Below are 61,329 nucleotides of genomic sequence, written 5' to 3'. Positions count from 1 at the left end.
ATGAGAGAGGGATGATGTGTGCTTTGCTCAGTTGCCATGGAAACTGCTCGCATCCACCGATAAAACGTCATGCTGTGCAAGGGCTGCATGCATCAGCAAAGAATCCCTAATGCATACCTGCCAACCCTAACATACAGGAAATGAAACATCTGGGAGAAAATAATGCCAAAGAAAAAAAAAAAGGGATTTTCATCCATCAATCAAACATCATTAGTAGCAGGTGCTCACAAACATAGGAACACGCAGCTGAATGAAATTTCTTTTTTTCCCCCCTAAGAAATAGAAACGTTCCTATTAAATGAATAGGAACATTTGGCAGGCATGCTATTCGGAAATGGCTTTAGAGATAGTAACACCAAGAATGCACAGCCTACATGTAAACCCACACACAAATGTACACACACACATACACACACACATACACGCACACCACACACACACACACACACACACACACACACACACACACACACACACACACACACACACACACACACACATACACACACATACACACACACACACACACATACACACACAAGAAGACAGCGATAAACCTACATGTTAAAATAAAAGACCGGAAAAAACGAAAACAGAGGGTCTCTCTGACAGCGTAACATGATGCTAAAAAGATGCGGTGGAAACAGCATGGGCCTGTGTGAGGAAATGAATCACAGAATTACACATTACATCCTATGTTTAGGTTTATTTTTGTTGTTGTTTTTTTTTTTATAGATTTTTCTTTTAAAACACACATGGTTATAGACGGCGTCCTCAAACATCAGTGCTCCGGTTTCCGTCGCAATATCTTGTCCAGTCGTTTCTGTAAGTGACCATTCGATGTCTCCAGTTCGTCCACTCTCTCCTTTAGTATACGCATCTGGGGAAAGGAAAAATGTAAAAGGGGGATAGCGGGGAGAACAGAAGAAATGCCAATGAATTTAAAGCATTACACATTATCAAGCTTTACAACAAACCTACGCATTGAATGGAATTAGTTGTTGTTGTTTTTTTCAACTTATTACTGTTGAAATTTTCAGATAGATTCTAACAAATTATGAATGAATGGTGAAATACCAAATAAAACACTTGTATTATGCCATGCATTTGTATCAGAGCATACTACGTCAGAGTCATCAAAGTCAAACACTGATGATTTAAAGCTGGACATTTATAATAATTTTCGTTACTCCTTTTATTAAAGAGGGGCTACTACGACGAAAGGTAAAAGAACGTAATATTTCTATGGGGGGAAAAAAGAGAGACAACCTTCACCTATATCATTATCTGCATTAGAATACTACAATAAGTAACATTGGGGTTTATGTTGCTTTTGATGCGAAAGTACAATATTCTAAGCTTCCCGCCACAAGATTCATGCTGGAATAACAACCTAAAAATCCCAGTATGACATCACACAGATCTGCATAAATATCCAAGCTGTTCTAACAAAGCAAGTGACCAACAAAAGTGATATGTGAATCTTAATCCACTTATTAGAATGGATGTTCATTTCACAAGGCCATTTAAGAACAATGAGATTATCACAGAAAACAACTAAATTACAAATTAAGAAAACAAAATCTCCTTATAAGGGCAAAAACAAACATATAAACAAAAGCAAAACCCTCATCACCTGTATGATCCATGCAGTGAGCCACCATATTTTACAAAAAAAACCCCAAAAAACCCAACTTAAATAGAAAAAAAAATCCATCCTTCCCAATAAATTGAGATTGAATACTACGATGCGTTTATGGTCCCATCACCAAAGCAATTTGTCAAAAACAATACCGCATGAACGTCTGATTTGATTTATGACATAAATGATTCATATCATCACCACCTTTTTTTTTCCATAAATCTCAGAAAATGAGGATTAATATTTAACAAATGTTACCTATGGGGAAGGAGAGTGAAATAATCTAGAAAATTGTGCAAGTGTCGGAATCCTCCTTCTCCTTGTTTTCAGTGATTCAAGCATGGAGAAGGGGGAGGGAAATGAAAGAGAATGAAAATGTAAAGAATGTCAGCTACATGTAATGAAGGGAACTGTATACTACAAGCAAACACACAATCTTCACGTACAGCATCATTTTTTTTTCTTCTATTTTCTGTATTTTTCTTTTGAATTATACTTCTTCTTTTTCTTTTAATTTGGACTCCATGTGGCCAAGTAACACCCAAATCTTTCAACTTGATACATCTACTCCATAAACAGCATTGTTAGAATCCCACATTCAGAAGACCTGTTTTTATTATTCTATTTTTTTTTTGGGGGGGGGGGGGAGGGGCTGGGTTCAAGTCTCTTATCTTTTCTTCTAACCCAAACCCTTCACTTCATTACAATATTGGATAAGAAGGAATATGCATATTTGGTAATCACTCTTGGAGTATTTCTGTTGACAGCACTCAGTGGGAGGGTTGATCATGACATCATGATATGTTGCGATGACATCATCAACCCTTCTAATTTGTGTTGACGTGACTGATGTGTCACCGTCTCACAAAAGCATACACTTGTAGCAAAATGTAAAATTCCATTATTTTCATACTCGGCTGATTTTAAAGATATTTCTACAATCTCCTTTTCTTCTCTTTTTCTTTCACTGTGTTCAACACTGCCACCTCATACATGGAGTGGAATTATATTTTTAATATGCAAATACTTCTTCCAGCATTTACAATAACTTGTAAATCATCAGTGATGGAAACACAGGGAGCATAAGACCATTGATGAGAGAACCAGGGACGCAGGAAAATGCTGAGTGAACCACTCCATATGCTATCTACAATGTTGTGGGGAAGCATTTCAAAGCATTATCCTGAACAGAAGCCAACATGATTTTGAATGCATGGGACTGAGCCACAAATAAACATTTATAAAAATGACCAGCCCAATGGATGTCTAAGCCTTACTGGAATGATTTTTAAAGAGCATGATGAGCAGGACAAACAATCATGCAAGACAGTCCTTTTTTTTTTTTTTTCAGTGTGTGTTTCTCAAAATGCTCATCACCTACATGTATATAACCATAAGACTTGCATGCCAAGATTTCTCCTCTTTTGTGCTCAACAATGTTTCTTTTCTCTTTGTCAATCAAAACAGTTCATCTCAAGCTCAATTTCCACTCTTCAAATCCTTTGCAAAATAATGCGGTTCAGTACCTCTCCCTTCAATACGGCAATGGATTTGTGCTACACTGTATCTTACAAGTTTTGCTTTCTTGTATCTTAAGCCTTCCTTTATTTCATTTCAGACAATTTACAAGGTGATGACCATATTCTACTCAAGGCACCTTGCTTGGTCATAAAACAGAACAATAAACGCCTATTTTCAGCAAAGATCTCTGTCACATACATGTCATCAAATCTTTAGAATTAAATTTTTGAAATCAAATCTTTCAGAGTCACATTGCCCATGTATGAGACAGTGAGACATTATTTGACACAAATTATTGAAGGCATACGAAGAATGCATTTGGGTAGAACGACAACTGGACGCACATACATATATAACATATAAAATCTATGCACACATTACTGCTAGATTCACGCCATCTTACCCTAAATAAGCAAATGGTTTTGCCCGGATGGTCAATGGCACTATAAGATCATGGATGAAACCACTTCATATTATGGGGGTGGGGGCAGGGGGTCTTCACTCTTTAATAATAATGAAAAGATATTACTCCATGGTCCATCAAAAATGAAACAATGATAATTCTGTGTGCATGTGTGTGTGTGTGTATGTGTGTGTGTGTGTGTATGTGTATATGTGTGTGTGTGTGTGTGTGTGTGTGTGTGTGTGTACCTCTCTTGTCATTTTCCTCTTCTCCTGCTTTAGTTCCTCTTCGTTCTGCTCCGCCACCTCGGCCGACGTCTTGTATCTCCTCACCTGGCCTTCGAGACGTACGACCTGTAGAAAGGGAAGAGGCAAGAAACGACAATACAATCACTTGGGAGACTTTTCCATTACATTGAGAACCATAACATTAGATCCCCCACTTTATTCAAGAAGCAATTTTGAAACTACACTGGATAAGGCTGCCTCACAATAATACACAAAGAGCAAAAGTAGGTGGTCATGTTACAAATACTACTGATTATTATCACAGATACCATGCAATGCCATCGCCTACGAAGCACTTTCATTCCTCATATGGATGGCACACGACACATCTGGGCCATGTCGCATGAAAGTTGAGATCAAACACGAGACAGAAAATCAAACTGAAGTCTCTGGAATCTAAAATTTGATTGGCTGATACCTGACTTATATCTGATCTCCTGACTTATATTTGATTGCATTTTTGTTCCCCCCTACAATAGACCCCAGGATCCAGTATGCAGAGGGCTGATCTCACTGGTAACTCTGAAATGGAGTCAAGCCTACTCTTCAAATTTCAAAATATCTCATAAACGACTTTTCTTTCCACAACAAAAACACAACTGACTTACTGACAAAAAGAAAACCGACAAGATGTAAGAAACGGCTAACAACACATGTTTTATTGCCTAAGATTCAAGAATTCTACTACAGCAAGGCACTCTCTAGCATTGAAGCCTTGGAAAAGACTAGCATGATATAATGAACTCTTTTCGAAGCCTGTAGTCCTGCTTTTTCTAAGTTGCTTCCCTTTGGAGAGATTTTAAGTGATTTGCATAGAAATCCAAAGAAATAGAGTTCATGATTGATAAAGCATTCGATGAAATCAATTACTCTTTGTCTTTTGGCAATAAGCCGAAACGCACTAGTACACTTAAAGGTATGGTGGGGTTCTTGTTGTTTTTTGACGAGATTTTTTTTTAGCATTCATTATCTTGTTTTGGTTTTTTTTTTTTCTGATGATTTTCAGGCAGGAGGTGGGGGCAGTGAGGGAGGTGGGGTTTTAAATGTTTATGAGAGCATTATTTCTGTTGGTTTGTTCTGATTCTTATGAGGGGCAAGGAAGAGGGTTTTTGGGGAAAAAAAAGAGTTTATCATCCAACACATTTGCCAGCTTCCTGTCGTTTCTATCAGTTTCACTTGCCAAGCAGTGGTTACCATGGCAACAATAATATTAGCGCAGAGGCCTTCTGCCAGACACGTGCAAAGAACGAATGTGCAAAGAACGAACGTGCAAAGAACGACTGTGCAATACCAACCTGTCCTCCTAGATTAGTTATGTCCTGTTCCGCTTTCTGCAATTTGAATTTGTACTCTCCTAGCTGCTTCGATGCTTCCCCTTCACAGAGAAAACGGAAAAGAAAAATAATCCACACAATTTCAAGTATATATATAATGTACAATATATACAAGTGTACTGTATAGTGGGTACATCTGAGGAACTAAACTACTATGTAAACCATGGATTACTACAACATCTATTTGGTTTTGTATGCGAGACCATATACATGCACGCTTTATAACATGAGGCTCCATTGGAGAAGACGTACCGTATATGACATCGATACGATCATGAAAAACATGGCAGACTTTATCAATTAAGATGCATTTCCATTCACAAATGTGAGAGGCCGAATTGTCAACCGATGAACTCTGCAATATGAAGCACTGCTTTAATCTCTTTCTACTGCTGGTAACATCTTGCACACACATGGGCTGATGCTTTGAGGCCTGATATGTGTTGGCACACGCCAAGAAAATTTGCTGGCTCACACTCATATTATAGGACAAGTGCATACATTGAAATGCCTGTGATACGATTAGTCTACAAGGCTATCCATCTTTACTAACAGTCAGAGCAGATGTAAGCTTAACTTATCAACTTCAGAGATTAAAAAATCTTCTACTGAACAACTCCTTTCTGTCGATCAACTTTCTGTACGCTAGGACAATCAACTGATGGCTGAGGTTAAAGGTAAAATATCCTTTGTTGTCAATTTTTGTTGTCAAGACATCCTCTAACGAGGCATTTACTGTATAAGCTGTTATTTTTGCAAGGGTTTAATTTTCGTGAATTTCACAGTTGGACCACGCATTTAATAACACGCAAAAATGTCACCATGCACTATCAATGAAAAAAGTGCGCTTATGAAGGCCTCTGTGTCAATTCGCGAAAACAACACCTCGCGAAAATGTCCGTGACCTCCTTATTCGAGAAAATAACAGCATATAAGGTATAGGAAGTGCACGCACAAACTTTGGAATCATGCGCCAAGAGAAATCAAATGAGAAAGAGCTAGACGAAGAGATACAAATGTATAAATAAAATTCTCTCCTACCTCTGGAGTAACAAACATGATTCATGTTTATGTGTGAAGGAGGAATAAAAGATGAGAAATGACTAGACAATTAAATTTTTAGAAAAATACTTTAAATCAGTGATATTCTCTCCTCTACTCTGGAATATAAACACACTTGTTGTAGGATTACATGCTAAGGAGGAATGAAGGATGTAAGTGGACATGACAAAGGGAAGAATAAGTAAAGGGGGAGTGCTCTCCTTACTTTGAAGTTCAAACTCATCAAGGTCTGGCCCGTTGATGGTGATGGGGTTGGCTCTCCTCCTCTCAAGGTTCTCCGCCCTCTCTTTGGACTCCTCAACCTCAATCTTCAGCTTCCGGATCTGGTGGTGGGAGAATAATTGGGAGTCATCAGTGAAGTTTTAAAGAGCCCTAACTGAGGTTGGAGTACACTGAGGTTCTTTTTTAAACATTGAAAGAGGTACATCATAAGTTCCAGTGTTTTAAAACTGAATTGGTCTACTTGTTGGTAAAGTAATCCAGACCATTCACCACCAGTGATATGAAGATTTCATCTGCAAAGAAAGGGAGGGAGATATAGCTGCATGCACGCACCAAGATATAAGTCCCTACATTATACTTACATTATTCCACATTGCATCACATCGCACCGCACCACACCACACGAATGATATGATATGACATCAATATTGATCCATTCTCCTACACTCACTTTCTCTAGTAGCTCGTTTCTCTCCTCGACGAAGCGTTTTAGCCTGACGTCCAGTGGCCCGTCTCCGACCACCTCCAGTAGTTCGGCCGCCTCTGGCGACACCACCACAATGGTGCCCACCTTGGGCAGGGGCGGCTTGGACCCCTCCCCTCCGTCGGCCTGCTCTGAACTGCCCACCAGTAGCAGACCGTGGTCCTGCGAAAAACCAAAAATAAAACACGTATGGTGAAAAATAAGGAAGGTCAATTCTATGAACGAACAATGCATCTATCTCAAGCTGCATCTGACTATGAATGATGCTATGGCCTCACTCTATGAGAGAACAACATACATAGTTAGTATAATCCTTCTCATTTAGAGATATCGCAATCCATCTGGCGGTCATGTTTTGTTTACCCCTTCTTGTGCCAATGAGTCAAATGCGCACAGATTTCACACAAAAACCTATGGACAGGAAATGAATGTAGCATGCATAGGGTTAAAGTGCGTAATATGCAAATTGTCAGATTTTTCTCTCTTTGTCAGTAATGTCCACTTTCCATCGATGACTTACCCTTTGTTCGACCAATTACCCAAATCTCACGACTTCATCTTCCCATACTCGTTTCACAGAAACTAAATTTCTTAAGCAGAGCAGTTTGAGTGGTTCTCTGGTGATGTTCATAATTAGACAAAGACGGATGGAAAACCTCAAACTATTGGCCCTAGCACCACTCCAAGGTTAGGGTGCAGGAATGACGTTTGTCCAAAAACATGGCTTGGAGCAATTCTATGCCGAAGACAGTCTGAACAAAATCTTCACAGAATGAAGAACAAAATGCAAAATATGACACCCAACAACACAAAGAAAAAACAACCAGTACTTCTATGAAAATATACAAAGCAAATATCCCCCCACAACCCATAAAACCAAAACCATTACCAAACTATACCCCTACCCAAAAGTATACCTATCTCCACAATGCCCCTCCGTACTAGAAGCTGTTATTACGAAAATACAACAAACAACAGCCGCTCGACCATCTGAACGTCAAAAGGAGAGCCAGGCAAATTCAGTTAACAGCGCCCTCTGTACACAAATGCCATCTGCCACTCACCGATATGAGTTGATCTCTCTGCTCCACCATGTCCTTAAGATTTTCTGAGTCTCTCTTCAGCTGTAGGTTCTCTCGCTTCTTTGTCTCCAGGTCCTGGGGGATGAGATACGTTTGGGGGGGGGGGGGGGGGGGGTAGAGAGAGAGAGGAAACAAGATGACTTCACAACGAACAGGTACAGTTGAACCTCTCGTATCCGGACAAGTCGGGACCGGGGCTCATCCGGATAAGGGATTTGGCCGGATACGGGAGACTCAAGCTTTATACATGTACATATACATACACATGTACTGATGTAGCCCATTGTAGTACCACATGTAGTAATGTGTATACTGCAACCTTTTCATTGTTACACTCAGTAAGAGACCCCAAAATAGAGGTTCGTGTTTGCAAGAATGAAATCATTTTCTTTTATAAATTCTTGGAATGATTTACCTAAATAATTATTAAGAAATGTATCAAGTAGATCTTGAAAATAAACTGTACTCGGCAAAGTTGACTGTAGGTCGCCATTGTTAGATTGAGTTGGGAATCCCCCTTTCCTCCCGCAATTATTAAAAAAAAATCACGGCGAGATTGCGTTCGTATAATAGAGAGATCCGGATAAAGGGAGGCCGGATAAGAGAGGTTCAACTGTACATCCATTAAAGTATTTGATTCACGATACAGTCTTTACATGATGATGTGATCAAGAGGTGAACATTTATTAAAATGCTATTGTTTGATTACAAAGAATCATGTACTTTGGTATAGCCAATGCTGCACACTGGCACTGATCCGACGGTCCCTGACCAGTTAAAATCACTGTCAGACCAGTAACTTTTTTTCAGGAATGGACCACTAAAACATGGAAAAACTGGGTACTACTAGTCTGACAGACAGGTAGGACCAGTAGAAAAAATGGGTTAGTGTGCAGCCCTAGTATAGCTTTGCTTTCAAAAAACCCTCTCTAGCATTTTATTCTCCCTTTCTAGGTCACACCCTAATATGGGGACTCTAGGACCTGGACCCACAAAAGGGTCCCAGTCCAAACAATCAATTCGGACCCTAGTCCTCACTCTGTGCTTGTCCCTGGCCTCCCTACTCAGATTCATCCATGCTGGGATTTGATTTTCCCTTTCTAGGTCAAACCCTACAATGGGACTCTAGGACCTGGACCCACAACAGGGACCTCCACCAACAACAGAGTCTGGATCCAAATAATCTAGTTCTCACTCTGTGCTTGTCCCTAGTCTCCCTACTTCAGCTCCATCATGCTAAAATTTGATTCTTATTTTTTAGGTCAAACTTTATAACTGAAACTCTAGGACCTAGACCCACAGCAGGGTCCCAGCCCAAACAAACAATCTAGGGCCCTGGTCCTCACTCTATGCTTGTCCCTGGCCTTCTGGCTAAGATCAATCAAGCTGGGTATTGATTTTCCCATTCTACTATACATCAAATCCTATATCAGGGGACTCTAGGACCTGGGCCCTGTTTCATAAAGCTGTTCGTAAAGTTATGAACAACTTACGAGCGACAGGTGATCAGTTCTGATGTGCTAAACTTATCAGAACTTCCATAATTCAGCATAAGAACTGATCACCAGTCGCTCGTAAGTTATTCGTAACTTTACGAACAGCTTATGAAACACCCCCCTGGACCCACAACAGGGTCCTGGTCTAATCAAGCAATCAAGGGCCCTGGTCCTCACTCTGTGCTTGTCCCTGGCCTCCCTGCTCAGCTCCATCATGCGCTCCTCTTGGTCTGCCAGCACGTCCTTCAGGTAGTCCACCTCATAGACCAGGGTAGACTTCTCATTGTCCAGCTGGGCGTTGGTCATCATGGCCTTCTTGTACTTCTCCTCAAGGTCCGCCACCGCATCCTGGTTGAGCCAAGCGGAGTAAGACGAGGAGGAGGAGGAGGAGGGGGTGGGGAGGGGTAAGGAAAGGATGGGTGGTAGCAATGAAGGGGAAAAGGGGGTGAAAAATAAAAAAACACATATCAAAACAATCCCTCTAATTTTGATGGTTTCTACACTAGATGCTGACTTTTTCTTAGCTTCTAGAATCTAGTTTTATATCGTTTTGTTGCATTTTTTGTTTTATTCCTCTTTTTTTTTTTTGGGGGGGGGGGGGAGGTGATAGGTAAACAAGTCTTTTGGAGAAGATGATTGATAAGAAAATAAACAGCTTTTTGGTAGGCAATCCGTCATCACAAGAAACTGATAGGTCTTTCTGTCTGCCTCCCTACAGTGTATTCCAGCACTGAAAACCCTTTTCCTACAGGAATAACCCTTTTGAAAAGATACAATGACAATTCACACCACTGTTGTTATTATTGCTGTCTGAGGGGAGTTCAATCCACTAATTCAACAATGATTCACAAATTTAGTTTGCTTTTGTTCCCTTTTTTTATTTATTTATTTTTTTTTTTTTGCAAGGGGCATGGAATCTAACTTACCATCATATACCAAATTTTGAGAGCACAGATGTGCACTCAAAATTTTCACTGAAAACACAGTTTGGGGGGGGGGATATGCAGGAAATTTCATCTTAATCAAGCCCATTTATACCAAAAAATGGCTGGACATTGCACTTTTCTGGAGTGACAAGAAGGAAAAGTCTTTTAAATGTACAAAATACCATGCTTGTGCATTATACACACAATGTCTAAATCAAGCTGCTGATGTAACACTCCTTCATGCTTTTCAAACAGGTCATCTCCAGTCAAGAACAAATGCATTCTCCACTCAAACCATATCAGCATTCAACTCAAATTATGACTAATCCACCACCTACAGGCAAAGCTGCATTTGTGTATTTCCAGTATCTTTGTCAGTTTGCATACAAAGATCAAATTTCTTGCTTCTGCATCAGTCATATAAGATAAGTCTTCTGGCAGTGGACTACTAGTATGTACAATGATAACCATGGAAACAGCATGGAGTAAAATGGCAGAATAAATACTATAAGATGGTCTATATAAGACTCCACCCATGACTGTCCTTTTGTTTTTGTTTCTTTTGTATTTGTTTGCTGTGGGGCTGTGCTTTGCTTTGTTTTTTGTTTTGTTTTGTTTATCTTTTGCAAGAAATATAATTGTGCCTCCCAACCAGCATAATTCATTGTATGCTTTGCAGTTGCTGTGGAAACAATCACTGCAATATGAGAATCCACAGGATGTAGTTCTGTACTCTCATGAGATGGCTTTTCATAAACTGCAGATGTGCAGGGGATGATGCAGAACGCAGAGGAAAAACAGATAAAAAAACAAAACAGATTGTACATCATTCCCCACACTTCCTTGCAGGGCTGTCCAGTATTACAATCCTGACTTTAGAATGCAGTCTTTTTTTACCCTCTTTAGATTTACTTTTTTTTTTGTGAGTTCCAACATGAATTTTGTTGCACCAAAAGAGAAAACATACTGCAAAAATCTGGACTTACAAGCGGAAACAAAGACATATCATGCTCATGAGCATACAATTTGTAATTCTGCAGGCACACACATACACTCATACACATACATACACACACACATTACTGTTTACTTTTGGCTGATGGAACTGTTGAGATCTTTACATGTCAAGGCAGGGCAGTGGACTTTCAAACAAAATTTTAAACATGAAATCAAACTGACTGGTTCCTGGTTTGGGATCTTCTCTACATTCCGTCCACTACCTACATGTATTTCATGCGGAATACAAATGACATACAAACAAACATGTACATAAAACATTTCTGCAGATTGTTAATATGGGTGGTAATAAATGACTACTGTACAAATGGATTTCTCAAGAAACAAATTGATGGTGTCACATGGTATTAATTCTACGGATGTGGTGGATCTGGTGAGTCACAATAGTTTACTCCTTATGTTCTAGCATGCAGTATTAATATTACATGGGCGTCAAACACAAATTATCTATGTGACGATCATGCTTTCTTTGGTGGTTCTGCAGGAAAGTAGAACTATCAGTATCTGTCCCACTATTAATGCCTTTATATACAGTACCATGATCACACTTCTCATGTGAAAATGGCCTTAAAGCACACGGTGTCTCTGTCCGTACAATCAAATCTACAATGTACTTCACATGTTTGCGTAATAACGCACCTTTTCAACACAATCAGCCTGCACCTCACTTCCCCTTTTATTAAAGATTAAGACAATAGACTATAAAACTCCACCAAGTGAAGTGCTGGAATCCTAGACATTATCTGTACCATGAAAAGATTAGAGCATTTCTCTTTTTGACGGCACAGGTGTACTTTTAAAAGATGCTACAAATGTATTCTAAAGAGCGACTGTAAAAACAGAAATATTCGCAGCATGAAATTTTCATAAATTGGAGCTGATGGCATTTTCGCAATTTGGAGCTGATGGCTTTTTCGTGGCATGAAATACTCCCAAATTGCCACTGGCATCCAATGCATAGTGTAGACAAGAAATTTTGTGTGCATTTTAATTTTGTGAATCTTGGCTCCTCTAAAAGTAGCGAAAATTTCTGGGCTTACAGTATTCAAGCTCTTTCTCTCAAACACCCTTTTTCAATGACCAAGACCAGATTTAAAGAAAAAACAATAATGATAATGATACATAAATGAATAAAAAAAAAAATGATTGATGTTTTCACTGTTGTTAATGAATTTCACATATTAGAAATTAGAACTCTTGAAACTGAAAGGGAGTTGTAGTATCCCCAAACTGCAATCGGAGAATTGATTACAGCCCATTAGTGTGATCAAACTGTTATTAAAATGAGAGTGGTTAAAATGTTCCAGAAAGTCCTCTGTTGATATTTTAGTAAAATGCATATACCCCAATCAGAATTTTACCTCACACGTTTCGTGTCCAGGAAAAAGGAAAACCAATTAGAATAAAACTAATTCTCACAGAGGCACTATATCAATTATGATTACATTGTAGAATAAAAACATAAATAGAGAGAAAGGAATAAATAAATAAATAAATAAATAAATAAATAAATAAATAAATAAATAAATAAATAAATAAATAAATAAATAAGCACATTTAAACTACAGAATAAACCCTATTTTGAAAACAAATCTAATTTCAAAACTGGAATTGGTGATTCGTGAGCTAATTGGCAGCACAAGGACATAGCACCATTTGGAGACAGCTGCAGTTACGTCCTTCTCGCCTCCACACCATCGGGCAAAGTGTTAAATATACATGGTGGTAATACATTCAATGCTATGGAAAGAAACATGAGGTTCTAGATGGATTAAAATGGGTTAGTATTCAAACAGCACCCACAAGGTGGTTTGTCAATCAGGGGACCGTTTCATGAAAGTTGTCAGCCCCGACAAGATGTCAGTCTCCGACAGTTACCATAGTAACAGTCAGTGAACAGAGTTTCACAGCCAATCAAAACCAAGGATTTTACTGAAACTGTCGGAGACTGACAACTTGTCAGGGTTGACAACTTTCATGAAACAGTCCCAGGAAGACTACGCTACTACCATTCCATTAGAAATGAACATCACCATGACTGTCTACAGGTTGGAGGATGATGGCGCTATACAATGTGCTCATCCATCGCAGGAAAATGCGAGGACTATCGAAAACTAAGGTCAATAATCTGGCTGACATCGACAGTAGAGAAAGAAAAATGTGGGACGAAACTCTAAAAAGATATATATATAATATATATATAGATACAAAAATGATTGGTGACTACATCTTGTGACGCAGGCTTTTTGTGACTACCCATTCATAACTTTTCTTCACTGAGCAAAAATCATCACCATGATCCATGGTTGCTTGGAGTTCTGTAGCAGGTATTACAGCTTTCTTGCATTTACATCATAAAAGCCATAAAGTGTTGTTGTTTTATCATGTAACATACAAGATCTATACCATTTAGAATCATTACTGTGTATTTTCAATGTTAAAATTATTTTCTAATGTCTGATCTCCATACATTTCAGATCAACACGGGGGGGGGGGTTATTTGGTTATAGAAAGCATTACATGTAGAATACAATTTTCATATTATTGTGGTAAACATGTTTACATCCAGGTTTTGAATATTGCTATTGAGCACAGCCATAAAGGGTAAAAGTCACAAGTACACATTTTCACCAGGAAAAGGGGATTATATCTGAAATATGATCTGTTAGTGTTGAACATACACTTGCTTCACTGTGTTATGTTGCATGTTAGGTCCCATGCATGAAATATTACGTTGGTACACACTCACGGTTCATTACACGTCTAGAAAGAACAGGGTAATGTAGGGATGGGAGAGTAGGAGTTTCGAATGAATGACTCATTATTCGGCAACTTCATTCCAAATATTTAAGATTAATCCGAATCTGTAACCAGCAGGATAAGCTATGCATATCTTTCTAAGATGATACTGGAGATAAATTCCACTTTAGATATTTCATTCCCGTGATAGTCATTGAGAAAGTACATCTGAGAAGATGGGGCAAGCAAGTTTTCAGAGCTGGGTTACACACCATGGACCCAGTTCCAGCGGTCAGCAAACCCGTCTTTCTCTGCTCTGGTCAACATCCTAAATGATGTCCACAAGTAAGCTTTGGTAAAGACACGTCATTGCCGAGATACACAGTGTGCTTAGCCCCATACTTGCAAGGAAATAAAAATAGATAAAACTAAAAAAGTACTCTGAGAGCGCAGACCTCCGCCAAGCAGCTAATTTCCACCAATGATCCTGTTCTTCCAGACATCAGTGATTTCCACCCATACGTATTGCATGCTAAAAATCATCTAAATTCCCAAATATCGAAGGCTTTTGTTGCGTCATCAACCCTCAGCTGTGCGGCACGCCTTGCAGTAGAGCACGCACTTTAGTGCGCGTATGAAAACCTCAAAAATACGCAGCTTGAACTCCCAAGGTAGGGTCAAGTTCATTGACCCTATCTGCCAAAATATCGAAAATCCTTCATAAAATCCATAAAAGTTTCCAGATTACTGCCAAAATTTAATCATCTCCTCCTTGTGTCATTCTCAACAAGTTTCATCCAAATCCGTTTGCAACTTTTTGAGTTATTTTGCACACAGACAAACAAACGGTAATGAAAACATAACCTCCTCCCTTGGCGGAGATAAAAATAAATATCTTGCCCACACCTCCTACACCCAAACGCATACGCACACAGTCTTCATTATCAAGTTTAGGATCACAACTACTGCAGAAGGAAGTCTATAGTCTACTGGTAATCAAAAGCACTACCCTTTGCCTATATGGTAGAAAGAGAGCTTACTCAAACTGTAAAATGCTTTCATGACAAAAGTTTGCACATATCTAATATGCTTGTTTCCCCTTCTCCCAAGTTATCCCTTTCCTTAATCTGTTCAGTCACTTAGGCATGCCAAATTTCTGGAGTATGACATGATATATTTAATGATCACCTGGATGTGATGATACCAAAAAAAAAAAAAAAAAGGCAAACAAGAAATTCTGAAGGGGGATATTACCCTGATTCTACCAATTCAGGAGTATTATTTGGTCTAGGCTTCAGAAACTTTGCCTTGCTTTAAGCAAGTGGACTGGTTTATAACCGGTCCACTGCTGAAAGGCATATCATCCCACTGCAGACATTTTTCATGTTTTTATTTCTCTTTCCTGAGCAATACAAGTGTACATTGGAAAGTAATGCATATGACAGCAGCGAGGTATGAAAAGCTTTGAATTTTTTTCCATAATTTGTTTCATCTGATTAACAAAATAGATCATTCTGTTATCTTTTTTACTCCGATATGTTATGAAGTGGACTGGTTACTAGAAAAAGAAAGAGAACTGATCATTTCATATGAAACTGTAGCTGTTCTATTAACATTAATTCTACAAGAGCATCAAAAGAGATAAGAACTCTGCAACACTGTTAGCAATTAACCCAGAAAAAAAAAATAAAAAAAAAATATCCCATGATGCACAGTTCCAGCAGGCTACTAGGGTCAAAGAAAGAAAAGTCAAAGTTCAAAGTTCAAGCAAGAAAACAAAGTTGTCTGTGCTACAAGGAGCAATGGAGCATCTACCAGAACTAAAAAAAAAAAAAAAAAGAGAAAAAAAAAATGGTTCGTGAGTTGTCACGGTAACAAACCTTCAGTTGTTCTTGCTCATCAAAGTCCAAGCTCCCCATGTGGGATTCGGACTGTGCGTCATCTGAGTTAACTGATGACCCCTAGGATTTGAGAGGTGATGGGTCAAAGGTCAAAGACAAACAACCACACTTAGTTATTATTTACTGCACAGGGGGGTAAGCCATCAATGTGAGATGATTGTTTTGCGGGTGAGTTCATGGGAATTAACATGAATTACCTTTGAGTGATGACATTATTATAGAGTGTGATGCAAACATGTGACCTGTGACCCCGCAATGCCTTGCAAGGGTCATGGGTCAAACATATAACTTTTCTGTTATTAGTCATGGCACAAAATGTCTGGTTATTAGCACATGTTTGAGGTGGGCAATGTAGGAGAGTGTGGTGCTGTTAGCACAAACCTTCAGAAGGTCCAGATCGCGTGAGTCAATGCCCCCCTTTTGGGGTGGGGCCTGAATGTCATCCGACAAGGTCGCTGAACTCTACATGTCAAAGGTCATTGTGAGTCAGACAATTCAAAGGGATAAAAGCAAAAAACAGACAAAACAATATTATTCACTGACAGGTTGGATGGAACAAAGCAATCTGTGGATACCTGTGCTTGCTGAACTATTCTTGTGTAGTTACAAACCAAATGACTGCATGTAATAGGTGCAACAGTGCTTATACCATGTGTATGCCTGCATTTCTTATGTGCTACAAAAAAAAAAAAGAAAAAAAAAACACTCACTGTGAACATAAAAGACAATGCCACTGTACATAAGAGGGTACACAAATGACAAATCTTACAGACTGGGTACAGAGATCGAACAGTGATACAGAAACTCTCTGCTTAAACTGCACAGGGGCCTGTGAGGGCAGATTTTCACCCAACTAATCAGGACCACAAAATTGAAACTTGCCAAACTCTGTAACATTCACAAGAAGCATCCACTCAAATCATACCTAATCAACAGGAGCATCAAATCAATTGGTATCGAATTATGTGGAGAGTACTGCACTAACAATATTATAATAATACTATAAAGTCAATATTTCTGACCCGGATTGATCCCTGCCCCATATTTCAAATGCTTGTAAATTTCATCTCTAAAGAGACCATCTGAACATTCTTTCAATGTAAGAACTAAAGGCAACAGCATCAAGTTTTCTAAATGTTTGATGAGCAAGACTACAATGTAGAATTTCAGAGTACACTTTAAACGCATTCATAACGGCAATATTTTGAAATATTTGTGCATACATAATTAAATGTACAAGGAATAAGACTGTTGCTCATAATGTATTTCACTACATCACAGGTGAGGTTAACTTTGACAACAATTAAAAAAATAATGCTTAGATTACTAAACTCGAAGAGTAGAAGGTAAGTATGTTGTTACAAATTTACTCAATATAAGGCATGTAACCTCTTCACTTTCAAGGGTATAAGTCTAATCCCATTTTCATTAAAAGAATTAGAAACCTCACAATCTTTTCAGCTATTATAGTACAATTAATGAAATGGAAAGCAGAAGTAATGCAAGATTGAGACGTCAGTGCATCTTGTTCTTGAGCGTACACCTCCAATCTCTTATCAAAGACTTGAAGTAGGTTAATGACCAATAAAATCCTCACATCCCCCTCCTCCCTCCCTATCCACTCATCTCATGAAGAAATGGTGGGGGGGGGGGGGGGGGGGGAGATAACAAGGGGGCCGGGCACTCCCTGGAGTGCATTACCAAGTCCTTGTGACATTCCATCCGGGCAGCCACTAATCGCCCTGTGTTCGTTTGTATACATGTCTGGACATTTATCAGTATGTACGTCAGGACATAGTAGTGGGCACGAGGACTTGCATATATGCCATGCACACACACACACACACACAAGCACACACATACATACATATATTCATAATCAAAGTTATAATTAAGGGCTTATAAGTATGACAACGAGAGAAATATTCAAAAGATTATCTATCAAGAGAGCCCCTACATGTACGCCGTTTACATTTTTTTAAAGGGATCGTATAGTTTTGGTTGAGACTTAACTTCAGGTTTTAATCATTTTTTTGGTGAGATAGTGAGAAACCTCATATGAAATATGAAAGAGCATGTAATTCCATGAGGATTTCAACATTTATTTGATGAAAACTGATTTTGAAATGGCTGAGATATCCAAAACAGAGCGATCCTAATAAAGTGTGGGACCCACATCTTATTACAATCGTTTTGTTTTACTTTGTTTTTGGATGTTTCAGCTATTCCAAACCCGATTTTCATCAAATAGACTTTGAATAATAAAATGGTATGCTCTGTACTACTTCATTTGTGTTTTCTTGGTATCTCGCAAAGAAGGCAAAGCCCAATTTTCATCTCAACCAAGACTGTATCATCCCTTTAACCAGTTGTGTCCACCATTATCACTGACCTGGGGAATGTGGCCTTCTATGTCTAGGTACATTGTAGTAGAATATAAATTGGGTGTATCAGTCCCTTCCACTTCATTTGGAAAGGCATAACATTTTGGTGGATAGAATGGGGTGTGTAAATCGTTTATATGCAGTCCTACATATGCATTTCCATGTAAATTCTATGCTTTATACCTACAATGTACATCAATACAAATCATTTGACAAATTAGACTCTAGCAAAATTGATAATATGTTCGAAGAGTTTCAGTCCTGACAGAATTTTCATAGCTCTAATATATCAAAACAATAAGAATTACATGGCTACTTGGCAGCTCCTTCTGAAATTAAAATTCTGTATTTATAAAGGAGACCACAGGTAACTGAAGCTAGGGTTATATTGGATATATCACAGGATATTGTCCCCTTTTCTCTTGAACAAGAGAGCTATGGAATTTTCAAATTTGTCATTATCACATACATAGGACTGATAATGCCTAGCTTTGCATTTTGATATTATGCATTGCATCTTTTAAAACACAGACACCTGTTGTATCAATTGACTTTTTGCCAAATGATGCATTTGTATCTGTTAGGCAGGGCTCGACACTAATGGTGGCTTGGTGGCCCAGGGCTACCAAAAACGCACATCGGGCCACCAAAATTTCAGAAATGACGAATTTGGTGGCCTCATTGGGCCACCAAAAAAGGTCGGATGTTTGCCTTTGGGCCACCAAAAATAAAAGTTAGTGTGGAGCCCTGTGTTAGGGCTGACACACATTCTTCTTCCACAAGTTGTCAAACAATTAATATCCTGCACACATGCTTCCTGAAATTCAAGACTACCACATGGAAAACAGAGACCTAATTTTACAAAGGTAATTGATAAATTTAACCTGTAGATAATGCGAATTTCATCACGTCTGTGTAAATGCTCATGACAGATCACATGTACACCAACAGACACCCTTTAATGAATGTGTGCCGATACTAACATGTGAAATGTACGCCTATTTGCACTGTACAGTCCATGGACTGAATTCAAACCATGGACTTTTGAGAATTTGGGCAAGAGAGTCTTATGGGTCACAAAGACATCACATGTGTCTTTTTATACAAACAATGTGCAATGTATATTGCACACGCATACACCTACAAATACACACACACACACATTGTGAAGAACACAAGTAAATGCATGTTAGTCAATTTCATGTGTTATCCATTTACTACATCTACAGAGTTGACAGGATAGTCTACAGGTACAGACCTTTAGTAGTTCGTTGTCGATGGACTCCGAACTTCCTCGCCGTGACGACGACCCGCCGGAGGAACTGGGGACCGCAGAAGCGGAGGCGACACCCTGTACAGCTTGCTTGGTTAACATCTGCTCATTTGTTGTTGGTTTTGTTTTGTGTTGTTTTTTTAAGGAAGAAGAAAATAGAAACACAGAGGCCAACACACAGAATAAGAGAGAGGGAGAAGAGATAGAGAAAGATGCCAAAGAGTTGAGAAACGGAGACATCAGACACAAACACCAAGACGTATAGAAAGAAAGGAGAGAAATATATGAATATAAACACAGAATGACAGAAACAGACAGAGATAGGGTGGGGATGGGGAGATGAGCAAAAGGGGGGTGGGGGTGAGAGATTGAGGGGAGAAAAAGAAGGCAAGACAAAAAAATGGCATCAAATTAGAAATTGGCATTCATATATGTACTACATTCTTAGCAGTCAGTAAAATGTGCTTGATATTTTAGCGTGTCACAATCTAAAAACCCAAATAAAGCTGGATAAAAAATACAATCTTAACAAATCTTTGCTTTCCATATTTTTTATAAACTTGTCAATGCATAACATTATCTAAATCATTTGATCACAGTCTTTTGATCTCAAAAAAGGTGGACAAATCTCTCATACTGTACATTGTATGAAGCACATTTTTTTTTTTAAAGACCATGAAAATAGAAATAGGGTAGTTGTATTACAATTGATAGACATAAACACACATTTGTATTATGTCTTACAATCAATATTTCAAAAGGTGTACAAGTATTTGATTTTCACTAGCTGAATTGAACACTGTGACTTTTACTGATTGCTCAGTAATTGGTATACGTGTCTATCACGTCTACTCAAATTAATCTACCATGGGAGGAAGGGGGTGGGGGAGTTAAACATTTCACATAATCAGTGCCATGTACATGTGAGGAATTCTGCTGATATTAAATATCTGGACTAGGGGAGACAAAATGTGGGGTACTGAGATTAGAGTGGGCGTAAAGGGAGATGATTCTAATACTAGGACATGGCTCCAACTATGTATGGACAGTGGAAGGGGGTCACAACCAACATCCCTTTCAGACAGCCTTCTAAAGTGATGGTGAGATGAAATTATACTCACAAATATTAATGAAAAACACGGAAAAACATCACAAATATGTTCTTTTTTTATCAGTTTGACTCTTTTTGTCTTCAGACAGAATCAACTGGGACTTCCTGACAGTGTCAGGTTTTACTGTAAACTAAATACCCTAAGAAAGGTACATATATCAAGGTATTAATTAATTCTGGAACATTTATAAATCATGACAAATCCTGCCGGAACTATCCCTTTAAGACTCATATGACTATTTCTAAATGTATAATACCTGCCAGAAGAAAGAGATTTCTGTAATATTCTTCCGCCATATTTTAATCCCACTAATAATTATGCAAGCTTTCGGACAACACGATCACGGATGCATTACACTTACACTTCTGTAATAATATACTCTTTCGAGTGGGTGGACTGTCTTTGAATTTCTTGAATTTTCATTTGTATTACTATACAGTCATTCGTGATTAGCAGCTTTTTCAAATAATCACAGTGGGAAACATATTTTGGATTTAATAACTGATGCTGTACACTGCATTTTCCTTAAACTTTAAGTACATATGCTGTGCTAAAAAAAGAAAAGAAAAAAATGTCTATTTACCTCGAGTCACTTTTATGTTTAAAATGTTTGAAATGTTTAATGTGTTTAAAACACAGACTTTTAATGCTTTAAACTTTCCAAAGCAGTAATGTCTCAGCTTGAAACAAAATATATTCTTTCTGGTACAGAGCTACACTGTAATATGTACATTACCAGAAATATTTACAGTTGAACAATAAAATGTATGATTTCATGAAGGCACAGGCATGCTTGGAGGCTTTAAATTTATGATATCTATGCTCAGTTTTTTTTCCTTTTATTTCAAAAGAAATATTGCAGTTATGACAGCATATCACAGGATATTCTGATATTTAAGATATGGGCAAATTTGTTTCCATGCAAATATAACACCATGAACAATCATTTTAATGCATGTCATAATATAGTAAAAATCATAGACATATATAACATTAATGCAAATTGGTACATAGTAAGAAAAAAAAAGAGTCCATGCATCATTCCAATGCAATTATGAGACAATTAATGCAAACATGCTGTGTTTATTTACACCGAAAGACCAAGTGCAACTGTGAACTATTTTCCTCGCACACACAGTAGACGGTGCTCAGAATGTATTTGAATCGGGGTTCACAGCCAAACAGTGAATGTATATAAATATCACAAGTCATGCAAACACACGCACACACACACACACGCAACAGGCAAACACAAGTCAATTATCCTGAGTCATTCACAATATACAAATACTGTGTTTTGCTAAAAATGGGAGGAAACGTGCTAGATGTGCAATGTTCAGCACATTGACACTATGAAATTTCAAATGTACAGATAAAGATTCCTACTTTTCTCACTTCGTTTGTTTTCTTTAAACAAACAAGGAACAAGGAAAGTACCTCACTTAGAGGACAAGTTCACCTTCATAGACATGTGGGTTGAGTGAATGCAGCAATATTAGTAGAACACATCAGTGAGAGTTTGAGGAAAATCGGACAATCGATGCAAAAGTTATGAATTTTTGAAGTTTCTGCTCACTCAAGACTGGATGAGAAGACTACTATAGCTTGTGATGTCACATGTGTACAACGATATAAAGAAAGAATAAATATAATTTAACATATTTCCATTTTTCTCGCATAACGAAAGAACACTCAACTTCTCTCTTTCAGAAGGCGGGGAAATAATATTACCCTTAATATACGTCAGTAACAAGTCGAAGAAATGTGCACTTTATTCAAAAAGTAAAGTTTTGTGAACTTCTCTTTTTATTTTCATTATATCGTTGTACGCATGTGACATCATACACTGTAGAAGTCTGCTCATCCAGCAGTGACTGCGCAGATACTTCAAATGGATTGTCTCATTTTCCTCAAACTTTCACTGATGTGTTCTACTAATATTGCTGCATTCTCTCAATCCTTATGTATATGAAGGTGAACTTGTCCTTTAAAAAAACAAGGAACAAGGAAAGTACCTCACTTGAGTGGTCATAAAAATAGAAATGCTGAAGCATTTTCTGATTCTACAAACCATAAAAAAAAAAACCCTCTGCTGTACCCTCTTGTGTCACACTAGTTTTTGCTCAATCTACAATTATCGTTCATGCATTTTGCAATGTACATTTATGAGTTAAAACAGCAATATGATCATGCTGTGTTGCAGTTTCAAAAAAAAAGAAAAAAAGAAGAGAAATATTTCGCCATAATTTTGTATAGTATGGATGAGCAGACCTTTATTGCATAGGCAAACAATTGTGAATTGTATGCAAGAACAGGCTAGGGTCAAATGGATTAATTCTGACTGACTTAAAATTAATAATTGACTGCAACGCCTTCCAGTATGACAAAATGTAACCTAACTATCGGTTCATTAAATTAAATACTTTTTAAAGTGTTACATGTAATTTCAACACACACTTGCAACTTTGTCACATGGTGATGATACCCTTTAAAAACTAAGAGAACGGTCCCAATAGGAGGGGGTAAATCTACACATTGATTTCTTTCTCTTGCATGGGAATTAATGTCACTATTACAGTCATTTAGTTTACAAAGAATGATCAAGTGGGTTTTCAAGGATGTAGGTTTCAGTCATATTCTGATTAATCACTTTCTTGCCATAAGGGGTATTTGCAAGTACCTGGTATATTAAAGGTGTCCACATATGTTTGTGTGTAAGGAAGGGAGGGGAATATAAAAAAACATTAACTATTTCATGTTTATGAACTTTTCTATGCGGCAATACTTTAGTATTGAATTTTGAGTTACCACGTATTCCTGGATTCATGACAGATTCCACTACAACTAGATGATCAAGGGGGTGGGGGAGGTATTCATGAAGTATTATCACATGATGTGAGTGAGTTAATTGCACATTGATAAGCACATCTGAGCTAGAATTATTATCATTATCATAAGTGTAAGATTGGAATGGGGGAATTCAAATTTGAAGTAGCCTAGTGACATTACAGTATGTTTAGGGGGGGAAAAGGTGTTTTGCAAATGCTACTAAATCTATTGCAAAAAAAAAAAAATGCTGTGAGTGGTATAGATGACAGCAAGACGAGAGAAGAGAAAAGCATTTTGTATTTACGTTCGTTCTCATACTACTCGTTATCATCGGGACTTGAAGCGATGCTCTCCGTTGGTACCATTTAGGTCTAGATATCAATGGATCTTTCAGCTGCAGCAAAACGGCAACGCACACACACATACATGAACCGCAAAGCACAATGCAAAGTGTGCAAATCGACCAATGACAAACAAACAGAATTCGCAACAAACAGGATCGGACACACAAGATGAAGAAGTCGGTCGGTGGGAAAGGGGAGAAAAGAGAAGCATTAGATCATACAAGCACATGATGGATTTTACAGGCATTATCAATATAATTTTGAAATCAAAGAATGAGGCAACATTCATTATACACAGGCACTAAAAATATATTTGTGTGAACAACAGTACATGCCTCTCCCTCATAGGTAAAATTCGTCAACACATGAATTTACATGTGTAACAATACAATGACAAAAAAGAAAAAATGTTGTTCTACACAGGTAATGATTTCAAAAAGTCTCATACATGTACATAAAAGAAGTAGATGCAAATCTCACAACAAAGTTGCCTGTAAGTATTTATCATTATGAATTAAAAAAAAAAATAGTAAAGCACATGAGATCACTAAAAACATGATCTCCATAATACAAGGTATAAAGTACAGTGTATATATCTGTCACACATCATCAACATATCAATCTACACAAACAGAAGCATGCAGAAATCTGTACCTTTTATTGGCACCTTTATAAGGTTTATCAATGCAAAAAAAAAAAAAAAAATGGAAAAAACAAACAAACCCTGCATGCTTGCGCCAGGTGAAATAATGTAACTTACACCTTCATCTCTCAATGTGGTTGTACAGTATTACAAATTTCCTATCCACCACAGTTTGAAATACGTGTAATGCCTCTGGCAACACTTCATATCAGAGGCATAAAAAAGGGGTAGCTGCTTTTAAAAATAATGCATACCTAACTCTACAGTGTACCTACAATGTAATGTCCATTTTGCCCATAAACCTTTGCTTGTCACATTATTTCCTGTCCATATAATAGAGATGTGTGTCAAATTTGTGCACACTTCGGCACAGAAAGGGTTAACTACATACTGTAGTACAGGACAATACTGCCCAACATGATGCATCAATGTGACATCTTTACACTTCACAGAAATGTTATTACAAATTAACACAGAATAAACTACAGACTATCACAGAGTGCTTCTAGATTTCAGGCACAATTTCAACTTCCAACGGTCCTGACTTTGTGAGGCACTCCAACCAAGAAGGTACAATGTACTCAGCTCAGGTACGCGGTAGTACCTCCTTGGTCTAGCTGACAAAAGTTCAAGCAATGGACCCATTACCTCTTGCCACTTGCATCATTAAAAGGGCTAAATGATAAACAGACCCTACAAGAGGATGTTCTCTTTGCCCTCCCCCAGTGTGCTTCACTCAGCATGTCATAAACATGTCACAGCCATTGGCTCACTGTCGGCTACAATTAGCACCAGCACCAAACCTGGGCACATTCAGGACAACAAAAGTATGATTGTGTGGGACTACAGGGGAGGGGATTTGTTTTCTGAAAGCTCAAAGATAGTCTCATTGCCAGGCTGAGGGAGGAATAATCACATCAGCTCTTCGGTGCAGCCAGAGGTGGGGGGTTTGCACATGACAGAGCGAGGCACGCCAATGTTTTGACAGCGACGCTACGTTGTATAAAAGGGTGAGAAGGGGACCCACAGACTGACCGCTTTTTTCCCTGATGGATTCAACATCCAGTGAATGCATTAACTACATATGCATAGTGCACTGTTGATAGCACAACATTACATGTGTAACTCTGGCTGCACTGAACATGTGTGATTGCATATTGCCAGCTGGGTCCATTTAATAAAGATCACTGCCATGATGTAAAAAATAGCTGATTTGAGCTGACAAGCTATTGGACAGGGAGATGGATGTCTATCGTGTAAAGTCCATGCAAAGAGTAATTGCACGAAGCTTTCAGCTGGCTGAAACTCTTCTGATTTCCTCCTTTGATACAGGCAATACTATTCGATTGTCTATTCACGCTAACCTATTAAACAAGCAAGTAACTGTAATTCACTTGCAGATATCATTATTTTGAGAAATGTTCATATTACTTTTGTAGAATGGGGAAGGAGGTAAAGACTGGACAACAAATTAAAACACATTCTTTCAAAAATGGATACATATTATGCCAAAAAACCCATAAAATATTCCAGCAGTGTATAGGCTACAATGGTATCAATTATCTCCACTAGTAATATTGTTTTGTTTTTTTTTTGCCAACTTGCTAGGATACACGTGGGAAACTTGTAAGAGACTGTGTGCATTTGATGAAGACTTGTCTTCTTTGACAATTGAGAGTTACAACATTTGTGAGATAACATGATAACAACTAATTGCTAAATAAAAGCAGTCAATAACTCACTGCCCTGTTGTTGCCATGACAACTGAAATTATAATGGGCTGCAGCTGTTGTAGAGTGACTTACAAAAAAGGTCACTGATCTTATATTTTCATATCATTTCCTTAGCATCAATGAGGGTTTCTGGTATTACACTGAAATGAGAAGTTCATACTGTGATGTGAACTATGCTTTGCATTACAGTCCCTTACTTATACAATATTACACCATATGGATGGATACCATTTATTTATATTATTGTCTATGCATAGATGCATGCGCTTATAACTTCATATAATATGTTATAATGTAACTTTAATTTTAAAATGAAAATATTACTTGTGTCTTCATTCTTTTCTGTTGTCATACTTGTCAAATTCAATCATTCCCCTATACATGAAAAAAAAAATCTAAAATAGAAGAATACCTACTGTACATCAAATCTGGGAAAAAAGAAAGAACATTTGCAATTGCAATAAGAGCTTTATGCTTGCATTGTGTGTGTGTATTTTTTACGATCATTAAAAAGTAAATCAACAGCAAAATTTTGTATAGTTCATCATAGGTGTGATTCAAACACTTTGAATACCACAATCACGCAAGTATGGGGGAGGGTACAGTACGCACAGGAAAAAAAAAAAGTGCCAATGTACACAGCACTGCTCAAATGAAAATGAAGAAATATCAAATAGTTTTGAAAGGAAAAAAAAAAGAAAATCATGCAGGAGAAAAAAAAAAAAACAAAAAAAAAACAACAACTTTAAACAACAAAGAAACACTCAAACCATTGCAACACTGAAATATAAATTACACTCTTGTATAAAAGCATGTACAGTATACAAGTTCTAAAATATGCTAGTGTACATGCATAAAGGGCAAATTACACTGATGTACTGTACATGCTACTATGTATGAGGAGACAAGACTTACAACACACATTGTGTACAGGTATGTATACATATCAGCAAGTTGTCCTCACTAATTCTTCAATCACATCCACTACATGTATATCAAAACTGCACAAATACTGGCCTATTTTACACATAAACATGCTCACACACAAAACACACACACACCCACAAATATTTATGTGACGGTGCTTCTGATAATGAAGGTAAAATAAAGGAAAAATTGAACAACCCTTTAAGGCATTTTCTTTGGTTTTAATGATTTTGATAAAGATATTATTTGATAGTCACCCATCAACTCATATTGTCACAATTTATGTATAACTTCACGGCAGTTTGTTCTTTTAGAAGTCAAGCCTACTAAAAATAAAACTAAACAAAACAAAACAAAACAAAAATCATTTCATGAGTATGGGACTATGATATGATAGGCTTTTGTTTATCTAAACAGCGATATAATCGCTGGAAACATTTTGTAAGTCAGGCCTATGCTCCCTACAGCCACAAATATGTTGACCTTAAAATATTTCTTACAGCGACCCTGGTCAAAACAGAACTAAAACGCATCAAAGCGGCACATGACACACATTACTGCTCACTGCATACAAAACAGACAGAGGATCTTTACCATAATCCGATGACGGTACTACGGTATGGTAAGTAGTGGATGGTATTTTCAACAACAACAAAAAAGAATGGAATGAAAGAATGCAAAACCTCAGTTGTTAGTAAACATAGGTTAGAATATAATCATCAGAACACACTGTTGGCACGTCATTAGCACATCATTACCTTGCGTTTATATTCTGGACGCCCCTTGATTCATAACATGGGGAAAACAACAATAAATTTCAGAGCAAAGTAAACTGTACATAGCCATTAGGTAGCCATTTTCACACCTGCACAAAGATATGGCCCTGGAACCACAAACAACCAGCAAAATTAATGACATTCCACCTCCTAGCAAAATATTTGCTCTTAATTTCCCTTAAAGGGACCATATAGTTTTATTGAGACCTAATTTCAGGTTTCTAACTTTTTTTGGTGAAAATATGAGAAACCTCTTATGAAATATGAAAGAGCATGTAATTCTATACGGAATTCAACGTTTATTTGATGAAAATTGGTTTTGAAATGGCTGAGATATCCAAAAAAGAGTGATTCTAATAAAGTGTGGGACCCGTACTTTATTACGATCGTCTTGTTTTACTTTGTTTTTGGATGTTTCAGTCATTCCAACCCCGATATTCATCAAATAAACTTTGAATTCCTCTTAAAATGGTAAGCTCTGTACTATATCATAAGTGTTTTCTTGGTATCTCACAAAAAGTTAAAAGCCAAATTCTCATTTCCACCAACACTGTACCATCCCTTTAACATAGAAAACATCACCTAAAATTTGTATTTCCATTATTACTGCAAGAAAATGGGTTGAAATGACATCGCGTGACATTCACTGTATTTCATTACTGTGTGAAATGGTGCGTTTTATCCATGAATTCTTGTGCCTAGAATTACATGCATGTACTGTATCTTGAATACAAATTACAATCGCATCTTCTACAATAAGTGGTATGTGGTTCTTGCTCTGCTGCGCACCACTACATTAGAGACGATAATTATACAATTCAAATGCATGATTTGCCCGCTCACTCGACAATTCTATTATACCTTTACATACTCTTCTGCTTCAACAAATAATATTGAACTCGGGTAAATCACACATTTGTGGAAGTGCACATACTTTTAATAGTAGAGCGCAAGACAGAATATGCGCTATTAATATGACATCAATAGTGTAATTCATAACACATTTTGCAGTTTGCTACTTAGATTTAGGTGGTTTTCATTTTCTTCTTCTTCCTCTTCTTATTTGTTAGGGTGCACACTTATGCATAAAACATTCCTGGACAAACAAATGAATGCTATACATAAACTTTATTTACCATATTAAATTACTAGAGCAATGAAGTCGTCGTCTTTTTTTTTCAGAGAAAAAAGAATGGGGATTTCACTTTTCTCTTCTAAAACTATATAGTAACTACATAAGGCCAAAGAGCATTTAAAGAAGAAATTCACCCATGAAATAAATAAACTTCAAAAGAAAGAGAAAAATATTCTCTACAAGAATAATACAACAACTGCTATGTTTGAACTTACTTTGCACAGTGGAAGTATCATCATCAACTTGAATCTGTAGGAGGTTATCTTTAACACTCTTCTCATATTTCTCAGTAAATCTGTACGACAGGCAGTGCTAAAATTTAACATCCAATCCCTTTGACGCCAATCCCTTTCCATGATTTAATGGAAACTACAAGAATCACACACACACACAAACACACACACACAAAGCTAATAACTTTTTATAGCTTCTGGCATACAAGTTATGAAATCATCGAATAAACCCTGGGGTCGAACTTACTCACACAAAGTTGAATAAAGTACTGAATGCAAAACGCTTTTTTTTTAACAAAAGAAATACTGTAAAAGTGGACACTTCTGGCAAGCAATTTTTCACCCTCTGCAGAGTAAAGATGAATTTTGCGTGCTTTTAATTCCACAGAATCAAGACATACATGTATACATGTATAATAAGAAAAAATATTTGCACGATTTTTATTTTTGCGCAAGCTTCTGGTCGCACAAAGTGCAAAAAAATTTCCATTTAGTAGGATCATTTGAAATATTTACATTTTCAGCAAGACATCATTTTAGTTGGTGAGATATTCTGAAATCTTGCGTGTTTGTGTATCATTCATTGTGATGAGTAGGTAAGCACATACAAGTTGTAGACCCCGTTTACAGTGCGGGGCCGGGCTCGGCCGTGGCTCGGCCGTGACCGAGCCTGGCCTCAATTGCGTGGCCTAGCCTTGCAATTTTGTCCATTTACACTGCTGGGCTCGGCCGCGCTTTTAATTCAAACCTTTCAATATTTTGTCGTAGTGGCGCTCTGCTTGTAAACAAACGCAATTTGGTATAGTCTGGTTTTCAGACCCTTTGCCAACTGGATTCCGTGGCGACGAAGTTGTCGTCCGGGCAAAGGCCTTTGCCGAAGGAAAAATCCTTTACAGGACAAAACCACCTTAAACTATACTAGCTTTCGACGTTGATGGGGTTAATATCCTGAATAGCGAAATAGTACGGGCAGAGGGTTTGGAAGCCAGACTAAAATTGGCCGCGCATTTGGCCCAGTTTGCGTTTACACTGTGGCCGAGACCACCTCCAGAGCGAGGCCAAATGCGAGGCCAATTTTGGCCCAGCATTTGGCCTTTTGCGCGTTTACACTGAAGCGGGGCTGGGCCGAGCCTCGCACTGTAAACGGGGTCTTATCTGTCACTGCATAATGATTCTGCATACTCAGAAATAACACGCATGAGAAACAAAGGCAAAATTTCCTTACTCTGTAACTCCATAACATGAACCATCTAACCCTTTGGGGACTGTCACCTTATTGTGATGAATGTCATTGACTTTGTGTATAACAAGGTTTCCATTGGTTAATGAAAGGGTTCAACTTGTTTCATAATTGTACGCAATTTTTTGCCTTTTGGCCTTACGAACTTAACATTCTCCACTCTGCACATTCAATGTAGGATCGACAATTAGCATTTGCCAGCTAGCCCAAGACAAGTCAAATTGTATGACAAGCAATTGAAAACATTAGGCCTAAAGTAGAATGCTCAAAGTGACTGCCTGATCAGGTAAGCATAATTTTGACTATGGTATGAATATCAGGAGCTCCTCAAAACAATTAATATGGGAGAACTATTTTGGGGCAAGTGGTTTGTTTTTTCTCTTGGGCAAGTCATGATTTAAAAAAAAAAAAAAAAAAAAATCTTCCTTGCTCGATAGGAAAATGAAAGAAAAAGGTAATGTCAGGCCCTGTGTGTGTAAATACTTATATCACAATAATTTCTAAAATACTCTTTCCGCATAAGAGACTACAGATTCTTGTGAGTTTAATAAAGCCACTGCACCAAAAAAAGAAAGATCAAATCATGACTACGTAAAAACACAGACATGTATGAAGAAAGAAAAAAAAAAGAGAGATAATTGCACAGGCCATAAAAATGAAAACCCTCCAACTCCTTTCAGTCCCAGTAATGCATACAAACAGCAGCTTCAACTTTCACTGCAAATGTAGAATATGGATTATGTAAATTTATAGCAGTTCCAGCTTTTCTCTGTAATCACAATAATAGATATTGAAGAGAAAATGCATGTTAATCAAACAATTTTCTTAATGCTTGCCATCCAATCCATTGCAGTAACACATGCTGTTTGTTGTAAGACATTGAGAGTGAGATAATACTTACATTCTTTTTCTCTTCCTGCTGAATCTTATATTCCTTGTCCATTTGTTCTTCCGCCTGTGAAAACAACCCCACAAAAAACAAAAAACAAAATACAAAAATGTGATATTTGGGAGAAATTTGAGACAGCCAGAGTTAATCCTACTTTGTGATATATCCCTGATCTCTCTTCTTCTCCTCTCTCTCTCTCTCTCTCTCTCTCTCTCTCTCTCTCTCTCTCTCTTAATGTAACAGAATCTTGACTGTTTCATACTTGACATGATACACATCATACTGTTGAATTCATATTTTCTTCACAGTCCCCCACATTTTTGTCAGAACAGTATCAAGTAAATTGCAAGGTACTGATGCACCAAATTATCAAAATTACTGTAAACCACAGTACAGCCACAACTTTACATATTTCAATATTTAAGTCAATGCCTATGACAGTAAATGCAACTCATTATGTCAATAACAAAAGTACTAGCACTAACAACAATAAGAGTAATGATAATTTTGGCAACGATGTGGGTAATAATATACCTGCTAATAATACTTATATTAGCTACATGTTTATAAAGGTAACACAATTGCATTACAGAATCTATCCCTATATCTTTTATGACCATATTTAAGGGATGGTACAGTATTGGTGGAGATGAGAATTGGGCTTTCAACTTTTTGCGAAATACCAAGAAAACACTTATGAAACAGTACAGAGCATACCATTTTAAGAGGAATTCAAAGTTTATTTGATGAAAATCGAATTTGGAATGACTGAAACATCCAAAAACAAAGTAAAACAAAGCGATTGTAATAAAAGATGGGTCCCACACTTTATTAGAATCGCACTGTTTTGTACATCTCAGCCATTTCAAAACCAATTTTTGTCAAATAAACGTTGAATTCCTCATGGAATTACATGTTCTTTCATATTTCATAAGAGGTTTCTCATTATCTCACAAAAAAATGTTAGAAACCTGAAATCAGGTCTTAACCAAAACTATACAATCCCTTTAATATTGTTACAATCAGATACAGCATAGACAAACAACGTGTCCCCATACACTTACACTGTATCATGATGTAGTACCTAATATGCGAATCTTCAAATATTTCAAAAATATCTCTGTTAAATGTACATTGTCTAAGGTTGGGTGCAACACACATGTAGTTCCAAAGTCCAGCAGCCCCAAAGATAAATGAAATGAAGCATGCTGAATTCGATGTAGCATACCCATTACAATGAGAAAACATGATACCATAGCATGAATAACTGCACTGAAAATTTCCTCACTCCTTTTGTAAGAACGGATACAGAAAGGAAAGACAGTCACCAAAATTTCACACATGAACAAACAACAAATATCTCTATACATGGGACTGAGTGATCATATTTCAATGCACTTTTCGCAACTTATGGGGATGTTCTTGAGGTTTTAATGTCATTTCTTTCTCTTTAAAGATTTTTCTTCAAGTACAGCTACAAACAACAGCCAATTACTACATCTACAAGTTACATCTACATATTACAAGTTGTCAGAATATGGTATTATCTGAAAATAATATCATGAGCAGCATGAAAATCTTAAACTGACCCAACCCCATGGCATGACTCATCTGTAACACACAACATAAGACAAAACAAAAGCAAAAACAACAACAAGAACTCTCCTTGTAAAGACATCCCCCCGAAAAAGGAAAAATAAATGATTGAAGGATGGATGGATGGAGGGATGGATGGATGGATGGATGGATGGATGGATGGATGGATGGATGGATGAATGAATGAATGAATGAATGAATGAATGAATGAATGAATAAATAAATAAATAAATAAACAAGCACACAAATGAATAAATAAATAAATAAATAGATAAATAAATTAATAAATGAATAATGAATAAAAAAATAGATAAAAAATGAAATAATAATTAAGACCATGGGGATTCCCCACCTCTTTCTGTTGTCTCTCCAGCTCCAGCATCCGGATCTTCCTGGCCTCCGCCCTGGCCATCCGCCGCTGGGCGAGCTTGGCTTCAGCCTGCAATGCCATAGAGCAAACAAAAAAGAAGAAGAGATCAATATCAATATACATGAACAGATATTATGAAAATATACAAAAAATTAGACCATTCTTAATTTTTCTTATTATCTTTTTTATGCTGTAGGCATATATACACTGTATGAGTAGATAAGTACATGCACTGTATATGTACTATACATAGAGAGACAGACAGACAGACAGATTAACAAAGAAAAAGATGGACAGAGAAAGAGATAGACACAGCTGGAGAGAACAATGATTTCGTAGTATTCAGGGGCGCAAACTGATCAAAAATATAACAGGTAAACTATATGAATCATATGAAATACATTCTCGATATTTAATAGCCAAGGTGGGTATGCACTTGTAACTTTAAACACCTACCACGTAGGTCCCTTACAACAGGGAGGTGGCCCACATCCCTGCTTACAATAAATCCCATTGTACATTCTCATGCTTGTAATCTCAAACACCTCATTTTTGAGCCGTCACAAATTGTGTGAGTCTGCCTTCTGTTGGTGGGATACACGGCAGAAACGAAAAATTCACTCGAATGTTGTTATAGACCCATGTTTGCTGACTGGATATCACAAACTCTTCTTGGACTACTGTCAGCAGTTGGAAGATGCTGCTAATACGGCGGATGGGCAGTAGCATACACTCCATCAGCCATCGCATGGGAGGGGAGTGGGGTAGTGACTAATTAGGCCCTGAAATTGAGGGTGGCTCACTGTGCAAATGGTGATACCACACCAAGAAGAAGACAGCCCCGGTGCTACGGTGCAATTAACTCACTGATAAGAGGCCAAAGCTTTTGAATTCTTAACGGTCATCGAAGCGCTGTGCGGAGGGAAGGACAAAAAATCTCGAAAGTTCACCTCCTCGTATCTCCCTTATTTTACCACCAAATCCCTTGAAACTTCACACATATATCAAATATGAATATATCATCCTTCATATGATTTTTGGGCGAAAACGCTGATGTATCTTTCGAGATATGTGTATTTTTCTGCTTGAGTCGACTGTGGGAAAGGGTTACGATTTTTTTCCGACACAAGTCTGCGCCTGCATGAATATGCATTTGATCAACATATTACTAGTCTGTATACACCAGACTCACTACCTGCGAAGTCTCGTGTTTGTGCAATTAGTAGTTAGGTAAAAATAAGAGCAAAAAGACAACCAACTTTAAGAGAAGATACTGGACATGCACAACTAGATCATCCTCCTGCGCATGCGTTTTCTACTGGTGAGTGCACGCTTAGCCAATCAGCGGTGTCAGGCTCGGCGCAATGCGACAGAGGTCGATTTTCGGTCAGCAGGGTGGTGAGTGGGCAAGAGAGGAACCCTGCTTTGTGCTTCAACTATTTCAAGCAGCACAAAAACCAATACATCGGACTGCGTATTCCTTACGCCATGGATTTTACGTGGGTCACAAGTGACAGTGATCTCGATTTTTTCCAGACATAGCTGTGCGCCAAATGATACAGAAAAGATATTTGGAGAGCAGCATGGATATACTACCATAAGTCATATACCGAAGTTTCATTTTTGTGCAATGAAGGAAAATGTGAGAAAATAACACTTGTTTTGAGACCAAATTTTCTGTTTTGGAAGCTAAGTTTCGACATTATTTTCACACGTTTATCCTCAATAAAACCCCAAATAACTAACATTACGAGTTAGAGAATAGTTTCTTCTTCAGTTTGCTGTATAGATTTAATCATTTGATGGCTTTGAGGTGAGATATTGCGATTGTCCTGCAACACTTCCCCAGCGGTTTTACGCACACAAGCTGTCTACTTTTTGCAACTGAGGCTTCGAGGTCATAAGCTTTTGGCGAGTTAATTGCACCCTAGCGCCGCGCCTGAAGAAGGAGAAGAAAAAATCAATTGGGCAATCTAGAGAAGACATCATCATGATCTATGTGTTTCCCCCCAGAGTGCAATTTAAAGGACAAGTCCACCTTCATATACATAAGGATTAAGAGAATGCAGCAATGTTAGTAGAACACATCAGTGAAAGTTTGAGGAAAATTGGACAATCTGTTCAAAAGTTATGAATATTTTAAGTATCTGTGCAGTCACTGCTGGAAGAGAAGACTACTACAGTGTATGATGTCACATGCATACAACTATGTAAGGAAAATAAAAAGAGAATTTCACAAAACTTTACTCTTTGAATAAAGTGCACATTTCTTTGACTTGCTACTGACGTATGTTAAGGGTAATATTATTCCCCCTGCCTTCTGAAAGAGAGAAGTCGAGTGTTCTTTTGTTATGCGAGAAAAATGGAAATATGTTGAATTTTCTTTATTCTTTCTTTATATCGTTGTACTCATGTGACATCACAAGCTATAGTAGTCTTTTCATCCAGCCGTGACTAAGCAGAAACTTCAAAAATTCATAACTTTTGAACAGATTGTCCGATTTTGCTCAAACTCTCACTGATGTGTTCTAAGATTGCTGCATTCACTCAACCCACATGTCTATGAAGGTGAACTTGTCCTTTAAATCCGCCTCCTTCTTGGGAGCTGATATGCGGTGGGCTGGTCAAACATTTCTGTCCACCTAGACTCTCTTTAGGATCAATCAGGGCTGGGGTGATTCTCGAGATCTATTTGGTTTGCTTCTAATGCTCCAGTATCATACATTGATTGGATGTGTTCCTATCTGTATGTCTGTGTGTTTGCATGTGTGTGTGTATGCAGGGACAAAGTTGATGTACACTGCACACTAAAATACACAAGTATGTATTCATTTCTCAGTATGTCACATGTTTTTCTTGGACAGTCATAATACACTCTGTTAGCATGTACAATGTATGTGGTGAGCAGTACAGTACAATTCATTCACATTGTACAAAATATTATTGTATGTATGGGCGTATTATGCAGGGCTCCATACTATTTTCTTTTCTTTTTTTCTGGTCGCCTGTTCAGGGTTTATACATTACAATGACTTTTCCAGCCTGGCCAGCCAGATTTGTGTTTATCTGACCTGTCCATTCCAGTAATGGCCACTCAGAGTGATTTTCCCTTTGGGCACAGCTTTCTGAGTAATGCAAACTACGAATATGGAAGAGGGGAAAAATAACTATAAGCATGGAGATAAGACTACAGCACCTTCTTGAACCGGAGCTGAATATATTGGGCATACTCAAATGCTCTTTATCTAGAAAGGGCACTCGTGAGCAGTACCACTATGTAATATCGACTGAATGGTCCTGCAGTGGCAAATTTCACGCACTGAAGCAGACACAAGCGATAAACATTTGGAGAGTAGAATGGTACAGCTCAAGAGGATGTAGTGGTTGCTACAGCTTCTGATCAAATGCATTTGAGCTGTTTGTTTTGCTGGGGTTTTTTTGTTTTTTTTGTTTTGTTTTGTTTTGTTTGTTTGTTTTTTTTTTTTTGGGGGGGGGGGTTTGTGTGTGTACACTGTATGTGTGTATGTGATCCTTGCACTCTAAGCACAGATGTACAACCTACAGTTACACATGAAACTATGTACTACCTTGGGCATAATCAAAGATATACCTTCATTCATTATTTTTGTAAAGAATTTACACAGGTCCTACAGTACATTACATTCCATCCCATGTAGTGATTGATAAGAAAAAGGCATCTTGCTGAACATTCCAAGTGTTTTACAAAATTGTAAATGCCTGCAAAATACATGTTAGACCTATCCCTCCCCCTCCCCTTTTCCATTAAAATGATGTGAATTTGGAAAATTTGGCAAGGTAAAAAAACAGTACACTGTGCATGTCAACACATTTAGGCTACCTACATACAGTACCTACCAGGTACAAGTTGTACATACAATGTGTGTACAGTAGTCTGCAAGATGCAGCCCATTATCACAGTCCCCCTCTACCAGGGGGGCGTTTCATCAACGAGTTCGTCGGAGATTTCACCGACAAATTTGCTATCAGCCAATCAGACCAAGGATTTCATTAGCTTTTAACAGTTGTCAGTGTAAATCCTTGCGTCTGATTGGCTGATAGCAAATTTGTCGGTGAAAACCTCCGACGAACTCGTTGATGAAACGCCCCCCAGGTTTATAACTGCACTTCTGATACCGAAATGCCTCTCACGAGGGCATTTGTAAACACTGGATGTATCAGCTGTCACATCTGCACATGTATGACATACTTACACAAAAATGTACTCAGTTACTGTGTAATGCATACATACACAAACATACAGCACTATGAAAGACACAGAGTACAGTATGTACACAGATACATCGTATACAGAGGTCTCACATGGCAAATAGTGTACACGCTGGGTGCCTTGGATAGCAGAATGAATGTCGTCATAGGCTATATAATGACCTGGAGAGGGTCACGGCGCTGAACAGGAGCAATGGGGAATGCGCATCTCGTTTCCACCAAGTGACCGGTCACTCTACATGACTTGAGGCTGACTCAGAGTCAGGCGAAGAGGTTAGGGAACGTACGATAGTACCAGGTACATGTACAATACAGGACAGATGGAGAAGGACAGGATCGAAGATCGGTGGGTAAAGGGGTACAAGATACAGGGGGAAGGAATGAAGTTTATATACTTTAAACAAAGTTGGCAATCAAATAAAGTTGATGATGATGAAGATGATGATGACGATGATGAAAATGATGATGATGATGATGACAATGACGATGACGATGAAGATAATGATGATGATGATGATGAAGATGAAAATGATGATCAATGATGATGATGAAGATGATGACGATGATGATGATGGTGGTGGTGGTGATGATGATGATGATGAAGATGACAATGATGATGATGATGATGAAGTGGACGAGGAGGAAGAAAGGGAGGAGGATGGAAATGATTGTCGGTGTCAACTTAAGGTCAATACTGCAAAAAAAACAGAAATGTTTGTGTGCATGAAACATTAGCGGATTTCGGGAGGAGCCACAATTGGAAAAAGTAAAATATACGCAAAAACTTTTATTTACATAATCCAGTATGCCTACATGTGCATGTAGTACATTGTATACTCATGATTTTTTCATGGGCGGCAATTCATATAAGTTTCATGCCGCAAATGTTTATGGTTTTACAGCACACTTTGTCGGTACCTCATGCTAAAATATACAATACAGTGACAAAAAGTGTGCTATGCATGCTTTTATCATTACAAGAGATAAAGAGGTCGAAAAGGGCACAAACCACGAGAAATGAGGAAAGTAACCCTGACTAAATGTAGGTTTCGAGGGCAAAGAAACAATGGCAGGATAAAAACAAACCTAAGCAGATTACAGGGTACCAGAACTAGCAAGAGACAGACAAAACGAGAAATCAAAATGACAATTCAAACTGAGATAGATAGGCCTATAACTGCAGATCTAGACAGAGAGAGAGAGGGGGTGGCTAGCAGACACAAGGATTAAAGAAAGACTGAAAAAATTCTGAAGATTGCTGAAGTCAGATATTTGAGAAAAAAAAAAATCATATAAATTGTCTTCATGTGTCAGGATTACATGTACATTGCTGGCATGTTTCTGAGCTCCAGATAACCTCATAATATCTTACTACAATTGTACATTGTATTCTATACAATGTACAAACGGTGTGCAACTGAGAGCATGGGAGGAAATACATGTGGCTGAGAAAGGAGCAAAAGTAATGACAAAATCAAAGCCAAAGCATGATATTACCGGTAAAAGAAAAATAGGAATCTCCTACAACTTTATACAGAGCAAGAATAAAAGAAGACAGTAAGTTTAGCATGAGAGGGGAGAGAGAGAGTTTAGAAGAGGAAGATGGGGAGAGTGGGAGAAATCGAGGGACACAACGCTGTAACCATACAGAGAAAGAAGGCCGAAGGTAAATGATGCGCAAGGGGGGAGGCAGATACAAAACATATGTCCATATGTCCAGCATGTGCGCAAGGATGACTGACACCAGATATATTTGGGTATCCAGGGGAAGACAGGATGGTGTGCAAAACCGCCACCACTCACTGCCAGGGAAGTCTGTGACGACATGATGGGATTGCCCTTGTGTAATCGCCACGACAGATGTCTGGGGGGGGGGGGGGGGACAGGAGAGGGGGGTAGCGACCAGACACGAGTGCGCGGCCCTCATCACTGGCCTTTCTGTTCGGCACTGAAAACATTACCTGGAGCAACGCAATGCTCACATTGTCGGGGAGTCATCGTCAGATGAACATTATCGGTCTCCGCCGAGGCTGGGAAAGAGAAACAGCCTCGGCTCTGGTGAGCAATACATAAAGTGTGTGTGCTGCATCCATCGACCAAACCATGCTGAATGCAGCATCTTATACAAAGTACACTACAAAGTTATATACATTATCGAGAATGCATCCGCTTGTATTATTAAGAATGAAGTAAACAAATGTTCCCTTGATGGCTGACACAAAATATTTAAAACATAAACAAGGGACAATGTACATTACTATACATTGTACACGTATGTATCAGTCTACCTTATGCTGGTTTTATGTGAAGTCCATTGTACATACATGTACAGTGTACATACAGTGCACATCAGTATGCACACATGTACACAAATGGACAACAAAATGTGTACCACTGTACATTATCACATAATTTGCACTAACTGTTCATCACACTTTGCTGTATACAATGCATTTTACACCACTACTGAAGTGTAAGCTGTTATTTTCACAGATTTTACAGATCAATATTGTGAATGAGGAGGTCACAGACATTTTCATGAGAATCTCTGAGATGCTGTTTTGGCAAACTGATGCTGAGCCTGTTTGAGTGTTGTTAAATTCAGTGATTCACTAAACTTCACAAAAATAATAGCATGTAGGGTAACTGTTTGTCACACTTTGTTGTAGATGCAATGCACTTTACACACACTGTTTACTTCATGCACGATCATTCGTCCATGAAATTTGAATCCTTGAACAGCGATGAGAAGGGTCTGCAGCCCCTCTCAAATATTCGTCATCAAGATCTGTACTTTGTCAGGCTTTTATTCCTGGACAGTCTTGACCATCTAAAGAAAAGCAATAAACATACCTGGGGAAGGCCAGGCCATCCCAACACATAATTTGTAAAAATTAACATGGCAGCTGCTGGAACTGAACTCTGAACCTAAAATACATTGTATCTGATTCAGTTCACAGTGGAATAACATGTCATGTATCAATTTTAATGCAAGACAGGCAGCCTACAATACTGTAGTATGAATTTCCATACAGTTTTATGAAGATGCTTTTGTGAACTGCTGTGCATCCATGATGCAGTTTATCAGGAAAAGAAGGGGGGGGGGGGGGGAGGAGGAGGAGGGAGGCGGGTTGCAAATCCCCCTGGTTGATTTGAGGCATCCTTGTGACAGCAATTCTGAACCCATATCCAGCCTTTCATCATACCATCTACACGGCTCTCGCATCCTGACCCTTTGGCAGACATCACTGGTGACCACTCAAAATCAAACGCATTTGAAGGCAGGGCAATAAAAGTGGACAAACTCAGAGCGCAGACCAGGAGAAGGGACACTGCTATCAAAAGCAAATTATCTCTCGAAGGGAGGGGGGGGGGGGGAGGGGCATGGGGAGCAGTTTGACGTGTTCACATTCTTTGGTAGCCATGCAGCAACTGGGAGGCCATACACTCAGGTGATACCATAATCAATTTGTTTCAGGTGAACACAGCATTTCCCAACCACTAGTCGACACGCTTTACCTCCCTAGCATGCATCTGGATCAAAAAGCTGAAATCAATCTTTGTTGGCTCTGCATTTTATGCAAAAATTGTTTTAATAAGTTTTTCACCATTTTGGGGGTTTTCTGCCGATTACTCAAAAGACTACATGTACAAACAAATAATACATCGGGTTATATGGCTATTTGTATGTATGTACAGAAGCCCAGTATCCCTAATTTGAATTGTACCATCAAAATGCGTAGGGACTTACACTATAGTACATGTATGTACCGATATTTCCTTCTTGACAAACAATCGTTTCACCTCTATTACCAAGTACATATGTGGGAAATTTTGTAGTTTCAAAAGGATTTAAATACATTATTTACAAACAAACAAGTGATGGGGTGGTCAATTTGAGTTCATATTGAAATAATTTCAAGTAACATTGTGTTTTGACCAGGATTGGTATACAATACAAACAAAATGTCAAATTAGCTATGGTGCAAGTACAGTAATGCAGATATCCACTCTGGTCAACAATTCCTTGCACATTTGTGGTTGAGTACAATGTAGTACACTGTACATACAACTGTAGGTTTCACCTACATGTAGCACAGTACACAAGTATAAAAGACTTGATGCTGTGAACCAACTGATGACTATACAGTGTGTATTTTTATTACTTACCACCGGAATGAATAATTGAGTATTTTATGTCTGCAAAACATCAGCACTCAGGAATCGGGGGCACAATGAAAAATCCATGATACACAATAAAAATTTGAAAAACAATAGATAAAGTTTCCTCCATCCACATACTGTACGTACAAAGTATGTACTGTTATAAGCCATATTATACTTTTAATAGAAAGACTAATTTGTTGCCACTCTGGACAACCCAATAATTTTCCAAGTGGTTAAATTTTGTGATCATGGAGTACAGAAATGAATGGAGAAATGTATGTGTGCATGTCACATTCCTATCCAGTTCAGAGTTAATATAATAGCACTTTGTTAGATTTGTTGGATAGCACCGAACTCACAAATTTCACAAAAATGAAAACCTCGCCAATGTACAACTGACTGTATATAATGGCATACATGTATGTACAGTAGAGTTGTGGATACCTTGTCACGACCGAAGCTGAACTTCACTCCCGAAGGAAAACATGCGCAACTATAGACTTGATTGACTGGTTCTTTCAATCTATGTCGTGATGTGTGGGCCTCGTCTGGCAGAGTTTATCATGGAGGTATCAAATGGCCATGTATTGCACCAGCTGTAAAACCCCAACCCCAAAGATCTTCAACATCAAAGAAAGATTTATTCACAATTTATTATACTGTTATGCACTAGTGTGCAAATAATCACACAGAATTTTGGAATGTTACTGGCCTGCAGAGATTAAGTCTTTTTTTTTTATTTTAAGTGACTCTACTGAGGATTCCAGAGCTAGAAATCATGACTGTAACAACTTCAATAGTACAATGTTAGAATGACTATCGCTACAAAATCTGATGGCATGATATGTTTTCACTTTTTTATTATCAAGACTAGCCAAGAATGATTAAGAATGGAGATAATTTTTTGCTACGATGATGGCACGTCTTATTGCTCATTCCTCTTCCATACCCAAATAATAACTATCCCCCCAAAACAAAACATATGAAATAGATATAATATCTCCACATGGTGTGTACATAATATTGTATACTACTTAACTGCTGGCAAAGTCCAAACTTGCATGATTTCAGTACAGTACATTTATGAGCCGAAGTATGTCTATAAAGATAAACACAAAATATCTGATGTATGTGTCACATTTTTTTTTTCAAGAGCCAAGAATGTTATCATTATCAGTTTTTCCAAATGATCTACTTACAACCTACAGTGTAATTTTTAGCGACACTACCTCAATGCAGCAGCCAAGGGAAGCTGAAGTGATAACATTATCACAGGAACACATTTGATCAGTGAATAGTTATAGTAGAATTGCCTGTATATCAGAGGGTTGTTATACATTGTACAATGATAGTTTGACATTTTAAATGTCATTTATCTCATCTCAAACATGGCAGCCTATGGGGAACTCTGCACAGTCGTCTTGCTCATATGACAATGACACAATCTGCTGGGAATCATTTTAATAATACATACGATGTATACAATACAGTATACTGTATGTGCACATTGTCTACAAGTATGTGTTGTGTGTACTGTATACTTCAAGTTTTTTTATTTTTACAGCAATGTTGCTTTTTGAAGTTTTCCATAGAGGAAGCACTATCCTCATTTATTAAAGGATAATTTGTGACACTACAATGTACAATGTACAATGTAGACCCTGCATCCTTGATCATTCTTAAGCTATTCAACGATGAATCAGAATGTCTAATTATTAGGTACAGACATAATCCATAAATGACCACGGATTACCTTCATGATTCTGCATGAATTCTTTATACTTTTAAATACTTGATATAAATTTCTGTACAAATCTTATGTATCAACTATCTCAAAAAATTCTTTTGTTTTTTAGTGAAAGTTAATACAGTATGTACATGTCACTATTTCAGGATCTACAATGAGTGTTATAGAGTTTATTTCTGTATGGGATCACTCCACCATGACTTCAGTATGATGTCACTTTCTAAAATCACATTTATATTGTCTATAATCTAATGCAATAAGTGTCATTTTGCAATGAAATTTGGTATTTCATGAGATAATCTATACTACAGGCATGTACAATGTACTTTGTACACACACCACACACACACACACACACACACACACAAAAGGCCCTGATGTGCACTTACAGTGTAGAATTGTTGAGCCTATGATTGTAACACAGGTGTAAATGCAGACAACGACATCATTACGTAACTAGAAATGTCGCTACAGCGACTGGTTATACCCCCGCCAAACAACATTTCATAAGCTTTGGTCAAAAAACTGAGGAAGTAGTTAAATCCGCAAGATCTTTCCTTGATCTTCTGCCATTAATATGCCATTACCATGGCAACGTACTTTCGGGTACTGTCGAAAAATGTGTCTTGCACATCTACAACCAAAGGCACACATCTGTACCAAGTTTCATGGAAATTGGGCAAAAACTGAGGAAGTAGTTAAATCCGCAAGATCTTTCCTTGATCTTCTGCCATTAATATGCCATTACCATGGCAACGTACTTTCGGGTACTGTCGAAAAATGTGTCTTGCACATCTACAACCAAAGGCACACATCTGTACCAAGTTTCATGGAAATTGGGCAAAAACTGAGGAAGTAGTTTGCAACACAAAATTTTCCATCATTTTGGCTCATAATATGTGAGCTGTTACTATGGCAACATACTTTTTGTCACTGTCAAGAAATGTGCCATGCTGACCTATATCCTAAGACAAACATTCAATATGAATTCCATGAGAATTGGAAGAACACTGATGAAGCAGTTTTGCCATGAAGCATTTTGCCCTATATTTTACCAATAACATGCCGTTACCATGGCAACGCACTTTTTGCCACTGCGGAAATATGTGTCTTGCACATTAACATATTCAGATGAACATCTGTACCTAATTTCATAAAAATTGATCAAAAACTGTGGGAGGAGTTCGCGACGCAAGATTTGTACCCATATTTGCCCATAATATGCCGTTACTATGGCAACGTACTTTTGGGTACCGTCAAAAAATACGTCTTGCACATCTACAACCCAAGGCACACATCTGTGCCAAGTTTTATGGGAATCGGTTGAAAACTGAGGAAGTAGTTCGCGACGCAAGATTTGCAACGGACCAACCACCCGACCGACCGCCCGACCGCCCGACCGCCCGACCGTCCGCTGATTCCTATATACCCCCTTCAAACTTCGTTTGGCGGGGGTATAAAAATGGCCCTGGGGCCACCTGAAAGTGGATAGGTACAGTACATGTACAGATTGTACATCAGGTACGCTTGTATTAAACATACTGTCGATGGAAATTATGCAGTGTACAACAGGTACATGTACATTTACTACCTTAACTGATCACACAGTTTTCTATTTAGCTGGTTGAGGGTTGGCAAATATCAGTGGGTCAAGCAAGTCTGCTTTTTTTTGTTGCAAGCCATGTAAAGATATGGCTGGGCCGTCAACATTGACACATCAAAATCAGGTATCAAGGTACAGTGTGCACATGTACCAAGAAGCATACTGGATCAATAGATACATTTAATACTAGCATACCTCAGCAGGTGATATTTACAGTATGCCCAAACCAGGGATGCTTTCATATTGCTGTCATGATGAAAGAAAAAAAAAAGTCATTTTTCTGGGAACTTCCGGCACAATTATATACATGGTCTAACAAACTGGATGGGGGAGGGGAAACTCATCGGAAATTTTACATTGCATATATTCGGGTACACTTTGCACGTACAATGTACACATGTCTGTACATCGTAATCTTTCAGTACGTACATGTTGTGTACAGTATGTAGGCCCTACTGTAAGGCAAGGGTTTTCGCAGCATGAAATTTTCGTGAATTGGAGCAAATGACCCTTTTCAAGGCATGACATTTTTGTGAATTGCCTCTGGCCTTCAATGCATGTACATTGTAATTAGTGTCACCACAGACAGAGAACTTTTGGGTGTATTTTAAATTCGAAAATCTTGGCTCTTGCGAACCTTTAATATAAAATGCATGTGAACATTCCTCACTTTACATTGTATCTTCCTGCAAGTAATTTTTTTGCACTCGGCCAGGTAAGATAAATAGTATTTCACCTTACATTGAAACAAATGTACATATAAACTTCTCTGTGACATTGTACATTGTACACGTATTTGTACACACTGTAAAATATATGTCACATCGCCAACGTACAATCTGTACGATGTATAATGTACACTTTTGGTCAGTCCTTGTGGTTCAGGTTTATATTCCACACAGTAATAGTACTACACTACTGTACAGTAGATTATGCGAGGCAGCTTAACATATTATAGAATGAAAAAAAAAAAAAAAAAAGAAGCTGAATAGACCATTAAACTCTAGTTATCACGCCCAAACCTCTGTGATCTTATCTCCCGGTATTTCAAATAGCAGTGGGTCTGTTCCTCAAACTGCACCATGCACAAATCCAGTTGCACTGTATGTGTATAGCATTCACAAGGTCGCCAGCATTTATAGCTTTAAAATGCATAATGTGTGTACTGTATGCTTACATCACCATGCAGATTTTGCAAGCACATTCCCCACCCCCAACTACATGTACAATTGTACTGTGTCTTGAGACAAAACTGCATACGCTGATATGCATAAGTGGGACTTCACAACAACAGTCAACAACAGTCCACTGACATTAGCTGCATGATATTGAACTACAGTGTACTTCAGGTACAACTGTACATACAATGTACATTGTGCTGTATTTAAAACATGTACAAAAGTACACTGTACATGCTTGCATTGTATTTTGTATCCTGGATTGTATGTGCTCATCTCTTCCCAACAGCACAGGCAACAAACTCTTTTGTCTCTTTTCCAAGATGGTGCATTATATCTCATGTAGTGATTTCAAGTATTATTTTAAAGTGTACTGTATATTGTAGGCCTACATATGCATACTTGCCAACATTCTGAAATCCTGAAGAGGTAGATTTTGCTGTGAAATTCCTGTACGTGGCAGATTTTGCTCTCTTCTGCAGTGTTTGGGAGGGTTTCCATTCGTAGCATTCACTCTTGCAGAACGTGAGCTACCAAAACATTACTATTATGCGTGGTTCTAGCTACACGTACACGTGTACAGTAAGTCTTGCACGCACGTAGATATGATAGAGACTAGTGCGCCACTGCAGTGTGCATACATTTGTGCATATTAGAAGGCTGAATACGGCGTTTGTGAGGAACGAGTTCCTTGAAATTATTATTAGTATTCTAATTACTAGCTTATTTAAGGGAATCAACGCACAATGAAGGGAAAATATGACTTCCATTTCATTTTTATGGTAGGTTTGCTACAAAATCGGTAGATCAGAAGAGAAAATCGGTAGCCGGTCAAAACCTCTAAAAAGCGGTAGTCTACCGCCCAAAGCGGTAGAGTTGGCAAGTACTGTATGCATATGTTCAAATCACATTATTTGTAACATCTACAATGTATGTGTACATTATATCTTACATCATATGTTACAGTTGGTAGGCCTACATTATTACAGAAGCAGATCGAGCTTACGATACCATGACAGTTTGTGTCTGTGTGGACTTGACAGCAAAACCCTCAGCCACCGACTCCTTGCAATGGGTTTAATTTCACCATTTAAAGAACATACTGCCCTGCAAATGTACAGTGTACATGTAGATTATCCCATTTTTTTATGAATTCATAGTCAATACTGTACAATGTATTATGTGCAATGTGGTGCAGGTGTAGGCCTTTAAATACTCCTTCAAGGTATGGGTTTGTATGTACCAGTATTCAAACTAATAAAGACAGAATAAACTGACCAGAAAGAATATAAATTATTAGTGGAAAGATGAGCAAAGAAAATGGGATTCCATCGGGAGTTGAACCCAAGACCTCCGGATTGCTAGACCAGTGCTCTACCGACTGAGCTATAGAAAGCCCTAGTGCAGTACCGGTATTCGTCCTAGAAACCCAGCTATAGAAAGCCCTAGTGCAGTGTTCGTCCCAGAAACCCTTAATTCTCAATGCTCGGGTGGTCAGAACTAATTACAGTTTATGCAACACAACAACACAAACAAAAATACTTCGATATTTACATAAATATGTGTATGTGTGTAACAAAGATCCGATGTCTGAAGTGAAATTCCTCCACTGCATTTAACACCTGAAGATCCTGAGCAATAAGCCACTTTGTAATTAGCTCAAGGTGCACGTTAGTCCATAATTATTTATGACCTTTTATTTTTCTCAAATACCCTCAATCAACCCTTGGAAATTGTAATGTTACTAACCCTAACATTAACAATGCTTTTGGGGGTCTAGCTGAAAAATTATTGGTCAAAATGCTAAAAATGTTTGAAGGAACATTTGTCATGATGCAATAATTGAGATTAATGCAACATTTTCTTTGTATTTATAGTAACTTACAGTTTTGCACACTTTTAGTCACAAGACATTTTTTTCATTTTTTTTTTTTACTTGTACTACCCAACCCTTAAAGTTGCCATGTCAACTCTAATATTTGTTGAAATGTATTCATTCTTTTCTGTCATAAACCTAGGAAGGATGATTTTAACTTGAAAATACAGTAATTTAGTAGTAAAAAATAAAAATGTAAATTTGCTCAAATGTAATGTTACAGAATTGCCCAAATGATATGAAGGCTACATGTACATGTAGGCCTACATTTTGATGTGATTGGTCTCAGTACTTATTACACTGTATTACCCCTTCACATTTTAGCTTAGCTTCAAGGGCACCTGTATGTACAATAGGCCCGTTCACAAACAACGAAAATCGAAATTTCAATCGCGATCCAAATTTCGATTTTTTTTTCCGACCGTTCATACACAGGGAAAAATCGCACTTCGCAGCAAGGAAAGAACGATCAGTGGCCAAACTGCGCATGCGAGAATCTTGCATGACCGAAGACTGACCCCGCAGTCCCAATAGAGTTTTGCACGCGCTACGAACGATGGGACTAAAAATACCGATTTCCGAATCTCGATCGTGCTCACACACACGACGCTTGGCAAAATAATCGTGATTATTCTGAAAAATCGCACTAATAGTGCGAGTTGGATCGCGATAAGGATCGCGGTAATTAGTGAGATTTTTCTGTCCACACTGGAAAAAATTTTGAAATTTTGATCGCGATAAGAAAATCGATTTTTAAATCGCACTTTTTCCCTTGTGTGTGAACGGGCCTAATGTGTAGTCCCTCACCATTGTTTAGGTGCAGTCAGTGCATTCAAACAACATTTTAATATGAAATACATCAGTGGGACACTTCAAAGTGACTTGACATATAATGTAAAATTATAAATAATGCACTCAACTGTACAGGAATTTGGCTTGCCTATCAGAGTCAACAATGGTGTTACATACTTTGTACACCTGTATTGTACCATGATGTGCATACATGTACAAACTGTACATGTAGGCCTACTATCTGTATCATACATTAAAGGTCCAGTCTAACTTTTGGAGCAGTCAATTTAAAAAAATTTCAAGATCACATTTGATGCATACATGTACAGTATGTGCAGGTCTGCTTTACATCACGAAACATCCTGCCAAATGAAATTTTCGCAATTTTATAAAGCCTAAAATATAAGGAGTTATCTGTATTTTTCTTTATAATAAAACATAACTGTAGACGATTTAGTCTGGAAACATTTTTATTATAAAGTTATTCACATTTTGTGTATTTAACAATACTGTAAAAGTGGAAATTTTCGCGCATTTCGCGCAACCAGAAACTAGCGCGAAAATAAAAACACGCGAATATTTTTGCTTGCCATACGTTCCTGTGCGTGATGTCTTGATTCCGCGGAATTAAAAACAAGCGAAACTCTTCTGACCCGGCCTAGCGCGAAAAATTAGTCGCGCGAAAATATCCACTTTTACAGTACTCAACATCGATAATACAGATTCAAATTTTTACAGTGGTTGCAACTTTAAAGCACTAATGCTGGGTTTTTGTTTCATCTGCAAATGGTAAATTATGACTTTAATAGGCAGCTCTACTTGGAAGAAAATAATGAGATATTGTATGCATAGCACATTGTATCTCCAAATGGATCTACTATTAAAGTGGAATTGTACGTACAGTGTATCGGATATGTACATGAGTACTGCATAAAGAAAGAAATTTGTACCCACTACTTTCCTTATTTCACCTCAAAGCTCACAATTCAGTATACAGCAGTCTAGTGTAGGACAATCTCTGTTTTACTGTAACTTTTGTGCAGCACGCATGTACAGGCTTGTACATGACCTACGGTTCTGTAGCTGATTACAACGTTCTGCAATATTCTGTCTTGTATGAGCTACAATGTCAATGGCTTTGTAGAAAGTATGATTCATGCCATTCTTCCTTGCAGATTCCTATAACAGGAGGTTGTTGTTTGCCTGAATATCAGAGTAGCAGCAACAAGGCCCAATTTCTGGACTGTGAAATCTAACACTGGTGGCCAAAACTTGTGAGGGTACACTGTAAGTACAAGTCTAGTCTTACCAAAGAAGGACTTCAAAAACAACACGCTGTAATATATATTTCCTGATCATGTACACAGACACAGACCCCCAGTTGATAATCCACATCCAACACAGCAGAGGTTTGTAGCATTGATTGTCTATCTGCTTAAAGGTCCAATTTACCTTTAGGAGCAGTGATTTGAAAAAAAAAAAATCAACATTTCACATTTGATGCATGATGTGTACAGTAGGTCTATTGTATCACAAAACATCCTACATGTACCATATACAATTTTCGCAGTTAAGCCTAAAAACATAAGGAGATATCAGTATTTTACTTAATAAACCATACAATGTAACTGTAGATGGTTTAGTCTGGAAACATTTTTATTATTTATAAACTATTGTTCACATTTGGTGTATGTTAATAACAATACTTAAAGGGACTGTACAGTACTGGTTGAGGTGGAGATTCATGTTTTGAACATTCCTTAGTGAGATAATGATAAACCTCTTATGAAATATGAAAGAGCATGTAATTTTAAGAAGGATTCATATGTGATGAAAATTGGTTTTCAAATGGCTGAGATATCAAAAAAAAAGGGATAATAATAAAAGGCGACAGGCCACGCCTTTTATTAGGATTCTTTGTTTCACCTTGTTTTTGGATATCTCAGCCATTTCAAAACCGATTTTCATCAAACAAACTTTTGATACCCTTTAGAATTGCATGCTCTTTGACATCTCATAGAGTGGTTTCTGAATATCTCGCAAAATGTTAAAAGCTAAATCCTCACCTCGACCAGAACTGTACATACCCTTTAACATCGATAATACTGATTCAGGGGTGGTATTCTGAGGTCGTAATTAAGTCTGTAATTAACTTCGTGATTAAGTCGTGAAGTTAATAGGCCCTTAATCATGAGCAAAATCGGTATTCTGAGGACGTAATTAAGGTATGATTAAGTCCCCTGTAATTATCTTAGGTCCCTCCCATCTAATTGTTATTCCATCCAATCAGACGCGTTGTTAGAAGCCAAAATGATGATTACACGCGCAAATATGCCCTCAATGCGCGCTCCTCCACGCCCCCTGTAATTACAACCCAAGAGCTCCGTGCGCACACTCCGGTATTTGATTACAACCCCTCACCTACGCACGCGAAGATCTCAACCTCTTTGCTCACATAAAATGACAAAATTCCTCGAAGATCGGCTATATTTCTTTTTTTCTCTGAATTCTACGGATACCATGATAACAACATTCAACCGCTCCTCGGTTACCGAAGACGGTAAGCATCGTTGTGGCAGAGAAAACACGATGTATTGCGTGATATCGGAGTAGTTAATGACACTCTTTGGTATCATTAAGTTTTCCATTAACTTTCATACTTAATTACACCCTCAGAATACCGATTCGTAATTAACTCTGTGATTAAGTCCTCTCAGAGGTCCACGCGCATTGATACGCGCAAACGCGTAGGTCCTTCCCGCCAAAACGCTTGTTGCTATGGTAGTTAATATACCCCCTACTTAATCATGCTCTCAGAATACCAATTCGGTAATTAAGTGCTAATCAGACACTTAATAAGCTCTCAGAATACGTTTCTATCCCTAACTCATATTTTAAAACTATTTTAATGCACTAATGTGGGGTTTTTGTTTCATCTGCAAATCGTAAATTATGCCTTTAAATGCCTTGTATTCTTTCTTTTTTTCCAAAGTAATTCAACAAGTTTGCATTGGAGACATAGTAATGTAGCATAACATAACATGAAAAGCATGGGATGTTTATGGCTATCATTATCAAGCACAGTGCACCAGTTCATATTCAAATTTAGATGTCACACAGAATAATTTTCGAACTCAAATTTGATTAGCAATTTCAGCTGATGAACAATATTTCACATGGTATCCTGTACACTTCTATGGAAGAAAACTGCTATGATACAAAAGTTACATTGTGTAGCAGTGGTGTAAAAATGCACAGCAAATTGCGATGCGATACCAGGAAAATTATCGTGTCATATAAAAATATTGTATGACAGTATGTAAATTTATGTACAGTTTTGTGCACATTAATTCTACATGTATGTAAGGTACAGCAGCCAGGTTGAATCTCGCGCATTGCACGCTGCATTCATATTGAACTTGCCTATAGATACCAGTACAAGTGTAGATCACTTGTGCGGACGAAGTTCCTTGTTTACAATGTACGATGTGTGGCACTGTCAAGTTTTTGGATGCTGCACGCATTCACTGACTCGCAAAATTTAGTCTCCTCTGAGCAAAATAGTGTAAGAATACACGGGCATACGCGGTAGTCGCAGGAGTGTCACACACCCCAACAGTTTACCAAGCAGAACTGTACATGTACTGTACGTCTCATCACTAATGTTGTAATCTTGAGGTTACCAAATCAATCTTTGTAATGAGACCATAATAACATCAAGTAATATACCTGGTACTGGTAATCATAGCCACTATTAGAGCTGTTTGCTTGTCAGATTGGTCAACATGCTGGAGTGCAGGAAACTGGCAAAGAGTCTATGGCACATATTTTGATTCAATAGTAAACCACAATGTTGACTCATGATGTCACCAATTTCTGGCTTTTTGTTTTTGTTTTTGTTTTTGTTTTTTTGTGGTAATTTGGGATATTGGTCAGCAGGTACTATTATAGTGTACATTCTGTTGTTCATGGAGCTTCCTTGTACAGTACACAGGGTATCTAGAAGCATTCATCATTCAGTAACCTGCAACAGCAAAATTCTTTAATTGCCTCCAACCATGATAGACCATTGACACCTTTAAATACTTGACATGTTACATAGTATGAAGCACTTTAATTTCAAGATCACATTTGTCTGGCTGCATGATGGTATGGAGTGTAGACAGGTTTTCCCCTTCAGTTATCAGTTCTTTTGAGCCAAATGCTGCTGGACATAATACATTTGTACATAAGGATGAGAAAACCTCTTCTTTATTTTGTAGAAGACAAGTGTCCAAGAATTTGTGTTTAATTTTAAATGTAATTGTACGTGCAATGCCAGCCCCAGCCCCAGCGTAGTAACATGCACTTGTACATGTATGCCCATTTACAATGCGCAAAGAAGAGAGAGAGGGATGTTTAATCTTAAAAAGAGAGTAAAAAAGAGATATAAAGAACAAAATCAACTCACAAAAGGTTTTTAAATTCAAATGGAATGGACATCATGATCAATGTATCCATACACTGTACACAGTGTTCCATGTTCTTAGTATTCTGGGGAAGAAAGAGATTTTGTGGTGTTCAGTTCTGGAGCATGGTATGACATACAATGTACCGTACATGTACAGTTCTACACTAGGTCCTTGTGCGTGAACTGCTCTTGATGGGGAAACCGCAGTGATGTACAGACGGTGTAGGACTGGGTTGGGAAGTTTAAACAGTGATGGTGGGTTTGTACAATGTAATTTGTATCACTGTGAGTCTGAATTCTGACAAGTCACGTTTCAGCATCTCTCTGATCTGCATGTGTGATGCAGGGCTGCCAACATTGGAAACTACACTTGACTTGAGAGTGAGACTCCCATAGGCCAATGCTATAATTTAGGAGTCAAAATAAGTGAGATCAATAGAAGTGCATGCAAATGAAATAAAGTTTTAGAGTGAGAAAGGACCAAAATGAGCGAGTCTCACCCTCAATGAGTGAGAGTTGGCAGCCCTGGTGATGTCATCACAATGATAAATGATCATACAATACTGAAAGGACTTCTGAAATTACAATATTGCAGTGAATGTCGCCTAGCATATTTGTAAAATATTTTAGCACTGGCTCTAAAATGTATATTTGCTTGCTTTAAGACTCCTCATATGACCGAGTAGTGAGTATACACATTCATAATATGCCTGCCCTCGTACATACTCAGCTGAAATTAGCTACATGTAGCAACAACTACACACAGCATTAAGATGAATCGTAAAGGGCGCGCTGGCTGCTGTTCCTAGCTCTGTAGTCTGAACTGTGGTATGAATGCAGCGATTTCCCCACAATGGGCCGTTTGTTTGGATTGTCTTTATTTTTTTCTCTCTCCATCTCTTGTCACTCAGAGTGAGAGAGTGCTGAAGGCACACATACAAAGTATAAGTACACATGTAACATTTATGATCCCTACTCAAAACCCATCAAAGCCAAAGGCGAAGGAAAATACAGTGTAGGCATGCTCTTCCCACAAGTCATGATACAACATTGTACATTATCTGTGTGTGTATGTACAATTTGTAGAGGCCAGTGTATCCTGACAATTCAGCAATAGATATCACAGATAAATTGTACACCACCAACTGGGGGGGGGGGGGGGAGGGGGGAGTATCAACAATGTAAGTGACTAGCAGAAGCAATTTGACAATAGACCTGTAGAACTAGTACTAGTAGAATTCTATTTTCTAGACAATTTCTACAAGCATGCATGCATCTGGCAATATTTGTGGTAATTAACACCTAACTGATGGTCATACGTATGGCAATGGCATCTTTGAGAAGCTGAAACATGTGACAATACATTTCTGCAAGTGTAACTAAACTATTTGAGAAGGGCCTAAAAATATAGACAATGGCGCTAATGTATCTTTGTATCCATGCTATATCTCAAATTCCACTGAACCAAATTGCACCAAAATCACAGGATTTACTCAATAATTTATTTCCAATCCCTTGAATTTGAACCAAACTGGTCATTGGGAAATGTTGATATCAATGTTGACTTTCGTGTCATCAATATCAATGTTTCCTAGTGACTGATTTCATCAGTTGGTTTCCCGATGATGGTCAACTCTCATGCCGTCGATATTGACATTTTCCAATGACCGTTCATCAGTTGGAATATGTCAATATCATGAGAACAGGTCTCATTGCGGGAGCTAAATATCAACGTGCAATAATTGTGGCTTGCAAGTTGAAGAAGTCACAGTTATTGAGAAATGTGTGTGCGTGTGTGTATCTGTGTCTGTTTGTTTGTGCGCAGTCTTGTGTAATCTATAATCTTAGGAACTGCATTTCTCATCCAACTTCATTCAACTTGCCATACATGTATTGTAGAGGTCTATTCATTTTGCACATTATTATTTGCCAGTTACTTGACAAGTTTAATATCAGACAGCTAACTTTTTACTGTAGTTCAGACTTTGCATGCTGTGTATGCTGCAATCACTCACAAAGAGCAAGATGTTTTGAGTGAAAACATGGATGAAAGTCAACGTTTATAATGGTATCGACACTTCCCAATGGAATGCCCTACCATGTATTTGGTTCAAAGTTACGTGAGTGATCGGAACGCAGCTCAGCGAGCGCGACGTGACGTTAATACTCATGTCAGTCATGAACAGTGGCAATGTGAGCCAGAGTGGGAAATAAGCTAACAAGTAAATCCCGACATTTGGGTGCAATTTGGTTAAGAAGAATTTCAGATATCAACATGGATATGAAAGAACATTGATGCCTTTTGACAACTGAATTGAAGTTAATTCAAGGTCACTCGTGATTATGATGGTTGTGCATGTGCATTTTACAGGGCCAGGGTAGATCTATGTAGCTAGAGTAGACAGAAAAATCTGTCTGCTGATTAATTATGGCTGCCTCCATAGACAATGCGAAGCCAGACGCAGTCTCTGCGGAACATATCCCCGACAAGACCAATCTTTCGGTCAAGGACTGTGCATGGCTTGACAAACCCTGGGCGCTGCACTGGCCATTAACAGTTACAAAATGTACCCCTCCTCTGCCTGCTGGATTCGAATACTTACCTCAATACAGTACAGACTAGAATGTTCTAAATTTACACTAGGCCTACTCAGAGTCACTAGAATAATCTGTCTACAGTAATATCAAGCTATCATCTGCAAGAGCAAGAGATTAACCAAATTGGATTAGACTCTATGCATAATAACGAGGAAGAATATTACAATATTTGGAATTTTACATCGCAAACGTTGTTACAATTAAGAAAGCATACCGCCTTGGCTATGTCGTTCAGCGCTTCATCCTCGGCGGTATAAGCGCGACTGGTCTGTCGACTCCGTCGGCCGCCCGTGCTGGCCGGCGATGGGGTGCTCATGTTTGGCCCGCCCCCGACAGAACTAACGTCCACATCTACTTGAACTGCATCGACAGACATGTTTATCTGTGTTATAGATTCATTAAAATCCTTCAGAGTATGAGGCATTCGCGTTCATCAGTTGGTTACGTCACACACAAAACTTGCACACGGGTTTCATCCGATATGAAATGATGAATCAAAAAGGCATTCCAAGTGGAGTTTTACGTTTCATGTCGTAGCGGCAGGGTACGAGCAGCTCAGTTTCCGTGTTTGGTCTCCTTCCAAGTGAAACCAGTATTTCTCTTCATTTAATCCGGCATATGCCATATGATAATCGCTGGTACCAAGGGGAAACGTTTCGCCGGTACTGTAAGCCAGTAATATGCCAAAATATACATTTATATCCTCCTAATTCAAACGTAAGGTCCACGTATGTCGTGCCATTTTGCAAGTAGTTAGCGGTTTTCCATTCTCTTCCATTCGTTTATGTGTAAGATGGTCCCAGTATGTTTGCATGCATTTTTATGCCTGGCCGGCTAGGCGGCTGCTGTCGTGTGAGGGCCATGCATTTGACACGGTTATCATTCACGTACGTACGTATACTACGTACGTTCGCATTCCTTTGCAACACAACGCCTATATGTATGTCTCGTGTGTGTGTGTGTGTGTGTGTGTGTGTTCTGTGGTGCGGTGTCTCGGAACCCGGATGTCATTAATGCGCCATCTACGTTGGTCACCTCAAAATACCACCCCATGCTTTTCTGGCATAGTATTTTAGACGCTTCAGCATCGATATCATTATGATAGGGCATAATTTGTCTGTTTTTAGCATAATTCTAGTATAACTGCTACAGAAGGGAAATCTCTAGGTGTTTTGTACACCGTGGTAACTATTTTGGGTTGGTTTGTTAATTTGTCACCTGATTTACCGAAGAAATTGACGATAAAATTGTGAAGACCAATTTTGTGATTCTTTTTTTTTTTTTTTTTTTTGGGGGGGGGGGTTGTTTTGCCGATTGAGATTTCATGGGCACCACAATGCGGCACCATAATACGATTAGCTGTACCACAACTTGTTTTATTTTTGTTTCTATTTTTGATTGTCAGCCGACTGGGAACCATAATTCGATGCAAAAAAAAAAGAAGGAAAAATGAGAACTTTTTTGTTCTTTTTTTTTTGGGCTTGTCAGCTGAGTAGGCAACACAATCGGTTGACATGATGTGACATGTCATATTCGACATTGCTATACAAACTTTTTCTTTTGCAAAAGATTGCGCTCAGAATTGTTTTTAACCTTCATATCCGAACACATATTAATAAGTTGTTCCCTGAACATAAAATCCTGAAAATAAAAGAGTTGTTTTTATTTCAACTTGGTCAATTTATGTTTAATTACAACTGCAATCACCAACCCAAAATAGTTCACACTTTATTTCACCGTTTGTAACAGCCACGTACATAACAGTACTATATCCCATGAGACAATCCAATGAATTTCATCTTCCCTAAGTGAAAACTGTACACACTCAAAATATATTTGTTTATACTGGACCCAAATTTTGGAATAGCTTAGATTGTAATTCAAAAAGATCTGTTATGTTAAAATACAATATAAATTCAAATATAAACTTTAAGAATATTTGCTTTCCACATTGTAAATACCAGTAAATTCCGTTTATGAAAATCCCCCATAGTTTACTTGTCCTCAAGATTTTGTAGCATGTCCACAGACCTTTTCCAGTCCTTCCTTTTCCCTTTCTTTCTCCATTCTTCCTTGCTCCTCTTTCCTCGTTCTTCGCTTTGTGTGTGCATTTTTCTTCGTTTCTGTTATGTGTTTTATGTTGCTGTTGTCATTATTGTTTTGTATGGTCGTACACTTATGGTATATAGATGAATTTAATATGAGTATATTTTATTGGTATAACATATTGGTGCTGTCGTTGTTTCCATTCCAGTGTTCCACGGCAAGATTGGCTTCTTAGTGGAACACTGTTTTCCGTTGTTATATTTGTACTTACCTTTTTTGGGGGGTTAGCATGACAAAGTGTGCATTTTTTTAATGATATCGCTCGTGCATATACATTATATTGTATTCGAAGAAAATGTCCCTATCAAATGAATAAAAGACAAAATCGACAACTTTTACCGCTTTGAATCATTCATTCATTCATTTCTTTATTGGTGTCATGCACCAACGAATCACACGTCATGCACCGACAAAATATCTGTCATACACCGACAAAACATTCTTGGATCAGCACCGAATGACTACAGCTGTTCACGCCATGTTTGCCAACTCCAACTTTCCTGTCCCGGATGGACACTTTTATTCCACCCCACCCTGGTTTCACCAAGGAGGTAGTATGACACTGCTGTTCTCCATCACACCTCCCCCCAACAAGAGGAAAGTTATGAATGTAACTTTTCGACTATAAATGTCGTGGATAGGTGGTACTTTAGGGGGCTGTGATGATGTGGTGATAGACCCAGGACTCAAATGAATGAGTGGACGCAGGATTGTAGTTCACTTGACTTTATTGGTGTCAGTAAATCGACACACAAAAAAGAAAACCCCTAAGTCAGGTAGCAACTCGCTCTTTGAAAGTATGAACCCTCATCCTCAGACATGAGAACACCAGTACCGGAGGGCTGAACATCTCACCCATGAACAAGTTGTTGTCCAAAAGAAACTCTGCCAAACCAAAAGACATCATAACAGGCAGAAAACAGCCAGACTCAACCCATTGCGGCAGGTTGCTTGTCCTAGCTACGGTGCGAGAGTGCGAAGTGAGGTGTGTGTCGTGCAGAGTGCAGTGCAAGTGTCCAAATTTCCCGCGGTACATACGAACAGCACAAAGGGCGCATTCATGTGCAACTCAACCCCTGGAAAATGACTAATATTCATCCGCCTACTGTCCATTTCTGTTTACAGTAAAATTTCACAAAATTATGAAAATTATCCTTCTCACTCCTATTTCTAAACACACCAATCTAACCTTCCATTTTCCAACTACATATACCAAATTACGCATCACAAATAGGGAGTACATTAATTCCAAACACTAATTTCTGATACATCGGTGCATGGTCATCTTGAATACCTAAAGCATTCCGAATTCCTGACTGTGATTACCAAGCACGTTCGACAAAAAGCTCTTTGTAAACAACTCCTGTTTCACAACAACTGTCTAATGAGCTGTAATAAACTCACAATAAAACTAGTAGTCTTCAATAAAGTATTTTCATCACTTTCTCAATTTCCATTTCCCGTCATGTCCCCCTGGAAAGAAAATATTCGTCTCGAATATTTCAAAATTTCATATGTAATCTCAGAATTACAAGTAAGTCCATAAATTTCCAAATAAATTACTCAGAATTCCATATGAAATTTCAACAAGTGAAAGAGCATACTTCTCTCTCTCCTTTCTTTCAATTCAGTAAAATCTCAATAATTGACTGTCATATCAAATTTGATCACATATTTTAACCCTGAACTTTCACACCGGTAATCCAGTGATTGCAGACACTGGTAATCTGGATGGATTACGATGAATTCCTTTGTTGCTACGAGCTGAGCGTCTAGGTCCATCATTACGTTGATCCCCTTCTACAATTTCCTCAGTCAGATGAAGGGTCTCAGGTGGATTATAACAATATCGAAAATGACGAAAATCAAACTCTTCCGCCTCATCGTCGTTATCATCGTCATCATCATCATCAATATTGCCAACATCTCCCAGGCGTCCTGATTGCATTTCTTCATCGGTAGAGCAGTCACTGGGTAAGACTTCTTCCAAAACATGTGGTTCTTCCTGTCGAGGGTCAGGAATAACTTGTCTTCGATTAATCCATCGTGACGCTCCACCCATCGCTGGTCTAACTTCATAAAGATCCTCATGCTCATTCTTATTCACAATTATGTGAGTTGCTTCAAAGAATTTGTCCTGAAGTTTGTGTCTACCATCAAAAGCATTCCTTTTGAGTAGGACTCTGCTTCCTATCTCTAAAGATGGATCTGTAGTACGTTCGTCGTGCTTCTGTTTCTCTTTCCTAGCTGCCTCCCTCAGTCTGCCAGAAACTACTTGCTGAGCTCGCTTGATTAGTTTCTCTTGTTCTGCAACATGATTTGCTTCCCACTCTCCATCTAATCGATCCAATAAGTGATCTAGTGGTAGTTCAGGTTGTCTACCAAACATGAGGAAGTGTGGTGTCTCTTGAATTTCTCTTTCCTTCTGGGGTGTATCTGCTGTTGCTCTCACTGATCCAAGGTTTTCAGCGACACACTCTGAAAAATGTTCTTGCAGTACTTCGCACACAGAAACTTTCACATTGTTTCCTTCCACATCTAATAGTACTTCTTCCTTTGGAATTACTGATGAAGCCTCTGTGATCATAGTATGGGAGTCTAACTGTACTTCTCCTTCAGTCTTATTTGCTATCAACACTTCTATGTCTCTCCCCGACTGAACTGAATGACATCCTTCATAGACCTCCACTAATTCATTGCCTGAAATTGAAGATGGTCGCACAATCACATTGTTGATAACTTCCTTGGTTGGTTGTTGGACAGTTGCTCGGAAACTGCAAACCACTTTGCGAATGGAGTGTGGTGGTAGAACTTCCTTCTGGGTAGTACATACTTTAAAAGTCTGTGTTTCTACTGCATCAGATTGAGGAACATTAGCTTCTTTGCCTGAAATCACCACTCCCCTCAAATGTCGAAGGATGTTACATCCCAGCAACACTGGATATTTCCCTTCAGATGTACATG

The 61,329-nt window shown here is 38.2% G+C and overlaps 1 protein-coding gene across 3 annotated transcripts; it reads right to left on the bottom strand.

Moving 5' to 3' along the window:
- Positions 1 to 588: 588 nt before the first annotated feature.
- Positions 589 to 57,046, bottom strand: LOC140243655 (leucine-rich repeat flightless-interacting protein 2-like). Of its 3 annotated transcripts, none has more exons than XM_072323317.1 (12): positions 56,474 to 57,046; positions 33,583 to 33,669; positions 31,647 to 31,700; positions 19,759 to 19,875; positions 16,498 to 16,578; positions 9,711 to 9,881; positions 8,020 to 8,112; positions 6,923 to 7,117; positions 6,455 to 6,572; positions 5,149 to 5,228; positions 3,815 to 3,919; positions 589 to 880 (listed from the first exon to the last, which is right to left on the bottom strand). In XM_072323317.1, exons 1-12 carry the CDS (start codon positions 56,681 to 56,683, stop codon positions 782 to 784), a joined length of 1,410 nt encoding a protein of 469 aa, XP_072179418.1. In that variant the 5' UTR covers positions 56,684 to 57,046; the 3' UTR covers positions 589 to 781. The 3 variants fall into 3 exon arrangements, with proteins under 3 accessions (XP_072179418.1, XP_072179419.1, XP_072179420.1); XM_072323318.1 differs by lacking the exon at positions 16,498 to 16,578 and adding an exon at positions 16,096 to 16,176; XM_072323319.1 differs by lacking the exon at positions 16,498 to 16,578.
- Positions 57,047 to 61,329: the final 4,283 nt, after the last annotated feature.

This window comes from Diadema setosum, chromosome 20 (assembly GCF_964275005.1).
Source record: "Diadema setosum chromosome 20, eeDiaSeto1, whole genome shotgun sequence".
Classification (NCBI taxonomy): Eukaryota; Metazoa; Echinodermata; class Echinoidea; order Diadematoida; family Diadematidae; genus Diadema; species Diadema setosum.
The sequence above is the reverse complement of the archived record's forward strand: the minus strand, read 5'-3'. Positions and strand labels throughout refer to the sequence as shown.

What these genes read in the sequence shown, in the direction of transcription:
- LOC140243655 (XM_072323317.1), bottom strand. Translation starts at nt 56,683, where the DNA reads ATGCCTCATACTCTGAAGGATTTTAATGAATCTATAACACAGATAAAC. An exon ending in TGGAGAGACAACAGAAAGAG is followed by an intron (nt 31,701 to 33,582) that starts GTGGGGAATCCC and finishes TTGTTTTCACAG; the next exon opens with GCGGAAGAACAAATGGACAA. An exon ending in TCGACAACGAACTACTAAAG is followed by an intron (nt 16,579 to 19,758) that starts GTCTGTACCTGT and finishes TTTGACATGTAG; the next exon opens with AGTTCAGCGACCTTGTCGGA.